Source organism: Podarcis muralis, chromosome 2, assembly GCF_964188315.1.
Source record: "Podarcis muralis chromosome 2, rPodMur119.hap1.1, whole genome shotgun sequence".
Taxonomy (NCBI): domain Eukaryota; kingdom Metazoa; phylum Chordata; class Lepidosauria; order Squamata; family Lacertidae; genus Podarcis; species Podarcis muralis.
In genome coordinates, this window is record NC_135656.1 from 39,240,635 (window position 1) to 39,312,723 (window position 72,089).

Sequence of the window (72,089 nt, forward strand, 5' to 3'; positions counted from 1 at the left end):
ATATTGGTGTGAGGTGCTCTGAGAAATCTGTTCTAGGGCAGCCTGTATCAATACTGTCGATAATAAATAATGTGGCTCCACACACTTGATGTAAACTTTGGTAAGCTGGCCTTTAATATCAGTGACATCACCCTCTGGTCAAAAATCTATTTTCATAACTGGATTTTACACATGTGGTCCCCACCCCCTTTAAAAAGATGAACTTTGGCCTTAAAACCCAATAATTTCCATTATAAAATGCATTTTTTGCTCAGTTTTGGTGAAAAAGTTATTCATTTGGTGCCTGTGATCCAAAGCCTTGTTTCCATGTGGGGTTGAATCACTCTGATACCACTTTAATTGTCCTGGAAAAACCTGAGAACTATAGTTTACCAAGGGTGCTAAGAATTGTAGGCCTGGGAGTTCCACACTGGGAGTTCAGTTAACAAACTACAGTTCCCAGGATTCTCTATGACTGTTAAAGTAGTTTAAATGTACGTAGTGAATGTTGTTTGCATATATGCTCAAAGTCAGCCAATGTTCGGGTTTATTTTAGCCTTTTCTTTTCACACTGTAACAGGAGGCAGGAAGTGCACAGTCTTTTTCAGACTGTGTTTTGTGCATTCCATTTCCTTGTATTAACTTATTTTATGAGAGGAGCTTGTAGAGGTGTGAGAGACTGGCAGGAGGGTAGTCCAGGACAACATAAAACTTTGATTAAATTGTGGAAGGCAGGAGCACAGCTATTATAAGAATATCCTCTTTTAGGAAACGGAAATATGGAGGGAGACCTCAATGTGTGTTTTATGCCCAGATCCGAAAACTGTAATATGTGCCATTGATTTCAAAGGCACTTCAGGTGGGCCTCACAGTTAGCCATTCTTTTTTGTTCAGGAAAATCATGAGTGAAGAAAAAGTTCATGTGTGCCAAAGAGGGATGGGGGAGAAATCTGATTTCATTCACATTTACAGGCAAATCTGCCAAATGTGCACCTTTTGAAACAATAAGCAAACCGAAACACAGCCATTCTTTGAAATTCACACTTCCTTGAATTTTGCAGTGCAGTTCTCCAGGCAAGTAACATGTACAAAAATGCATCTATTAAGGCAAAGTGTCCATAAAAACAGTAGACAAAATGCATTATTATTAGGCGAAATCACTTTGCAACAATGCATGTATTGTGTTCGCAAATGTATTTATTAGGAGAGAAATTTGCACTAAAATGCCGAGTAGTTTTTTTTTTTTTTCAGGCATTGAAAAAAGAATTGCAAAGTGCTGCAGAAGTGTGGAGAACTGAATTTGAGGTGGTAAAAATGTGAAACTGAGTAAACCATTAAGGACACCTTTGTCCCTTCAGAGTAGCATAAGTGGCCTTGCTTGAATGTTGCAAGTTTTGGATAAGGGTGAACAGGTAGGAGCACTGTGCAAACTTTCAGTAGAGTGTTGTGTTTCAAACTGTTCTGAAACTTCAGCTCTCTAATGAAGCTGAACTGTTAATCCTTTCTCAGTACTGTCCCTTCACCCTTAACATTTAGGAAGCCATGGGAAGAGAGGTAAAGCTCCAGCATTTATTTTACAGCTTGCAGAAGAAAAACACACTTGGTTCCCCTTATAATTTACATGCACTCTAGTATTTCCCCCGAGGATAAGCTGGGTGCCTTGTTCATTTCAAAAAACACCAGATAAACATGAGCGGGAGACATGGGTTGCGTATTTAAAACCTCTTTGGGGACATCTTTTTGCAGACTTTCACACTGTGCAATTTTCCCGGTGACTCCACCAGAAGGACAATATCTGAAAGGCAGAAAACAGTCCCTTGTACGCATTTGCTTACATGACTGAGGTTTTAAAAAGTAACTTGGTACCCACTGCTTTTGAGGGGTAGAAGCAGTGGGGGTGAACAGAAAAGTTGTTATTGCACCTTAGAGATTAGAGGGCAGGAGAGGACTGGCCTTGAATGAATGGACACATTATGCTTTTGCTGTTTTTTTATATATAAAAAAACACACCACACACCCTGTGAATCTTAATTAAAAAAACAAAAAACTTGATTGCATGCATTTACGGAGACATTGATTAGGTTGTTTCTTGGAGTACAACTAGTCACAAAACATTTAGCAGAGTCACCCTGTTCTTCTATCCCTCTTGGGTTTATTTTTATCTCACCAAAAGAAAGGCAACTTAAAAATTCAGGAAAGAGATACAAGTGAAGGTCTAATTGCAGTGGCCAGCAGCGGCAAGTCTTCAGTTAAAAATATTCTTGGGCACTTTCAGTAAGAAACATATAATCATCTTAGTGCTCTTCTTGGCTTGTAAATTTTGTTGAAAATGTTTTTTTAGACATCACTCTTGCTATATAAATCTGGTGCCCCACTCAATTCAGTTGTAGAAGCAACATCTGAACAGAATTTTTCACCTTTACATCTAATTGTGCCTTGCTTGAGTGTTGAGCAAGTCACAGAGTCCATCCAAGAAGGTTTTCATATTGGAAATTTGTTCCCCATTCTGTCTCAATCCAGGGACACTAAACTGAAAGAGGCCTGCAGACTCGCCCTATGGTGCAGAAGCAACCCAGGTGAACCATGTGAATGCTTGAAGGTAACACTGGAAGGTTAGGCTTGTTTCCATGCAAATTGTCGATGTTCAGGAGGTTTTTCATGGGGGAAAATATTGAAAATAGCAACTACAGCAAGAGTCACACCATGTGATTCTCCTGGGTGTACAACTCAGCTCTTTGCCCTTATATTTTTGAGGCTGTGGATAAGAGTCAGTGAGTGACTATTGTTGGGGAGATGGCTGTGTGTCATCCCACCTTCTGGTCCAAATGCAGTAATTATTACCTGTGGTTTTAGAAACAAAAAGTCATGCCACACTGTCCACAATTGTCTATCAAGTGCAAGCTTTCCTTTAACTTAAAACCCCAAAGCATTCACAGTGGTTCCATCAAAGCAGAATGATTTATGGTCTTCTAACAATGAGTGTTCACCAGGGGGTGAAATTTTGTGACAGGTGATATTCTCCCTGCCCTCCTTCCTCCCCTCCCTACCTCCAATAACGCCATCTGCAATCATTCTTCAACATCCAGTGTCAGGGAAAGGTCTGACCCAATGAAAGGCTCGCTGACGTGGTCTGCCTTTCACTTTTTGACCCTCAGGCTTTCACACTGAGGTGGAAGGTCACCGGGAACGCTTCTTGGTTGAAATGTCATAACAGCTTCACAGAGTGTTTCATAACATTTCTGAACCAGACATCAGGTTGATCTAAGCAGGAGGAGGCAGGGCACTCTCCTTTATCTTAGAACAAATAAACCTCCTAATTCCAAAAGGAGAGATCATGTTCAGGGAAGCAACCTTTGACCCCTTGCTGTAATGATCCATTGACACAAGCCTTTGTAGGAAGTCATAACATCTTGATCCTGTACCATTGGGAATACTATTATCTGCCCATGCATGAAAGAGAGCATAATAAGCACCCCCCCCCAATAATATGCACAAGTGTTTTGCTTCCTCTCCTTGCTTGTAAGGGTGACATTGGCAATAAGAAACCAACAGCCATTTTGTGTCCCATCCAGTTCAAGGGGGATATCTCAAATGGACTGTTAACATAAACCAAAACGAATTCTAACATAGCATTAATCTTAAATGGTTATATGGTGAAATGTGTACATGTCTAGGTTCTCTCCATGCAGTCAGCAACCCTGCTTCTTTTCAGGGTTTCCAACTGCATGTCTTCACATGAACAAGAACTAATGAACGGGTAGGAGTTGGGTGCACAATGCCACTTCCCTTCCATGTGTTTAGTCAAGCACATGTTAGACAAGGCGCCTGGCCAATATGCACATTGGTGTCTAGGGGGCAGGAGTAGCCCATTTATGCATTCAGGGCACAGGTACAGAATGCCTAGGTAGGGATACTATTATAATTCTTGCATAAGCAAACCATTTATTATAACAATTCTTCAAAAGAGTCGAATGTTCTCTTTAAGGCTATTGTTCCTCAAAACTCTCATGTACGGTAATTGCAAAGACAGTTCCCAATACTGGATGTACTTTTGTCTACTCAGAAGTATGGTGCATAATCTTAAGACTGTGTATGAAACTGTTCTTGTAGGACTGGATCTATATGTGCATTCCCTAATAATAAAAGGGTAAGGGCTGTCTACTTAGAGTGGTGGTGGTAGTGCTCCGAATCCAGGTCCACTTTTCTTCATCTTGTCCTTGGTACTTTTCAATCATAGAGCCCTATCTGTCCAGCAGGTGCATTGTGGAAACCCTTGAACATAAGAGCACAGGTGTGTCCGCTGTTGTGAAATCTGTGGCTTGGGACAGAAATGAATTTCCTAAAATTCCTGGCATGAGGGTGTGCTTTCTCCTATTCCCACTTTGTCTTGGATTTCTCCCTGATCTTACTTTGACACTTTCTCCTTTTCTACCTAGTAGTTGGTCATGGTGGATCTTTCTGGTCTTCCTCTATTAGCTAATGGGCTTCTCCCTTTGCACACTACGAATTACAAGCTTGATGCTACTTCATGTCCCCATGATTAAGAAAATAACACCGTTGTTAGAAAAAGCCAACTTCTCAAAAGAGAAGGCTTGAGCCTGAAGCAGAACAGTGCAAGGTAAGCTAGGAAGTCTCAACCCACATCTGTAGGAAGACGACAGGAGCCTGTGCTTCTGAATGTCAGTTTGAAGCAATTTATCCTAATCCGATTATGGGCTAATTCAGTGGCAGTCTGCATTACAGTGGGGCTGGCTTAATGGGGCTAAGGAGGGAGAGTTAACCCTCTGAATGTTGGGTAATTATCCTCCTGGGGAGGCAGGGCTGAATACCAGGGCAGGCTCCTTTTGCAAGTTGAACTAATACCAGTTCAAAGAGCTTGATCAATGAGGCAGGGGGCTTGAGGCTGATCTGCCACTCTGCCCATCCCACCAAGACTTGTATTCACCAAGGGCTTTGTATGAGCTGTCAGTTCTTCTTCTTCTGATAAGGAGAAGCTTAGTAGGGCTTCCTGCTTCCATGACTGACTCCATCAAGAGAGGGAAGGGAGCTGAGGATAAATACAGGAAAAGATGAGTGATTCTCCCCCCTTTTGTTTTTTGGCGTGGGGAGGGAAGCTTTTATACATGGAAGTAACTTTGTGGCACTCATTACTCATGACCCCTCCTGGCTCTGTGTGTGTGTGCACGACTGCGTACGTACGTGCAGGTGCATTCTGCAATATGTAATTGACACAAGAACAGTGTGCTAGTGGTGGATTTATACTGGATTGCCTACACATAGTTCTGCTTTATTTCTGTCAATGTTGCTGCATTAATGTCACCTGGAATTTTTGTTGTTGCTGCTGAAGGTCTTCTTGGTATTTTTATACCTTGTATGAAGACAGCTGGCCCTGAACTGTGTCAAAATTTTATTTTAGAAGACCCCAGTTGCGTTTCTTTCTCTCTGTTGCCAGCGAGTGACAATTGTGTGGATTGCAAAAGTGTTCCAGCCCTCCAAAGAGGCTCTTTTACCATGTGATGAGGCTGGTACTACTGTTGTTCAGACAGAAATTCCATCACAGTGCCATGGGCTTTCTGGTTATGTCAGGGTTTAGGGCCAAGCTAAGAGAGGCTGTTCTGGAACATCCAGCCTACTCTGAAACATCCTTGGGGAGTGAAGGTGAAAGCATGAAGGAACTTTGTCACATAGAGTTAGTTTCCAGGTGCATGATGCCACACACATGTATCACACACATGCAACAAACCCTGGGCATGTGACATCACATGCAATGGGCTCCTTCAATACTGGATGCAACTTGGTGCTTCTGCAGTAAAGCCAATCTGGCAGTCCTGCTGGTGCAGCTGCACTGCACAGCGCAGACCTCCCTACTGCCCTGGCATCTCCCAACAGTTAAGATACAGCAACGCTAGTGCCGAGAGATCAGGAAAGCACTGCAACCCCTCTTTGCTGACCACTCCTGCCAGAAGCTCACACTTCCCCTGTTCTTTCTCTGAGCAGATCTCAGGTTCCACATCTGGGCTGGATGATGACAATGGATTGTAGGGAAATTTCAATACAAGTGCTTTCTGTGTTGGAATTTTGCAACTTTTGTAGCAGCCATAACTAATCCATTTTACCCCCCAGTGATTTAATAGCTTTGATTTGTATTTGTCCAAAATGATTGTTTCAAGCTGAAGTGTGAACAATAGAAGACTAGGGGGTTCCACACTTTTCAGAGTGAGCTTCAGATGTCCACCTTTTTTATTTTGAGTGGTATCCCACGCCCACACTGAATACAATAAGAGAAGTGGGGTTTAGATAGCGGGAACAAATAATTTTTCCCAGATGAGTTGGGCCTCTTTGAGATTATATTGTAATCTGCCCATTATTAGCCAAATGAGAGTTACCTCCTAGAGCCTGATAGTACTGTGAAATGTTTGAAGCATGAGCTGTCCATGTAAAATAGAGATTTTCCAGGCTGCTGTTTACCTCAAAGGCATTGCACAACTACTAGTCTTATTCGAATCTTGGCAGGGATCAGGAGAAGGTGCATTAGATACAGTTATCGGTACACACTGGGCAGGCTCCTTTGAAAACTGCAAAATTGAAGAAGATTCCAGCTCAAATCAAATCTTTTTCTCCTGCCTCTCTTCCTCCCTTCTGTAGCTATCATACAGGTACCTTGTTCAAGCCAAATTTCCCATGGATTTAAACACTCCCACAAGATGTCTTTTTCTTGGAAAGGCAGCTGTGGCTAAAATGAAAGAAAACAAACCAAGCAAAAGCAGTATCTGAAATTATTTGAGGTCCCCTCGAACCTTTATGGTAATTTTTTTGAATTACGCTAATAGCTCCCAGCTGAAAGGATGTTGTAACTTGTGGTTTAGCAAATGTAGCCACTGAGACACAAGTTTTCCTATGTTGATTTGTCTAGCTTGTTTTGAGGCCACACCAGTGACCTTTAGCTACCCCACCTCCCTTGAACATTACTCTTCTAACTACCAAAGAACAATTACCAGACTGAATAGCCCATCTAAAGTTGGGGGGCTGCATGAGACTGGCTGGAACTCTAGTTTCCCCCTTTCCATCACATCACAACGGCTGAACTAAATACTTTTGGCTTTGTTTGTCTGTACAGTAGAGATCAGGCCAAAAGCTCCTCCAGCAAAGGATAATGCACCTGAATACACAGTAGGGAGGCCAGACACCTTGCAAATTGCACAATTGACTCTCAAGGCTACTTGCAACTGAGTTGCTGCTGAATATGTGCATGATGGTGTTCCATGCACAATGAGTGACTCTGCAGTGGCTCTGCAAACTACATTTCCCAGAATTCCTCGCTTCTAGTGGGAACCTTAGAAAAGGTTTAGCCAGTAGCAATCAGTGGGGCAAGGTAGTCACTTTGATTGACTTCCTGTCACCAGCAGGGAGGGAGAGGTGGAGCAGCATGTGCAAAGGCACCTGAGAACTATTCTGACTGCCAACCTTGCTGCTTCTTCCTGCCCAGTGAGCCATAGTGACATGGATGATAAGTTAGGTGAATGCTGCTGATTTTGGTCCCGTCCAGGTGTTGTGGACTACAATTCCTATCATCCCCAACTATTGACGACTCTGGCTGGGACTGTAGTCCACAACATCTGGAAGGAACCTCATTTGCTACCCCTGCCTTAGAAGCTCAACTTATGTTCCAAGCTGGTTGAACATCTTGCAGAAGTGGCATTTGTTTTCTAATGCAGCCAAGCGTTAGGAGCTGGAGAAGCTTGCATTCCAAGTCAGAGAAATATAAACATCACTTGTTTTAAGCAGAAAGGAGGTACAGCTCGTTATGCTCCGGGCAACTAGCCCACAATGCAATAACTCCAAATAGAAGGATCACCGGGGAATAACTTTGACAATGAAGCAGCTCAAGCACATTAACATCCCAACTCAAAAAAGAAAGAACGGGGGGGGGGGGGGGAGCAAGAGCCTAAAAGGAAGGCTTGCTAATCTTATGAAGAACTGTTGCAAATTTTATTTTATGGTCAGGCAACTGGAATCTAGTTTTGCCAATCCACTATTTATCTGGTTCCAGGGCTTTATTTGAAGTGCATAACACAAAGAGGAGGGGGCAGAAAGCTTACAGAAAAAATGTCTTCCAACCCCAAAAGCTTTGCTGTGTTCGTACATTTTGAGCTTTTGATTTAGGATAAGGTGTTTTCTCTTTTTCTTCTTCAAAAATCCCTCTAAAGTAGGACCAGCTGCACAAATCCCATAAGCTACACTGCGCTTCCAATTGTTATCAGCAAATGAACCACTCTAGGGTGGGTTCCAGTCATCCCAGATCCCTCACCTCTAGTGCAGAGTACAGCTGAATCAACAAAGTGGGGTGGGGGTGGGGGGTGGGCTAAGGATTGGCTTCCATGCCAAAATGATGCGGTTGGCAAGCGGGAGATTCTGCCTGGTGTTTGTGTGTTATATTCCTCCACCCCAAGCTTCTGAACCAAAGGAAGTCTAATTAGAACAAAGGGAGAGATGATGAAGAGCAGGCAGTTATTATTACAAACCGCTGCCTCACCTCATCCAGGAATGATCAGTTTTAATACGCTGGCATCATGTTTAAAGGGATTGGATGGCAGAATGGTGCATCTTGTTACACTGAGAGATCAATGGGCCCAAGATACTCAGAGTACATTCCAGACCACTCACCTCACAATAAAAGCGTCACTGCAATGCTGCTGCCCCCCCCCATTAACCACACTATGACTCACTCCCAGTGGCGTAGCGTGGGTTGTCAGCACCCGGGGCAAGGCAAGTAATTTGCGCCCCCTAACCCGTGGATTTGCGCCCCCTAACCCGTGGATTTGCGCCCCCTAACCCATGGATTTGCCCTAACCCCAGATGTTGCGCCCGGTGCGGCCGGGCCCCCCTGCACCCCCCACGCTACGCCACTGCTCACTCCCCTGTTGACTCCCATGGCTCTCAGTCTTAACATCAACTAAATGGCTCACATAGAAACAAATGGAATGAATTAAGACCAAGAGGCAGATGAACAGGCGAGCAGCAACACCTCACAAAAGATGCAAGCAAAGTTTTTGCTGCCTTTTGTCAACCTAGTCCAAGTCAATGCCAATTGCGGGTGAGAGTTGAAATCAAAGGATCCTGGGTCACAACGTTCCACCTCCATTTGTTGTATCGGCTGCACTTATGGCACCATAATGTGTACAGCTGTGCATATGAAGATTTCCTTCCATCAGATATTTCTGCTGCCTAGGCAGACACTGGGGCCAGGGCAAAATGGTGTGCATTATGTCAGGGGTGGGACTAATTTGTATGGGATCACTTCCCAGTGTGAATTCTTCTCCGACTCAGATTTTCATAGGAGCCAGAGAAGTATTCCTCTCCTGGTCCCTTTGCACCCCCCCCAAACCTCTTTCTCTCTACCCATACCCAACGGCCATCAATTCTCTAATCCCTTTTTACTTTCCCAGCCCACTGCTGCTACCTTTTGCTTAGCAAGCCTATGTGGCTGTGGCGGCAAGCAAAAGGATGAAAATGAAGGTGGTCTCTCTCCCCTCACACCTCTGGTGCACTGCTTTGCTGTACATCAGGCACATGGGACCCCTGGGGAATGTAGTTATCTCATTTCCCAGGGACTACTGTGCTTAGTGCGCCGCATAGCATGCATGCCCAAGAACTAGATACAGGTGAGAGGGGAGACAGATCACCATTTCTGTTATTTTATGCTCCTAGAATACAGCCAGATGACTCGGGTAACGAGACCTATAGCACACGAAAGTCACTTGGAGCATCAAGAGTGTGGGGAACAGTCTATTTATGATTACTCAGAAATACACCATGCTCCCATTTTTCTGGGTGTTTTTTTTTTGGGGGGGGGACTTGGCTTATTCCTAACCCAGGTTTGCCCCTAAAACAAGAGTAACAAAATGTAATTGCTATTGGAGTATGAACTTATTGTATCTTGCTCAGATACAGCCAAATCATGCATCTTTACTTAGGTGTCCTTTGTGCTTTCATAATCCCTTCTGTTTTCTAGAATAAACCTCTTCCCTTCCTTTTAGATTACCAACTTGATGCTAAGTCCCACAGATTTTGCTAGAAGCTACTTTTTAAGTGTACTGTAGCCAAAGCTATTCCGCAGAGCTAATGGGAAACACATCTGTTCACATGAACACTTTGGTGCACCATATTTTCTTCCCCACTCTGCCCATTCACATATAAATTTTCTAGCTCCATCTCTCCTGATGGAGAAGATCTTTGGTTGACCTTTCCATTTCCACAGGACCAGGTTTTTGTGTTTGTTTTGACTATCTTCCATTTGCTAGAATAATGCCCACGCACAATGATGTGCATTAGATGATTTCCAGGAAAGAGACATATTTTTACTCCTCCACTCATCATTTTCCAAAAGCAGAGTCTGAGCCACCAGACGTGTGGCCAAGGTTTTTACCCTTATGCTGCATGAGTGACAATGTGCTTGGAATTCCACCTGGTAGGCACTAAAACTGTTCCTAGTGGGTTCAGTGTCAGACTTTTGCTCTTTCTTAACTGACTTCCAGAGCACTGCTTACATGGTCTGTGTTACTCCATCAACTGAGAAGCTCTGAGCAATTAACAGGAGTATCTCACCTGAAACTGACCTGGCTGAGACCAACATAGCTTTTGGATTGTAAGGTCATCATCACATGCTCTCAGGCCATTCTCTGGGGCAGTAGTGATGTGTGTGGTAGAGCTTACCTGGATGTGACTGGGGGTGAGTTTGGGGCTTGCACTAACAGGATGGCCAGATTAGTAGCAGCAAAGTCTAAAGTTAGGGTCAGTGTAAAGGTAAAGGGACTCCTGACCAGTCATGACCGACTCTGGGGTTGCGGCGCTCATCTCACTTTATTGGCCAAGGGAGCCGGCGCACAGCTTCCGGGTCATGTGGCCAGCATGACTAAGCCGCTTCTGTCAAACAAGAGCAGCACACGGAAACACCGTTTACCTTCCCGCCAGAGCGGTACCTATTTACCTACTCGCACTTTGACGTGCTTTCGAACTGCTAGGTTGGCAGGAGCAGGGACCGAGCAATGGGAGCTCACCCCATTGCGGGGATTCGAACCGCTGACCTTCTGATCAGCAAGTCCTAGGCTCTGTGGTTTAACCCACAGCACCACCTGCATCCTAGGGTTAGGGTACCTAGCTCTATTTGTGGTGCTGCCTCAAAAGCCTTATTTCCAGGTTATGTAACCTTTCATTTTTCGAGGGCTTTTGCTTTCCAGAAGTCCCTGGTTTAAAGAAAACCAGTAATGGTCTTGACTGACCAAAGCATTTTTTATGTCAGTTAAATTTTGGGAGATGCAAACTGTTTGCCAAGTTGGAAAAACTACATTCAGAAATGCATCCTTCTTTCTTGTGGATGGACTTTAGAACATTTGATTTGTCTCTAAAAAAGCTTTCCAGAGACACTTTCCATAGGCAAGCAAAGGATTATGTGTGAAAAATTTTTTTGGCAGGAAGGAAACTTTTATTGCCATTAGAAAACTCTTAAAAATATGCAGTCTATTATGCAAGTGGCAACGCAACCTTAAATTCAGCCTCCTGAGCATGAGGCTATAGTAATGATCCTACCTGTTTTCAAATGCACATCTAAATGAGAATCTCCCAAACGAGGAAAAGAAAAACAACAGAAAATTTACAGTGTCAAGTAGCTTGGTAATTGTATTAACAGCCCTTTATAAACAAAATCAGGCTCCCAGCTGGTGCTGAATCCCATAAAAAGCACACCATTAATTTTATGAGGAGAAGTAACCATTTTAGTATTCCAGAAGCTTTGGAGTCTGTAAAGATAAGGTGATGGGCCTTTTCTTGCAGCTGTGATGGCCACATCTGGAAAACAGGTCTATGATTCATGCATTGAACCATCGACACCTCCGGGCACCTAAAAAAAGGGAAAAGAAATCCTCCTATGTTCCAGCTTATGTTAATGCAACTGTGGCTTAATTGGCTTAATCCAAATTTTCTAGCAGAACCAGCATGTGGACTAAGCTCTAAACAGCTATTAACCCTGCATTCCTTCCACATGTGCTTACCTCTATTAACTGGCCCACTTGCCAAACAAAATAAAATGCAATATATATTTCTTTGCTGGTTGGCACCACTTACCATGTCTGTGCACAATCTCATTGTATTGCTTTGATCGACGAAGGCAAATCCCTCTGTTTTCCTTTGCAAAGAACTCTTAAAACCGCTTTCCACCAATGGAATGTCATCATTATCCAGTGCTGGCCTTTGGCATTCTGAGCTGGGTAAGTGGTCTTCTGTTCCATAAGCACTGCTAATATACTGTTAAATTTGCTGTTTATATGATCCCAGATGATTTGTTAGGTTTTACTGAACAGAAGAGAGCTGAGGTTTTTTCTTCTTTTTCTTTTTAATTTAACTAGAAGCAAATTCTTTAGAAGCTACGCTTTTTCACACCATCAGGGCTTATTGACAGCTTTATGGGTGCCGCCGGAGAAGGACCTGGCCTGGTCTACGCTACACCACTCAACCCTGCGTGGAGCAAATGAACAGGGTCTTAATTAGAGCTTTCATTTTTCTCCAGCATTCCCCAGGTACAAAGAAGCATATTGGCCTTCCTAGAGTTAATCCCTTTCCCAGACTCCAACCCTACTAAAATGAGGTGGTCTTTTAGAGAGCACACCTATGTGGTGCAGCGGGGTCTAAGGTGCTGAAAGACCTACATTGGCTCCCAGTATGTTTCCGAGCACAATTCAAAGTGGTGGTGATGACCTTTAAAGTCCTAAATGGCCTCGGCCCAGTATACCTAAAGGAGCGTCTCCACCCATCGTTCAGCCTGGACACTGAGGTCCAGCTCCGAGGCCTTCTGGCAGTTCCCTCACTGCGAGAAGTGAGGTTACAGGGAACCAGGTGGAGGGCATTCTCAGTAGTGGCACCCTTCCATCAGATGTCAAGGAAATAAACAACTATCTAACTATCTGAAGGCAGCCCCGTTTAGGGAAGTTTTTAATGTTTGATGTTCTATCGTGTTTTTAACATTCTGTTGGGAGCCACCCAGAGTGGCTAGGGAAACCCAGCCAGATCGGCAGGGTATAAATATATTATTATTAATAATAATAATAATAATAATAATAATAATAATAATAATAATAATTTATGCTATATTTATGTCTACCTGACATGCTTTTATAATGAAATGTAGTTTGACTTCTATCTCCACTGTCAGAGGTGGCGTTCCTCTGAATGTCAGTTGCTGTGAATTACAAGTGGGGAGAGTGTTTTGAGCTCAGGTCCTGCCTTCAGGCTTTCCATAAGCATCTGGTTGGCCACTGGAATAGATGGGTCTTTGGCTTACTCCAGCAGCAATTTTCTTATTCCCCTGCTGAATGCACGAGGGCCCCCTTCCTGCCTCTCTACACCTAGCCTAGGGCGGGGCCTGATAGGCCTCATAAGGACTGCTACCGCTGTTGCCCAGGAGGACTAGGGTATTAAGGGGAAAGTTTTGTTGGGAGTTTTTTTTTTGCTGCTGTTACTGATATTAATTTTTTGTATCTTTCTTTTTATGTGGAAATTGTTCAGTTTGGTTATGTAGTTTTTGATGTGTTTTATTTATTCTTATGACTACTTTGCTGTATTTGCAATTATGTAAATCTTTTCATAGGGTAATCCACCTTGAGCGTTGTTTTAACTGTGGAAAGTTGGCATACAAATAAAATGACGATGATGATGATGTTCTTATAGCCAAACTTCCATATTCTTCTGAAGTGTCAAAGATTTTGGTCTAAATAATTCTCTCCTCTTCCCCTTTCTTATACATATGCTTCTGCGACGTATTCTCATACTGAAATAGTTCGTGTATTCCAGGCTACCAACCCCCCTACCTTTGGCTGACTCTCAGATCTGTTTATGGGAGTTTTAAAGTTTTACATTAACAGTTACATTTAAACTTATCATCATGGTTATGGTCAGGGGCAGCCAATTCCTTCCTATTTAAAAAAGAGCAGCTTCAGTTTTATTTCTTTACAATAAATATTAAAAATCCCAGGAATGCCCTCAAATTGGCACTTATTTTGCTTGCTGGATTTGCTTTGTATTATTCTTGTGGGTTTTAAAACCGGCCTTAATCGGTAAGGAAAGGCATGGGATTTTCCTCCCAAGATGGTCTGTTGGATTTGGGCAAGAAACAGCAGGAGATGCAAAGATTGATGCGGTCCTTTAGAAAGGAACCTGTGTGTTTGTTTTGAGTAGGAATGGGGCTCGCCGCTGTGTCTCTGCTTGTTTAGTGTTTATGGGTCTTGTCACACCGGCTTGGTTCATGCTGATGCTTAGTCTGCTTAGCAGTATGGGCTCTGCCTGTGATAGGAATACTGACTGTGAACTCACCTCTGTTGCTGAGTTTTAGCCTTTCAAGGCAAAAATGTTGAGCCCTAGCTCAAAAATGTCGTGACAGATTTTGACTCGAATGCAAATCGTCTCCCTACAGGGCACACAAGAATGATATAGAGAAGAACGACGTATTCTTTCAAATTTATTTCTATATTGTTTATTCTATAATATGATCAGTTGGTTTAAGACTGTTGGTGTCTCCGTCACAAAATAAATAGTATTGCTTTGCTGTTTCCTGCATTTGGCATTCTACCTTATTTATATTTTCCCCACCATCACCTACGGTCCCCTTTGCCTCAACCTGCCACCGCAGCATTGGATCCTTTCTTTGCAGTCAGGCCATAGACATCTAAACAATGAACATCCATTGTTCTTCAACTTAGCTTCTTTTCCTTTGCTAGGATTACCTAAAGCAGCAGCCCTACTCATTGCCCCTACCACATCCTCCCATTGCTCAGAGGAAAAAAAAATTCTTAATTTTTTCCTGCTTTTGGAGAAAGTAGCTGTTGAGAGGAGCGGCCTAAGCCCTACAAAAGGGTGCAGTGATGCAGAAGGAAAGAGGAGATGCCAGGGGCTTCCCGTTTGTGGAATGCTCTCCCTAGGGAGGTTTGTTGGACGCCTTCATTACACATCTTTAGGTGCCAGGCAAAAACATTCCTCTTCAACCAGGCCTTTGGCTGATTGATATTCTACGGCACAAGGAGAAGGGCACAAGGAGAAGGGGATGCCAGAGGACAAGATGGTTGGACAGTGTTCTCGAAGCTACAGTCATGAGTCTGACCAAACTGCGGGAGGCAGTGGAAGACAGGAGTGCCTGGCGTGCTCTGGTCCATGGGGTCACAAAGAGTCGGACGTGACTAAATGACTAGACAACAACAACAAGGAGTTTTCTTTAGCCAGTGTTTAGCATTTCCTCTGCTGTTTGATTTGTGCATATACAGCAGTAAGCAAAATTGATTAGATATGTCTGTACTTCTGAATTTTCTTTGACCATGGCCTTCATTAAAAAGCCAGCAAGAATGTGGGTTGTACCTCAACATGTGCCATGTTGTTCATTTTTGGCTGTACTACCTTTACGTGTTCAGCACTTTTTGACCAGTCGTGTTTGTGTATTATATATTTTGGCATGGACCTCAGAAATGGCTTCATCAGGTTGACTGAAAGCCAGTCATAACACACTCTTCCTAGCTAGCCCTGAATCTTTTTCCCATGCTCATCCACCTAAGCTATGGAAAAAGCTGTTGGCCTACTTCTCTTGCAAAGCTGCTTGACGAGGAGGATTTCTTACATTTCCCATCTACTTAAAGGCACATTATGCTAAAAGCCTGCTTGTTAGCTATGTTGGTAGAATAGCAAGAGCAGATAAATCTTAGGGTTGTAGAACTGCGTTAGTGGCACTTCATCTTGTTCAGTAAACAATGTGTTATTATGGAAGAGAGAATCAAATTCTGAGCTTTGTTGTTGTTGCTCTTAACTTCCTGTGATGGGTCCTTCAACTCAGGCCTGGTATCTGGCCTAGTTTCACAGTTTCAGACAGATGAGGAGAATGAAGGAGGTGAAGCAGAGGATGAAGACTGGTACCCAGGGATGGAGGATAGAAGCTCTCCCCTTTTGACTCTGGATGTTATTGAGGGGAAAGCCAATCCACTGGCTCTCCCTGGTGCCCCACAGAGCACAGAGCCTCATTGGGGAGGGAGGAGAAACTGTGACTAGTTGGTGAGGGTGTCCGAGTAAGAACCAGAGGCAGCTGAGCTGGAGTGAGAAGGACAGGATGCAGTCTTGCTGCTGGCACTATCTAAATAGATGGGATCAGACACATCTGCCCGAAGTGCACATCTGCACATGTGGAATTTCCATGAAGTAATAGAGCCTCACAAGTAAACTTGTTACAGTTCATCTCTGAAAGCTGGGAAGGAGGTGCGGGCCAACTGTTGAGACACCTTCCTTGCTTACGTTCAGCTATGGATATCTTGCCTTGTTCATGTACTTTGGAATTATGTCTTCCAAAGAAAAACAGGTGCCGGAATTCACCATGCATGCCTCCCTTGTTCTCTTATAATGGCAATGGCATCCACCTGAGAGGTGCTGGAACTGAGTTCTGGCAAGTTACGGCTGAAAAAAGCCCTGGTCTTACGGACTGTGTGCATGCTGCTGAAGCTGTACTAGCCTGAATAAAAAGCCCTGTCTTGCTCACAGGTAAAATCCTCTGTCATGGTGTTTTGGATAGGAGCCGGGACAGGAGTTCCGAGTAGTATACAAGGATTTTACTCTCCCTTTTATCCTCATAGCAATCCTCTGAGGTAGGTTAGGCTGAGAGAGAGTGATTGGCCCATGTTCCCCCCAGGAGCTTTGTGGCTAAGTGGAGATTTGAACCTGGGTCCTCTTAATCTGATATTTTAACCATTACACCACACTGGCCCTTGGTTACATGGGCTCCATTTCCTAATACATTACTAGAGACACATGTTATGTCTTTCTCTTTCAAAGGCTCATTCTCCTGGGCTCTTTAATGGCCTCCCTGGCACATGAAGAGTATGCTCAGCTTTCCGAGAAAGCTTTTGTGGGAAATAACGCTATTTAGGCTAGGGTTTTTCTTTTGCAGAAAAGTAATTCCTCGGCAGAGATTCCATTGAATAAAATAGCCAACGGAGCCCTAGGCAAGAAGTATGTGAGGAGGTAAGAAAGCCAAGCTTCTTATTTCCCAGGAGCCCATAACCACTGTGCCTTGAGTGCCCTTGAATTGAAGAAGCCCACATTGAATAATTTCAGATTTGCTGCTAGATTAGATCTAAAGGCAGATCTAATTTTGCCGGTTGAGTTCCAGGCCACATTGGCTGGGCATACGCAGCCCAACAACCCCCACTGATGCCAAACTAATTATTTAACCAAGGGCTCATTAGTCACTTTCTTTAGCAACACCCAGTAGACTTCAGGCACAACCACAGAACTGGCAGTTTCTTCATGGCAGGGAGGACTTAACAATGTGGGATAGCAGAAAGCAGTTAAGATGCCACGCGTAAGCCGGAAGGGAGTTCCTTATGCATTTATGCTGCGGTGGGGAGGGGAAATAAAGCCTTTTTATATTGTGTTCCCTTGGCAGCAGGGAGGAAAGTGGAGGCCAGGATAGTCAGGAAACCAAAGCTTGGCCTCGTGGATTTTCAGGGGTCCAGAGAAGTCCAGACAACTTCCATCTTTTGAACCCCTTCACCATGATAATCACCACCATCATCATAATAAAAATAACAACACACGAAAGCAAACCAAGGCATCCCAAAAAGAGTGAGCGACTTGTCCATATAACCACCTGATCTGAGAGGACACGTTCATCACAGTCTAACCTTGTGTTGTCACAGCAAATATGTTTTTGTTAATATGTATGAACATTTTAAATGCTTTAACTTGACAAAAACTCTTTCAGTTAACAATTTTTTTAAATTTAATTAATTTTTTTTTATTTTTTTTGGTCAAGCCACATCTCTTTTTTCCCTTAAATTTGCAGCACTGAGCTGAGACGGTGTGTCACATTTTTGGTACAATGCATGCAAAAACAAGTTGTGAAACTTCTCAAATGCCAAAAAAAGTTATGTGTCTAAATTTGAGGCCCCCTTTGAACTTGAGGCCCAGGCCAAATGTCCCCTTCTTCCTCATCTCCACCCTGCTTGGCCTAACTTGCTTAGTACTGAGCAGTATAGCTAAAGCAGTTTTTTTACTGACAGTCATGAAAATAGGCCCTTACTTTTCCTTAGGTGACTTGTGGCTCAGGACACAGCTTACATGAGTATTATTTTTCCTCCCTTTTGGCCTGCAATGCCATTTTAGCCAAGCCACACTTAGCCTGCCCTACCCCTAATATCAAACAACACTTTGCAGGTGCTAGCAATCAGGTAATTGTCAGGGCTTCCAAAACACACCATTTCAAACCTAGGGTTGAAGCCTTATTTACCTAGGGATCCATCAGCCACGCCATCCCCGGACCTTGGAGGGAACAAAAGTACCAGGAAAGCAAAATCTTCTTTGGAGAAAAAGTTTATTAAAATCTGTCCACAGAAACATTCTGTACACAGAGACAGCCAGCTAGATAGCTCCTGAAAATACACTGGCTGTAAAGAAATACGCATCTACAGACTTCTTATACTCTTCTGAACACTCTCCCCCCTCCCATACCTTCTCAAATTATTCCCTTACATAGCACATCTATATTGCTTGCTAAACACATTTTATTGCTTGCTAAACATTCCTGTCTTTATGCTAGCTAAGCAATCTCTCCTCTCTCCTTCGTACACGTGTCTTCATCTTTGCATTAGTAAGCATAAGGCAGGAAAAGGGGCCTCTTTAAGCAGCTGGGTAGGAAATGAACTTTTGACCTGCCAGCCAAATTTAGTAGGTCTGGTTAGTTACTGCTAACAGCAGCAGTTTCTTGCTAGCTGACTAGGCAGGAAACGACCTCCTGACCTGTCTGATTAGAAATAGCAAGAAACTGCTGTCTTTGCTAACTGTCTGGCCGAAATTTGCAGAAGTAAGATTAGCTCAGAGATTTACTTAGGAATTTACTGCAGATAGTATTCACAAAGTACAGAGCTTAGAAAATATTGAGAGAAACCTTTCCCATCTCCCTTTAATTGAGAGAAACCTTTCCCATCTCCCTTTACTCCCTCCTCTTCTTTTGAACAATCTATTACTTAGATTCGTTCTGGGGTAGGGGTCTATATTCTCTCATAAAAACAATCACACACAGATCCATTGTGCGAGACATCATCTTTTCCATCATATGTTGCAAGCATTGCATTAAGCAGGGTATACAGAAGCAGAAAAGCAATAGAAGCATTATTGGGCCTATCACCATAGTAAATATCCTCCCCATCCATCCACCTGGGAAGATGCCGTCCAACCAAGACATATCCCAGCCCTCCCAGGTTTGTACAGGGACATGTGCCACCTTTTCAATGCTTGCTGCCAGATCACGGATAGCCTCGCCATGGTCTGAAATGTTGAAGCAACATGCTCCATTTCAGCCATTTGTAACCACCTATTGTAGGAGTTATGGGCACCCCACTCAGTCATCAAACGGGAAATGTCAGCAAGGGAAGTCGGGGGACTTTTTCCTGCCTGTGCCAATACACATGTGGGCTCTCCAACTAAAAAGAAAAGGAGAATCATCAAAGGTATAGATGGATTACGTTTCCTCCCACAAATACGGTACCGTTCATGCCAACAAAAATACAGGAGCATCCAAACAAGCAGGCCGGTACATATCACTCCTACCCACCATCCCCAATATCTCCATGGTTCCTCCCACCAATATTCAGTCATGGTGGGTATCGTGTCAGTCACTCAAGGGTATGTGTGTAACTACCTCTAAGGCCCACTGGGTGTATGGTACTTCGATGAGTGGGAGAAAGAGAAGCACCTCCTGGAGGGGGGTTTGGTGAGAAATAAAAAGCAACACACCCACAAGAATAGACTGCTGCTAAAACTCTAGCCTGGTGAGGAGTCAAATGCCCAATGGGGTGGTCCTCTTCCCAAATTATTGTAAGTCTCGCTCTGTCCCTATATTGTGGTAGGATATTCTCAGGTGGGTGAGTTCGTAGAACAGGTACGTTGGGAGCGCTGCCCGTGGGCGCCCCTCCCATCCAATTCTCCAGCTGTGCGTAGAGATATCAGTTTCCGGTGTGATATCAGCAGAGCGGTCGTCAGCGGAGGGTCTGGAGATGGTCAGCCGAAGGGGTTAATCAGGATTTAACTGCACAGTCCAATCTGTAGTGGTCACTCTGGTGTGGTGGACCCAAGGGGTGATGCCGGCGAATTTCACGGCGGTGGGTGTGGAGAGCAGGACGATATAAGGTTCCAGCACGGTTGTAGCTGCGTCCGTGCCCAATCGTTTACCCACACTTCATCACCTGGCTCGAACTGATGCAGCCAACACACAGGGGTTGCGAGCCTGGGTCCACCTGTCGAGACAAAAGAAAACTTGGGAGAGTGACTGTACATAGTTATTCAATTGCACATCTTGGCTAGCATATGGAGTTAACATTCTAACATATGGAACTGGTCTTCCAAACAGAATTTCAAAAGGTGACAGGTGGGTTCGCTTTGACGGGAGACTGCGGACCCTGAGTAATGCCAGAGGTAACATTGTCACCTAATTAGACCCAATTTCCTGTGTCAGCTTGGATAGCTGATTCTTTAGAGTCCTGTTCATTCTCTCTACCTTTCCAGAACTCTGGGGTCTATAAGCAGTATGCAGCTTCCAGTTGATCTGGAGCGCTTTTGCCAGTCCCTGTAGGACCGCATGAACAAATGCTGGTCCATTGTCAGATCCTATGGACCTTGGCAATCCATAGCGAGGGATGATTTCCCTAAGCAGGCACCTGGTTACTTCAAATGCCTTTTCAGTCTTTGTTGGCCATGCTTCGGCCCTCCGGTGTAGGTGCACACTGCCACCAGCAGGTAGCGGTGTAGTCCACAACGGGGTAATTCAGTAAAGTCCACGACAAGATCTTCCATAGGTGCAGTTCCACTATGCTGAATCCCTGGGGGAGCCAGTGGTCCGGCTCTGGGATTATTCTTTTGACACAGCAGGCATTTCCTGGAAATCTGGGCTGCCAGTTGGTAGAGGTGGGCTATATAGAAGCATTTCTCCAGCTGCTTGGTTGTAGCATCTGGTCCTATGTGGGTTGAATCATGGTATCTCTGAGCAACCTGCCGAGAAAGGGACTCTGGAATCCATATCCTGTCATCAGGGGTAAGGTACCATCCTTCTTTGGACGATGTCAGCTCCTGGGCATCTGCAGTGTCCTTTTCCTGCTTTGTATAAGCTGGCTTGTCAGCGGTGCTTAAAATTTCTTCTGGGACCAGTGCTCCAATAACCGAGGCGGGGGCCGGTTCTTGGGCTGCTTCCTTGGCCACTCTGTCTGCCAATCGGTTTCCTCTGGCCACTTCTCCTGGTCCAGTCTTGTGTCCATAACAATGGATAACTGCCACTGCCTCGGGCTCCCATACAGCATCCAGAAGGTTCAATAAGGCTTGTGGGTGGGCCACCTGGCTTCCTCTGGAGGTAAGCAAACCTCTTTCTTTCCATAAGGCTCCATGGGCATGTAAAGTCAGGAATGCATACTTAGAATCTGTATAAATGTTTATCTTCTGTCCCTTTGCCAGGCTCAGGGCTCTGGTAAGCGCAGTTAGTTCTGCCAGCTGGGCCGATGTTCCAGGCGGGAGTGACTTTGCTTCGACCACCTGGTCGTCCAGGGCTACCACTGCATAGCCTGCTTTCCGGTGTCCAACCTCAATGAAGCTGCTTCCATCCATAAACCATGATGGCCACTAGGGGTCTGCTTCATCTTTAAGGTCAGGTCTGCTAGAGTACACCTCATCCATTACTTCAATGCAGTCATGCGTGGGCTCCTCACCTACTCCTACCGGTAATAGGGCAGCTGGGTTGAGGGCGGTGGTAACCTGGAACTTCAAACGTGGGTGCAACAATAACATCTGACACTTCCTCATCTTCGCTTGGGAGAGGAAATAGGTACCCTTCATGTCAAGCAGTGCTGGGACTGCATGCGGAGTCACACAAACAGTGTCTTGGCCAAAAGTAAATTTGTCTGCTTTGTTCAGTAGGGTAGCTACTGCCACAACTGCTCTCATGCATGGCGGTAAACCTTGTTCTGTAGGCGTCAGGCGCTCAGATAGGTATGCCACGGGCTGCTGCCAGCTTCCCAATTTTTGGCATAGCACTCCCTTTGCTGTTCCCTGGTCTTCATCCACAAACAGGGAGAAAGGCTTCTCAGGATTTGGGATGCCCAGCGCTGGTGCTTGCTGCAATGCCTTTTTCAAATCCTTGAAGGCATGCTGTTGCTCTTTCCTAAGCGGCCTCGCCCTCCTCTTCTTCTCCTAACGGTGGACTTCCCGTCTTCAGGGCCATCAACTTCTCTGCCTGGTACTTCTCCTTTTTTTTTCTTCTGGGTCTCTTTTTCCCTCTGATTATAAATGGTCTGGGCTAATTCCAACATCCATTTCAGGGTGTGGCCCATCTGGATTTTTCGGCAAATATCGGGCGCTGCCTGGGCTACAAAAGCAGTTTTTATGATAGGGGCATTGGCAGCCTCATCTGGGTCCACAGGGATATACTGGCGGTAGGCTTCCTTCAGCCTCTTTAAGTAGGCTCCAGGGGCCTCCTCTGTCCCTTGTACTATTTCTCTGGCCTTCACAAAGTTGGTGAGTTTTCTGGCTGCCCTCCTCATGCCATTTAAGACATTCTGGTGATAAGTGGTGAGGGTATTTTGCCCTTCAATGATCTGATAATCCCAATTCAGTGTAGTTTCAGGATATCCTGTTGCAACAGCTTGATCTCCTGCCCCCTGCGCTCTCATGTGTGCTCGGGCTTCAGCATGAATTCGCCTAGCCTCTTCTGTAGTTAGCAGGGCATCCATCAAATATTGCACATCATAAAAAGGTGGGGTTGTATGTTTTAAAAAAAATTCCCTCAAACAGCTTAATTATTTTGGCAGGGTTTTCTTCAAATGAAGGGTTTTGGTTCTTCCAATTACAAACATCTGCACTAAAGAAGGGGACATGTTGAACTGTATGAGTTCTATTGGGCACCACCCCATTAGGTCCCGCGGGGGTCGGAGGGTCATACACTCTATGGAGAGGCATCACTCTGGCCGCGCCCTTCTCCTGTGCTTTATGTGCCCTATGGAGGGTCACTCTTTTCACTGCCTTCCCCACTCTTTCTGCCACTTTCTTCTCTGTTCCCCTATACATCCCGCTGTTTTTAACATATGGGGACTGACGTCCACTTCTCATAAAGTTCCACATACTTTTTCAAACGTTTTGCCTGTTCCTCTGTTCATATCTTTCCATCACTTGTCAACTTAATCAATCTTCCTACAAATGCCTCATCCTCATCATCCTCTTCTCGTTCCTCCCTTTCTCCATCTTCGCCCAGGTCTTAACAATGCATTGTCCACGGGATTGGGGGCTGGGCCATCTGTTCCCTGTGGCGGGGGTGGTGCCAGGGCTGTTGCCAGGGCATAAGGCGGTGGGGCATCAAAACTTTATCTTCTTCCATCTCTGAATCCTGGAGGACTGGGGGGTTGTCCTCCTGTCTTCCTGACTGAGCAGATACTGCTGCCTGAGACTTTTTGGCAGCATGATTTCAGCCAGGAGGGGGGGGGGGCCTTTTCCACATTGGTCTTCCATGTGGAAATGTAGGGGATTTAATCAGAACGGACATTCAAAATGTTCTGATATAATGGATTAATGAGTTGCAAATCAAGGGTCCTAATGGACGGCCAATTTGTTATTTTGGGTGGGCCAATCTAATTCACAATGTCCTCATCTTCCCCTCTCATCAGCTTGAATCCCCAAAAGCATTTCAAAGGGGTACTTCTACTTTGGCCAGAACCCATTTCTTCCAGATCCTTCGCTACTATTCACAGTAAAAATTCTCTCACACTACAGCCCTACAATCGCTCGGCCAAGGGGACACTAAGCCCTGGCCCACACTTGACAACAATTCAGTTACTAGAGTATCTTGACATGCAACATACAACATACAAAACACACCAATATAATTTCAACATGTAACACACTAAACACACCAAAATAACTTCAGCATGCAATACACAAAACACACCAAAATAACTTCAGCATGCAATACTCAAAACACACCAAAAAAATCACAATACATATATATCCCTCCCTCTTCTGTTCCAAATTTTTGCTGGTGGCACTCTCCTGCACAACCAGTCCCCTTTTTACCAAACCTTACTGGTGGCATAACACTGCCACGCCCTTTTTTCCCTTCCTGGTGGCCCTCTGCACAACCAGGTGAGGCTTGATCAGACCTCGCCCCCCTCTTCCTTGGGGGCCCACGCCCTTTCCCTTGGGCTTACCGTTTTCCGCTGCGGACCTGTCCCCTTGGCGCCGTCCTCTTTGTTTTTCTCCCTCAACAAGATGTCTCCACTGCAGGACAGTGTGGCCGGCTTCCCCCACAAAACAGGCGGGGTGCGCGCTGAAGCCTGCAAACGCTGCTGAGCTGTTCACCTTGGTTGAGCCTGGCCCTCCGGTCCGTATTGGGGAGGGGGCTTATCCCGGCACGAGCCCCCAAAGAAATGAAGCCTTATTTACCTAGGGATCCATCAGCCACGCCATCCCCGGACCTTGGAGGGAACAAAAGTACCAGGAAAGCAAAATCTTCTTTGGAGAAAAAGTTTATTAAAATCTGTCCACAGAAACATTCTGTACACAGAGACAGCCAGCTAGATAGCTCCTGAAAATACACTGGCTGTAAAGAAATACGCATCTACAGACTTCTTATACTCTTCTGAACACTCTCCCCCCTCCCATACCTTCTCAAATTATTCCCTTACATAGCACATCTATATTGCTTGCTAAACACATTTTATTGCTTGCTAAACATTCCTGTCTTTATGCTAGCTAAGCAATCTCTCCTCTCTCCTTCGTACACGTGTCTTCATCTTTGCATTAGTAAGCATAAGGCAGGAAAAGGGGCCTCTTTAAGCAGCTGGGTAGGAAATGAACTTTTGACCTGCCAGCCAAATTTAGTAGGTCTGGTTAGTTACTGCTAACAGCAGCAGTTTCTTGCTAGCTGACTAGGCAGGAAACGACCTCCTGACCTGTCTGATTAGAAATAGCAAGAAACTGCTGTCTTTGCTAACTGTCTGGCCGAAATTTGCAGAAGTAAGATTAGCTCAGAGATTTACTTAGGAATTTACTGCAGATAGTATTCACAAAGTACAGAGCTTAGAAAATATTGAGAGAAACCTTTCCCATCTCCCTTTAATTGAGAGAAACCTTTCCCATCTCCCTTTAGGGTGGCTCTACACACAGGCGGAAAACACTATAAAAAAGTCAGAAATTAAATAGTTCTAACAAAAGGAAAAAAATGCTCTGGAAAATCGCATAGAATTTATTTATTTTTGCTCTCCAGCACCATCTGGTGCTGCATGTTTACAACGCATTCAAAACACTGTTTTTGTATGTAGCTGAGTCCTTGGGCTCTGTTTGCTGTTAGGCACGTGGATATTCTTGCCAGGACAAGACTTTGTGAGGCCAGACCTCTGTGCCTTAAATCACAATGTGGGAAGACACCCTCAAAATATATGCAAGATGTTTATCCATATCCCACGCAGACCAGTTTCTTTTTGACTCAGAAAGCTCACAGGCCATGCCAAATCGGCAACAACTGAATACAATCTGTCACGCGTTGGGATTTCATTGTCACCAAGTCTCAAAACCTCTGCAAGCCAATGGCAGGAAATGACTGGTGGAACAGCTCACACTCCTAAATGATCCTACTGCTCATAACCTCCTCTGCAGCATATGGTGCTTTTCCAGAGCACTGGTCTAAATGGATTGTTGGGTTGCCCATATAAAGATGTTATGATGTCCCAAGGAGGAGATAAAAATGTAATGCAAGATACAATCTTAATTATCCTCTAAGCCAAATAATAGGCCCAGATAAACTTGGGGCCAATTCATTTATAAAATGTGAAGTTTCCAGATTTCTTCCCTCCTGCACCCCCCTCCTTCATTAAACAATAGCGCTTTGCTTTTTAAAAGAAGAAGAAAACATTTGTCTCAGTCATAAATAGCAGAGAGAGCCTGCAATAACATCCCACTCCAAACGGAAGCTAATTGGTGCAGTTTCCAAACACTGGTCCTAATTCTGTACTTATGATGCAGCCTCCTCAATAATTGCTGCGTGTGAAATCAGAGGGTCTTCTCATTTCACACACAGAATAATATTAGCAGAAAGAGGGATTTTCTGTTCTATTTTTGTTTAGCCAACACAGCAGATGATTGTGTAAGCACTTCCTGGCATAGATTTCCCAGTTTACTAGGGTCAGAGTTCCTTGCAGTAACACCTCCCCACATGAAGCACTGGGCTACTTTGGTTAACCCCACGCATCTACTAATTGGTGGGTCACTTGCTGGTCAGAGGTGTGCTTATGCTGTGCTTCCTGGTGCTCTGTTGTGTTATTATGGCAACTGTAAATGCCACATGTAGCAGCCTTTGAGAATGTGTTTGGAAGGCTAGTGATATAATTAGGCTACATTATCCTCAAATGGAGTATGCCAGCTGACATTCAAAAGACGATAATAAGGCAATTTCACCCCCTTACGCTGCAACAAATTGGACGTCAAGTACAAAATTTAGGATTCTCTTTCATTTGGCAAGTTTGGATTGTCCTTGAAGAGAACGAAATAAAGACATTTTACACCAAGCCTAGCTGTGATAGAGGAGCACACTATGGGGGTGCCAAATGAAGTGCTGCAGAGAGTGGCAGTGGTGGTGTGGAACAATCTAAGAGGTGCCCATGCGGTTGTTGCATTTGCATCTGGTCCTTAATCTCTTCTGAAAGTGCAAAGGTGATCATTAGCAGAAGACCGAACAGTGTGCAATGCCACATCTTGACACTAGGAGTTTAAGTGAGGTGCACCAACAATGGATAAGGCCATAGAATACCAATGCCATCTAATCTGTAATACGTCCATGGCATTTAGGGAGGACATGGGATTTCCCACATTCTTGGGTTTTCCGCTTTTCTGGAGAGTCGGGTTAGGAAATGTTGTATTTATAGTTGTGGTTGTGTATGTGTAGCTTTGTTCAGTTCTGCTTCGAAGGAGGAAAGAAAGAAAGAAAGAAAGAAAGAAAGAAAGAAAGAAAGAAAGAAAGAAAGAAAGAAAGAGAGAGAGAGAGAAAGAAAGAAAGAAAGAAAGAAAGAAAGAAAGAAAGAAAGAAAGAAAGAAAGAAGAAAGAAAAGCAAGCAAGCTGTCCTTTTCATAAATGCCCCTGTGATGCTGCAGTGCAGGGGGAAAGATAACTTTAACCCTTTGCTCCCACCATGGTCCTGGTCAGGATTGCTACAATTTTCACTGAAGGAGAAGCTCTCGTCACTAATGGAAGTTTCCATCCTGATGCAAATAACAGATTCTCCAATGGACTGGGAAGGGCCTGCAGCTGCTATTGTCTTTTTTTAATGCACTTTCTAATTGGGTGAATAAGCATCACATTTGCTTTGGCTCTTTGCATATGGATTTAGATCTCTGGAACTGGCTGTATTTGATATATATACGTTTACATCACAGGAAATACTTGCTTGGGATCTGCTTTGTATTATATTAGTGAGTCTTAATCTTTGTGGTATTGCAGCTCGCAAAGATTGTTTTTCTTTGCAGACTCCTACATATCTGTGGAAAGCGCTTTGAAAAGCTCCTGAAGTTAAACTCCTTTCTTTATCCCACTGCAACGGTACTGAATGCAGAAGCAGGAGTGAGGGTTGCTAAGCCTACATTTGCACCTGCTGCACAGTCACGGAGACATTTGTCAGAGAAGACACCTGCTTTCAGGGCTGACACAACACAGAGCATGTGCAAACATTTCCCACTTCCTTTTGTCCTGTATTTTTAGTGCAGTGTCACTGAAATGAAGAAAGAACTGAATTTTAATTTGGCATTTGTGTTTGTTGTGACCTATAAAGCCCCAAATGGCTTGAGACCAGGTTACCTGAAGGGTACCAGGGAGTGCCAAGGAAGGAGGGGAGGAATAATTTTTTGGGGACTGGCTGGTCTGGCTTCGAATAAGAGGAGAAGATTTTGCCAGGGCTCTCCAATCACAGTGCTTTGAGAGATGTTGATGTTATCTCACCATTATTGCCTGTCCTGTGCTCTTTGCTATTTCTGCTTGTGGTGGTTGCTTGGGAAATGCTGGCCATCCAAGTCCTTTCGCTTCTGTGTCACAGGCCCACCCACCCTCTTGAATTAGCATTGTGCTTGGCTTCTGTAATATTTTCAGCCAATGGAGAGGGACAGAAGCCTGAAGCTGGTATTCCCCATTCATCATAACTACCTCATCCCTGTGCCCATCCTTCTGAATGCTTGCAGGTTACTTTTCTAGGGGCACTGCTATGATCTATGCCATTTCCATAATAAAGTCAATGCCAACACAGTGGCCAACCAGATGCTGTGGGAAGCCTGCAAGCTGGACATAAGCTCAGCAGCACTCTGCTCACCTGTGATTCCCAGCAACTATTATTCAGAGATATAATGCTTCTGACAATAGAAGCCATCATGGTTAGCAGGCATTGATAGCGGCTCCAATTTGTTTCATCCCCATATTAAGCTATCCAAGTTCCTGTGGGACTGAATTCCATAGTTTAACTATGCCCTGCACAAAAAGTACCTCCTTTTATCTGTCCTGAATTCAGCTTCACAATTTCCTCCTAAGAGTGAATGGGAAGACTTTAAACTTTGCTCTTCAAATCAGAATTTGAGTTTGGACCCTGAGCTGAATTGGACATCTGAATGACGCTCTTTTCCGAAGTGCTAAATCACAGTCTGAAACAAATCTTGAGACTGGTGCGACCTCTAATAAGTGTCACAAATACATACATACATACATACATACATACATACATACATACATACAATGTTTAACTCCATTCTCTTACCTTCAATATTTCCCATTATTATTGTTGCAGTCTCAAACACCATCTGAAAGTGTGCTCTGGACTCCTGCTTCATAACTCCTGTATTAAACAAACAAAAGAACAATGCAGAAACAGTCCTTTGGTGTTTGTTCTCCTTTTGTTTGGTCTGTTAAAAAAATGAGAGAAGGTTAAGTGAGACTCCATGTCTTCGGGAGGAAGAATGCATAAAATGCAGATGAGAAGAAGCTGAAATGTGAATACTTGACTAATTTCAAGAACACCCCTCAGGTAATAAATTCAGGCCATGAATCCTGTTCGGTTTGTGGACCAAATTGCAAAAGGAAACACATTTTCATCCTGATCTCTCCCCCGCCCCAATATCCTGCTATTAACGAAATCCATTCCAAAGCAAAACAAAACAAAAAGCAAAAACCACTCAACCCTGCTTAAATAAACCTGCAGGCCAGAGTTTTCCAATCCACAACGGGCCTGTCAGCCTGCATGTATGCCCCATGCAGAAGGTAAAGAAGAGTGTGTGAGAGACACTGGGCTGATTAAGACACTGGTTTGAATTCAGAGGAGCTCTTCTGCAAGCACAAGGGTCTCTCCATTCACTGAAAGTCTGGCATCTGAGTGGAAGCCCCCAGGTCACAGAAGGGAGTGGGGAGTCTGGAATTTTGTTGCTGTTTCCATTTTCCACTTCTCCTTATAGCATCCTGTACCATCTCCCATGTTCTGGTTACAGATGGGTAGCCGTGTTGGTCTGCCATAGTCAAAACAAAAAAAATTCCTTCCAGTAGCACCTTAAAGACCAACTAAGTTAGTTCTTGGTATGAGCTTTCGTGTGCATGCACACTTCTTCAGATACACTGAAGAATCTGTGTATCTGAAGAAGTGTGCATGCACACGAAAGCTCATACCAAGAACTAACTTAGTTGGTCTTTAAGGTGCTACTGGAAGGAATTTCCCATGTTCTGGATAGTGTTCCAACCACCTGGAGCAGATTTTCAGGGGGACAGTAGGGCCTGCAGAGGGAAAGGGGAATATAAATATTCATTTTTTTGCAAGAAAATGTGATGGGTTGGATCCAGAGATTTTGTGCATGGAACCTTCCCTCCCAGGAGTGGAAGGTTCTATGTATGGAATTTCAGTCACAGGGTCTCTGGATCCAACCATTGTGTTTTTTTCGCCCACAAAATAATACCTGCAGTGTAGGAATACATTTCCTCCTGTCAGCGAACATAGGAAGCAGCCTTATACTGAGCCAGGCTATTGGGCTCTCTACAGTATCATCTACACGGACTGGCACTGGTTATCCTGTGTTTCATTCAGGTAGAGGACTCTCCCAGCCCTACCTTGAGATGCTGTTGACCTTCTGCATGAAAGACATATGCTCTGCCACTGAGCTATGGTCCTTGCCCAAGCTTGCATCACCAGTAGAGTGCTGCTTCTCTACCACTTTCCTGTTCCATTCTTGCTGTACCAAATAAAGTGAGTGATGCTGCATAGAGACCAGAAAGGAGAGACAGTTCTTGGCTAATGTCAAATTTTCCTTTGGGTATAAAGAAATGGGCACAATTTCCAGGCCAAGAAATGGCAGCTCTGCTTTACCTTTCTTGTAAATTAAAAGCACAATGAAGCTAAGCACAGTGATGAAGATAACGTTTCTTCCTCTCATCTAGCTTGGCCCTTGATAGCATTCTAACAACAACACTTAAATTCTTGTGTTATGTTTAGTATATGATGACAGTGGTCAAACTTACACATTCAGAATGTATGGGAAACTCACAGAATTCATAGCATTAGAAAAATGATCAACGCAAGCTAAAGACATCTCAGAGTAGAATTTTGGGTAATGCCACACCCACCCTTAAAAATAGAGATATTTCTGTTGGATAGGACAAAATAATAATTAAAAAATGGGTTGGTTTTGTTCCAAGAATTTTGTTCCAAGAACTGCAAGAGATTGTGCTCTCACGTATAATTACGGGTGGCTGGATCTGTCCATTTCAGTTTCGCTGCATTTCTCATTATACAAATCTAAGTTCAGGTCGCAGTATTTCCACATCAGTTTATATTTGTAAAAAGGTCTTCATGGAAACTTATCATTGTTTTAGTGCACTTTTCTGCTAATACCAACATCTTTGCAAGTGATTTTCCTTAATACAGTATAGTGCATTCCCTCATGTTATCTTAAATAGCACATGCATGTCCATGTACACTTTCTACTAATATAAACTTTCTTCCACATACTTTTTAGTTGAAAGTTGCCTTTCAAAATTTGGAGAAGCGCAAATTTTGAAGGGTGCCTGTGTTTTATTCTGGGAACCTCGAATGATGTAGGTTCACATTACAATGCAAACTGAATCAAATTTCTCTCTCATCCCTCAATATGATGGTGAAGAGAAACTAGTTATTTGAGGCTAGTGGGCACCTGGCCTGTGTTACAAAACTTTCCACCCTTTCTCCCTTCAGCTCAGTTCTTTGGTTTGTTTTAACCAAATACGGCAGTGATGTGTTTGCGTTGCACCTGTTGCCTTCACTTCTGTCCCTTGTGACGGTACAAAGCCAGCAAGAGTGTTTTGCTGTGAAACAGAGACTCTCATCCTTCACTTTAATTACAGTCAAAACAACCCTTTCCCGCATCAACCAGGTGGAAAATGAGCTCTTCGTCTGAGGGGAAAATAGGGCAATTTGTTTGTTTAGCACACACAATGGTTAAAAACTATCTAAAAGCATGCCTTGAAAATACAGCAGCCACTGCAGTTTATATATATCCAGCTGCAAAAGGCTTAGTACATATCACAAAATCTAAAACGTGTCAATTATCTCCCCAACAGTTACATGTGAATTTCATTAGCTGGTTAAATGGTACCTATTACTGCATCTAGCCAGCTGGAGGGATTTCCAGTAGGAAATTTGATACAAGAAAAGCTTACAAATCTCAAATTCCTAAAGGCCATGCGGAATTCATGCTGATTAAATGCGATAAGGGTAGCCCTGAACTCATCTCCCGGGCTCCATATGATCCTATCTTTCACAAATAAAGGGAAAGGCACCTATGTTAATATGCTGATATGGCACTGGGATTGGTGTGTGTTACCCCTGATATCTTCCCACTGGCTTTATTTAGAGAGGCGAGGAAAAAGAAAACACTGTGGGGACGTGCAAAGGAATTGACACTTGCCTTGCTTTGAGAACTTTGATCCTCTCTCTATGACTCTGCTTAAATGCTCCGAAGTGTGGTTTGGTCCTGAAGGTGATGAAATTATGGTAAGAAAAGAAAACCGTGCACTAGAAATTGGGCATAACATTGACAGAGTGCATGATGCAACAAAATGCACCTTCACCCTCTTGTTTCTGCTGTATTGATTTAATCCAAAATCTACTTCATAAGAAGATGCTCTTTGTTAGACTTTCTTGTACATCCTTATCAAGACACACAATATGTTTTTATGCCTATGAGTTTCTCAAGAGGAGGCGAAAGTGCTCAGTGCATGATTACTGATTCACAGGATGGGATGCAAAATTTGTTACAGTGGCATTTCCCCTTCCCAGATAAAAAGCAAGAGAGATTTTCACTGGGATAATTTCATAGGGAAAAGGGTTAAATCTTTCCTCACTATAATTCAAATCCTGGTTGCTTCTTCCTTGTGCTGTTATTTTGAAAGCTGGTGGGGGGCGGCGGACACAGAGACACAAATCCACACTTTTAAATATCACATAGAGCCTGTGGGAATGTTCTGGGGTGCAGGAGAGGATATATTGACTAATTATATCCTTATCCAACTTGTGCTAACAAGTTCCCAAAATATCAGCAGAGTTTATAGACATTCCCCTTTAAGTTCGCAACGGTAACGCTTGCACAGGTTCGCTAAAACCTCTATAATAATTACCCTGGTAATTTCCCCTTTTGTTCCCTCTTAAAATACAAGACACGACACGACACAGTCTTTATAAAAGTATAAAAGAGTTTACTCACGTCCTGTTCACAATATGATCCCAGAAGGCAGACAGCTTAAAAAGGTTACATGCATTCAGAATCTATCTTGTAGCAAGATAGACCTTATCTCCTCTCTTGGCTGGGAGCCAAGAGAGCATCCTTAGATGTTTCCTCATTGAAGGAAAATGGCAGAGAGAGAGTGTGGCTGCCTGCCCTGTGCTTTTGTCATTACCTGCACAGGTGAGGCCACACCCACCTCTGGTCACATGCGGAGGAAGTCCGTCCCCAGGAAGTTTACCTGCTTGCTGGACAGACATCCCTCCCCATGTTCTAACATGTACACTCTAGGAATGTTGTCATTGACTGCTCCTGTGTTTACATCCCACAGAGCCTACTGCTAATTGTCACCCTTTGAACACAACCAGAAGTGGATTTGTTTGTTTGTTTGTTTGTTTGTTTGTTTGTTTGTTTGTTACCTTCTCCATAAAAGTGTCAGGTGAATGCAGCAACAGTGATTTCAATTAGGTAAGTTTAGTGTACCTAACAATGTGCTGGATTGTAGGTTTTGGTTGTGGGCTACATATAAAGATGTCCTTCTATGCCTGATAATCAAGCAGGGGTGGGTAAACTGTGGTGGTCCAAATACTGTTGGACCGCACTCCCATAATCACTGATTACGGCTGCTGTTGCTGCTTGTGTGAGTGTTGGGAAGACTGCTCCCTCCTTTGCCAACTCCATCCGGCCTAGGGGGCAGGACCTGCACTCACTGCCAGGGCCTCCATCAAGACCTCCGGGACACGGCTGCTGTTGCTGCTTGCGTGAGTGTTGGGAGGACCGCTCCCTTTTCTGCCAACTCCATCTGGCCTAGGGGCGGGGCCTGCACTCACTGCCACAGCATAAGAGGCCTGAGAGAGGCCCCCGGGACACGGCTGCTGTTGCTGCTTGTGTGAGTGTTGGGAAGACTGCTCCCTCCTTTGCCAACTCCATCCGGCCTAGGGGGCAGGACCTGCACTCACTGCCAGGGCCTCCATCAAGACCTCCGGGACACGGCTGCTGTTGTTGCTTGTGTGAGTGTTGGGAGGACCGCTCCTTTTTCTGCCAACTCCATCTGGCCTAGGGGCGGGGCCTGCACTCACTGCCACAGCATAAGAGGCCTGAGAGAGGCCCCCGGGACACGGCTGCTGTTGCTGCTTGTGTGAGTGTTGGGAAGACTGCTCCCTCCTTTGCCAACTCCATCCGGCCTAGGGGGCAGGACCTGCACTCACTGCCAGGGCCTCCATCAAGACCTCCGGGACACGGCTGCTGTTGCTGCTTGCGTGAGTGTTGGGAGGACCGCTCCCTTTTCTGCCAACTCCATCTGGCCTAGGGGCGGGGCCTGCACTCACCGCCACAGCATAAGAGGCCTGAACAGCTACCGGCAGCAATGGACAAAATGGTTTTAAATGTTTTAATTGTTTTTAATTTGCAGCACTTTAAATGGTGGTTGTTGTTTTTTATAATATTATATTATTTTATTATTTTATTTTTGCTTGGGGAGGGATAAGCATTTAGTCAGCGCTATTGTTTCTTGCTTTGTTTTGTTCTGTTTTGTTTTATTATTATCATTATTATTCTGTTAAATTATTATATAGTTTGTATTTTGCTTTTTAAGGGGTGGGGTCAGGGCTGCCTGGGAGTGGGTCCCAGCAAACAAAATGGCTGGGGCATGTTCCACAGGGGGGGATGCACTGGGACAACCGATCTCAGTGATCATGGGTAGGAGGAGGAGTTACGCTAAGACCAGACCATGTCATTACAGAGGAGGCAGGTTTAGTCGTTGTCTGAGGACTATCCCTGCCTCCAGGTCTGGTCTTGACCGGAAGGATACTGGAATCAGCAAGGGAAACCCACATGACCTGAAAGTGTTGCTGTGCAATGCCAGGTCAATGATGAATAAAACCACTGCCATCCACGACCTGATTGTGGATGGAGGATTTGACCTGGCATGTGTGACAGAGACCTGGTTGGATGAAGCAGATGGGCCTGTCCTTGCCGCTGCTTGCCCACCAGGTTTCTCTTACGCACAGCAACCCAGGTCATGTGGGCGGGGAGGGGGGGTTGCAGTGATTTTTAGGAAGTCATTAGTCTGCACCAGGCGTCCTATTGGGAAGACCCAGTTCTCTGAGTGCATGTTCTGGAAGTTGGGCAATAGGGGCAGTACAGGATTCCTACTGGTGTACCGACCTCCCCGCTGCACCAAGGATTCCCTGCCCGAGCTGCTTCAGGTCGTGGCGGATATGCTCCTGGAGACACCTAGCTTGGTTGTCCTGGGGGATTTTAACATCCATGCCGACACGACCTTACAAGGGGCCGCTCGGGACTTCGTGGAAAGCATGGCCTCCATGGGGCTGTCCCTGAATAAGTTTGGCCCAACTCATAGCCATGGATATGCCTTAGACTTGGTGTTCACCTCTATGGATGCTGGTGATCTGACACTAACTAAAAGCGAAACAAAAGAAGTGCCATGGTCAGATCACTTCCTGGTGCAACTGGACTTCTCCGCAACCCTTCCCCTCTGCAGGGAGGTGGGACCAATTCAGATGGTCCGCCCCCGCCACTTAATGGATCCAATTGGCTTCCAGAGAGTGGTAGGGGATGCTTTATCCCAAGTTGATGGCCTTTCAGCTGATTCCCTGGTGGCACGCTGGAATGCGGAGTTAACCAGGGCTATTGACTGTCTGGCTCCGAAGCGCCCTCTCCGATTGCATGGAGCCCGGACAGCCCCGTGGTTTTCCCCGGAGCTGAGGGTGATGAAACAATCGTTGAGACGGCTAGAGCGCCGGTGGCGGAAAACTCATTCTGAATCAGACCGGACACGGGCTAGAGCTCAACGTCGAGCCTACCAAGTGGCAATGGCGACGGCGAAGAGGGCCTTCTTCGCTGCCTCCATAGCATCTGCAGAAAACAGCAGCAGGAGACTTTTTCAGGTGGTTCGCAATCTATCGGAACCACCTGTACCACCGGGGCCTGGTAGGGACCCCAAGATCTCCTGCAATGCTTTTGCAAAGTTTTTTGCAGATAAAATCGCTCAGATTCAGAAGGAGGTAGACTCCACCGTGGGAGCAGGGCCAGGGCGGGAGAGTGCTAGAGTTCTGTCTGGTCCTGTTACATGGGATCAATTCCAGTCTGTTACCTCCGAGGATGTGGACAGGCTGCTTGGAAAAGTGAAACCGACCACCTGTCTCCTTGATCCTTGCCCATCCTGGCTGATAAAAGCGAGCCGGGAAGGGCTGGGCGATGGGCTCTGCGGGGTGGTGAATGCTTCCCTCTGTGAGGGAGCCTTCCCAGACCCGCTGAAAGAGGCGGTCATTAAACCGCTTCTTAAAAAAACATCTTTAGACCCGGCCAATTTGGCCAACTATCGCCCAGTCTCAAATCTACCATTCTTGGGCAAGGTGATTGAGCGGGTGGTTGCTGAACAACTCCAAGCACGCCTGGAGGAAACGGACCATTTGGATCCCTTCCAATCGGGATTCAGGTCTCACCATGGGACTGAAACTGCCTTGGTCGCGCTGGTTGATGATCTCCGGCGGGCTAGGGACAAAGGTGAGAGCTGTTTCCTAGTTCTGCTGGATCTCTCAGCGGCCTTTGACACCATCGACCATAACATCCTTCTGGACCGTCTAGAGGGGCTGGGAGCTGGGGGCACTGTCATACAGTGGTTCCGCTCCTTCCTCCTGGGTCGTGTCCAGAAAGTGGTGGTGGGGGATGAGTGCTCAGACCCCTGGGCTCTCACTTGTGGGGTGCCTCAGGGTTCTGTCCTCTCCCCCATGCTTTTTAATATCTATATGAAGCCGCTGGGAGAGATCATCAGGGGGTTTGGACTGGGTGTTCATCAGTACGCAGATGACACCCAGCTCTACCTCTCCTTTAAATCAGAACCAGTGAGGGCGGTGAAGGTCCTGTGTGAGTGCCTGGAGGCGGTTGGAGGATGGATGGCGGCTAACAGACTGAGGTTGAATCCTGACAAGACAGAAGTACTGTTTTTGGGGGACAGGGAGCGGGTTGGTGTGGGGGATTCCCTGGTCTTGAATGGGGTAACTGTGCCCCTAAAGGACCAGGTGCGTAGCCTGGGAGTCATTTTGGACTCACAGCTGTCCATGGAGGCGCAGGTTAACTCTGTGTCCAGGGCAGCTGTCTACCAGCTCCACCTGGTACGCAGGCTAAGACCCTACCTGCCCGCGAACTGTCTCGCCAGAGTGGTGCATGCTCTAGTTATCTCACGCTTGGACTACTGCAACGCGCTCTACGTGGGGCTACCTTTGAAGGTGACCCGGAAACTGCAATTAATCCAGAATGCGGCAGCTAGACTGGTGACTGGGAGTGGCCGCCGGGACCATATAACACCGGTTCTGAGAGACCTGCATTGGCTCCCAGTACGTTTCCGAGCACGATTCAAAGTGTTGGTGCTGACCTTTAAAGCCCTAAACGGCCTCGGTCCTGTATACCTGAAGGAGCGTCTCCACCCCCATCATTCAGCCCGGACACTGAGATCCAGCGCCGAGGGCCTTCTGGCGGTTCCCTCATTGCGAGAAGTGAGGCTACAGGGAACCAGACAGAGGGCCTTCTCGGTAGTGGCGCCCGCCCTGTGGAACGCCCTCCCATTAGATGTCAAAGAGATAAATAATTACCTGATATTCAGAAGACATCTTAAGGCAGCCCTGTTCAGGGAAGTTTTTAATATGTAATGCTGTACTGTTTTTAACACTGATTGGGAGCCGCCCAGAGTGGCTGGGGAAACTCAGCCAGATGGGCGGGGTATAAATAATAAATTATTATTATTATTATTATTATTATTATTATAGTCTATGCTGGCTGGGGCTGATGGGAGATGCAGTAAAACAACATCTGGAGGGCTTCAAGTTCTCCAGCCCTTCATTAGATGTTGTCATGGACAGGTCAAAAACCTTGCTGTTGTCATCTCAGTAACATTCTCTTATATCTGTGGAAAACTGGGTCAGCTCTAGTAATATTCCTTCTTAAAAATGCCCTGAAAAAGGCAAGTACTAAACCTTCCCTGTGGCATGGCACTGCATCCAAAGTAAGCATCTAGCCCCGCGGACATGTCCTGCAGCGCTTTCTAACTGAGAACTTCCTTGCCAAGAACAGCAGCAGCAAAAAGAAAAAGCCAATGAGCAATGGTGAAATTCAAGGGAGGTGGAGCTTTATTCAGACTGAACCCCTTGACTGTGCACCAAAGGTAACCTCAGTCTTCTCGCAACAAATGGAAGGAAGGAAGATCATTACTTTCTCCTCTTACTGTACCTCTCCCTTCCCCTGCCTATACAGTGGTACCTCTGCTTAAGAACTTAATTCATTCCAGAGGTCCGTTCTTAACCTGAAACTGTTCTTAACCTGAAGCACCACTTTAGCTAATGGGGCCTCCTGCTGCTGCCGCACCGCCAGAGCATGATTTCTGTTCTCACCCTGAAGCAAAGTTCTTAACCCGAGGTACTATTTCTGGGTTAGCGGAGTCTGTAACCTGAAGCATCTGTAACCCGAGGTACCACTGTATAACCAACCTGCTGTTGTTGAAAAGCAGACCGTAATGTGTAGTTTGCAACTTGTGAAAATGTAAAACATTTTAAAACAAAGCAAAATACCAGAACATGATCAAAATAGTGACTGGGCATGATGGAAATGGTAGTTTTGTTGCAGGAACTGAGCAAGGTCACTTGCTGGCCTTCCTTCCTTTCCATTCCCTCCTTTGCAACTGCTATCATTATCTGCTTACAAGACTCAGTCTCGTATTCCCTTCCTGGTAAAATTAAGAGTCAGAAATATCTTCAGCTTCTATCGTCAGTGTCCCTCCTCTGAGGCCATAATATTAAGAGTTTGCTATGGAACAGTTTAGCTCTTTATAAAAAAAAGTTTCCATGTGCTCCTTATTCTCCCGCCCCCACTTTTCCTCTTGTTAAAAAGTAACCCAAACTCTTAGTCCTGCCTACCTGCTCACTTCCTGCTCTACATAATGTTTTCTCAGCTTCCCACCATGTGAGTTATTTGCCCGTTTAAGAGCAGTTTAACTCATCCGTTTAGCAAATGTATCTGGGCTCCATTTCAGTGCATACAAATTCCAAGAGGGAGTAATATCAAGCCTAACAGAATTGGCTTTGTCTACCTCCCCCTCTTTTAAATGGTGGCATCTTTAACAGAACCATTCCAAAACGCCTCCTAGGACCCCAAAGGAAGCTCATCTTGGATGCAGCATCTGTTACTGTTTTCATTATGGTCCCAAACAGCCAATCTTACTGAGACTAAAGGAAATCCCATTACATCCACGGTCTACCCAGCGGTGATTTCAGTAAATGGCGAGATAGAATTCCATGCTGAAAATATGCCACACGAATACAGCAGTTCAGTGCAGATGCTTGTTATGTGGCTTTGCTGCTAGCCATGGCGGAAGGAGTGATATCATGCTGTTGCCAACAATTTCCTTCTGTAGTTTGTCTCCAGAAGTTACTGCAGTTGTCTTTTCCCCCCTCCTTCCAGTTGGGGTTTTTGGGTATCAAGACAGGGAATCTTGCTTGCCTGCTTGCCCCAGGAATTCAAAACAGCCCCTTTCACTGGGCAAATGTGCTCCCATCACTGTTTATATCATTATTGTTATATAAGTTTTCCTTGTGTCAAATGTTAGACTGCAGTCTCATTGGGGCAGAGACCTGGCCTTTGTAAAGTGCACCATAACATACCGGTAATTATGTAGCAATGTTGGGCTTGTTTTCAGTGCTTACAAATTCAAAAATTTAAGCCTAACCGGATTGGCTTTGTCCAGCTGCAGTCAAGGGTTGGAGTCAGAGGCTGCAGAATCTCTAGTTAAGGAGCTAGACCAGGACGCTGAGCCTGCTGCTGGACATCAGGAGACAACCCAGTGCTCCAGAAGAACCCCTGTACCTGTAGGAACAGAGTCTTCTTAGAGCTCTTCAGCAGAATCCCTGATCTGGTTCTTGTAGAAACAAATTCTCTCCACCACAACAATGAGTTCCAAAGCTTTACTGAAGAACAGTCTTAAATGCTAGTTACAACAAAATAAACTTTACAGAACAACAAAGTAACACATTGCCAACAAGCAGTGTGGTTCAGTCATTTATGCAGTACATTAAACTTCCTCTTTCTGGTCCCTAGGTTTGTGCATCACTGCAGAGCTTCTGTGCAAAACTGCTGCTACCATTAGCCATCTCCAGCAAACACACACTGGCTCCCCAAGTTTCAGCTGATCATCAGGTAGTTTAGCTCATTGAAACAGAAAAATACCATCCTTCTCTGATACTTTTGCCAAAGTGGAACTTCTTGCCTAAGGTAAACATCGCTTTACAGCATTTAAAATGCACTGCATTCAAACGCAGCATTTTATATACATTGAATGTGCAGTGGTACCTTGAGTTACAAATGCCTTAGGTTACAAACACTTCAGCTTACAAACTCTGCTAACCTGGAAGAGTTACCTTGAGTTGAGAACTTTGCCCCAGGATGAGAACGGAAATCGTGTGCTGGTGGCGCAGCGGCAGCAAGAGACCCCATTAGCAAAAGCACGCCTCTAGTTAAGAACAGTTTCAGGTTAAGAATGGACCTCTGGAACAAATTAAGTTCATAACTAGAGGTACCACTGTATAACTTTAAGAAGCCTGGACCCTCACAGGCACTGTCCCCTGAGGAGCCAAATCCCTCCCACAGGATCTCACCAGTCCAGTGGCACAGGAAACACACCAGGCAAGAGGCTATGGAATGGAGGAGGGATACCTGTCTTCAGACCAGAGGATTGGTCCTTAGAGAATTAGCCACAAGAGGGCAGAGCCTGAGAGAGGTGGGCTGGAGGCAGATGCTTAAAAAAGCTCAGTCCACTCTCAACTTTCAGTGGAACAGTTGCTCACTTGAAGCTCTCTGTGGTCCTATAACTTCTAACCTGCCTTGCTGCTTCCTTTGTGGGGGTCCAGTATCGGACAATAATGCCACCCTGTCCCTTGAGTGTGGCAGGAATGGTCTGCAAATGGTGGTGGGGAAACAATGTTGAAGTTTTATCCCCCACCCCTTTGTCAGATCCACAGGGGCAGCAAATCTGGTCTCCAAGGAATTCACTGCCTGCTGGTGCCATGGTAGCCATGACAATTGTGGTACACTTATTGGAGGCTGGATCTCCTGCCTTCTCTGCAGCCTCACCCAATGCCACCTCTATAGCAACATCTTGGCAAATAGGAGGCACTACTGGTCTTCTCCCCCCTTGTTCTTGATGTAGTTCTTTATTCCCCATTTGTTTCTAGTGTAGATCTTCACTCACCCCTTCTTCCCTGGCTGTGTGCGCGCGTGTGTGCATGCACACCATTTTGTGGTTCACCTCAGGTGCCAAATTGTCTTGGGCCAGCTCTGAGTGGGATAGAACTCAATTCGGTGAGCACTGCTGCTGAAGCCACAGACCAGCATAGGGCTTGGGCTCACCAGGTGGCAGAGCCAGTTCTCTCTGTTTGCTGTTGCTGGAAGAGAGCCAAAGCATACTGAGCTTCCATAGTACTCACCGGAGATTCAGGGCTTCCCCCTCTGTTACTCTAAAGTGCCTGGGATTAACTCTTAATCTGTGCTGTAGAACCAGGTTTCAAAAAGGCACAATAATAGTTTAAGGGACAAAGTTGTTCTCTCCTGCTCTACCAGGTGGAACAAAATGCAGCGACAAGAGGAAAGAATTAAGAGCTAATTTTATTTTAATGAATGGCACACACACACACACACCATTTTGCTTTGGCAAATTCAAACCAACCAGACATGGTGGTCCTTAGTTCCTCTCTGTAATGATGAATCCACATGTCTCCAGGTGGTCGAGCGATCTCATCAGCATCTCAGCAGGAGGACTTTGGAAGAGGGGAAGCGGGTGGGTGGGTCAGAGGCCCAAATTCTAATTGACTGTAAAATGAAAATGAAAATTGCCGTTGACACTGGGGAAGGCACACAAATTTGAATGACCCTGCCTTGATATAGAGGGGGGCTTCCTCCCCTATATGCACATTCATTTCACATGCACACAACGAAGAAATCAAACAAATCCAAGCAATTGTTAGAAGGTTTAATACTGTTGTGTTTTATATATTTTAAGCTCCTTCAACATTGTGAAATGCCTTGGTGGCTTCTTCATAGTTACAGTTCATTTTCAAGCATTTCCAGACTGGTTTTGATGGCGATTTCCTTCACTGTTCACAACCTCTGCTGCTTAACAACTGTTCTCTTATGATGTAACAAGTGGCTATGCCTGAAGCTAGAAACTGATGGTAGGGATGTGGAAAGTTCATTTGGAATTGTATTTCTTTGCTACGTTTTAGGGTTCAGTAACAAATCTGGGCAGTGAAAGAAAGTACTTCCTATAATACGGGGGTGGTTGGAGGCTCTGCCCCTGTAGTTGCATCGACCTTAAGTCAGGGAAGATGGGCCTGTGGGCCTACAGTTGTTGCACTCCAATTCTCATCAGCCCCACGCAGAATGGCCGGTGGTCAGGGATGATGGGAACTTCTGAAGAGCCACAGTTTCATCATCCGTGATATAGCGCAAATTTTACTTATGAAATTGTGCTAGATTGGTACTAAGCTGCTTTTGAAAGGAATTGGACAAAGGCAAAGAGAACAGGACTCTTAACAGCTGATAGCTAAATGGAACTCCCATTAACAGATGGCAAGTATATAACTCAGGATAGCACTTCATGCATCTTAAAGGTAAAGGTAAAGGGACCCTTGACCATTAGGTCCAGTCGTGACTGACTCTGGGGTTGCGGCGCTCATCTCGCTTTATTGGCCGAGGGAGCCGGCATACAGTCAGGTCGTGTGGTCAGCATGACTAAGCCGGTTCTGGCGAACCAGAGCAGTGCACAGAAATGTTTACCTTCCCGCTGGAGTGGTACCTGTTTATCTACTTGCACTTCGTGTTTTCGAACTGCTAGGTTGGCAGGAGCAGGGACCGAGCGACGGGAGCTCACCCCATCGCAGGGATTAACGCATACATAAACAGAGCACCAGAAAGCCTTCAGGACTGTCTCCTTACACCAGCAGTTGTGAATCTGTGGTCCTCCAGATGCAGCTGGACTGCAACTCTCAACATCCCTGATCATTGGCCATGCTAGCTGGGGCTGATGGGAGTGATAGTCCCAATTAGGGAGCCCAACTTTTAAAAGGCTCTGGGAACAGCTGGAGGGCACCATGTTGGCTTCTCCTACTTTGGAACGAAATAAGTGAGGGACAAAAAGGGCGGGTGCCCAGCTTGGGAGCTTTCCAGAAGTATTTAGCTGAGCATTGCTGACAAGAGAATGCTGGTCTGGATTGACCTTTGCTCTGATCCAACATACAGTGTTCTTATGTCACTGTTACATTTCTTTCAGAGCAACTTTGACTCATCCCAGTCCAAATGTGAGTTCTTGCCCTGCAACCTTCTTAGACAAGAAACAAGTCCTGAAAATATTTAGCCTTGTTGGGATGAAAGTGCATGCTATGGGATGGAAGTGGGGAAACTTTAGATTTGGATATATCACAAAGAATTTCAACTTTTAAATCAAATAGTAGCACTCTTGGCAATCCTGCACTAGCAGCAGATTCTTTCCCCCCAGTGCCTGTGGATACATATGCCTAAAAGAAACCTTAAAGAAAATGCATGGTGGGTTTTTATGCTGTAGACAATTAAGTTGCAAAGCCCACTGGATCCTATTGCCCCCAAAAGCTGAAAACTTGATGCCTCAAGTCTGACAGAAGTAATTTGCAACATAAATGGAAGCTGCCTGAAGAGTCAATATGAAATGTGTTTAATGTCCCTTTGCCAGATGATTACTGGATCCAGGATAACTAACCACACTGCAGTGATTCCAGATTGCAAGCATAATTGTGCAAGAGCACCTCTTGAAACTGTCTTGTTTGCAGCTTTCCTGGCCTCATTTACAAGAGTCAGGACATTAAAACTGCAGTTTGCAGAGCCACAGCTTCTCTAGGTACAAGCTGCTATTTCTGTGTGGAGATCTCTTCCTCAGCTGTGACAGGAGCACCTGGCTGCCCTTGGGCTGTGCACAATCTGACCCTGTCACTGCTGGTCAAACTGAGATTAGATGGCAACCTTCCTGATGATATCTAGCACAGGGCCATCATATATATATTGCCTTAGGAATGGTGTGGGGTCTGATACAACCTTGCACTGTAAGCGCCTGAACCTGAATTTGGATGACAAGTTTAGCACACAATTGTCCCTCATAGGCTTTTTTTCTAAAAGCAAATTTAAAAACAATATGCAGATGTGAATGAGCATATTTTTTTTGCTCCTGAATCTGTTTAGGAGCAAATAGGCATTCTTGCACTGGCTTCCACTAGTGCACTGGATTAGTTGAATCTGGCACCTAGTTTTGCCTTCCCAAAAGTGGGAGGCAGGTTTCTCAAGAGATGCAGGAAACACTAAAGTAATCCTTAGATGGAAATAATGAATGGGTCATAAATTTACAAATGCCATATAGCAAATGTTGGGGACCAATCTCAGAAATCTCTACCACCAGAAGCAGATGGCCATATGGGACAAAGTCTCTACACTAGCTTCTGGGCAGATAGGTTACGGTTGCTTACTTGGAGGGAGAGGAGAAAGGGTTAGGTGGCAAGGAGGTTGGTGTGGTGCAAACACACTGGCAGAGCCAATCTAGTACTCCTGCTAGTGCATTTGCACCACATCAACCTTCCTGCCATCACACCCCTTTCCCTTCTCCCTCCTAGTAAGCAACAGCAACCCATGCACTGGCAAGCTAGCAGAGCAGCTCCACACAACCCAACAAGCTGCCTCTGACTACCGTATTGTAGGACGTGAGTGAAGGCTGAAAAAAATGAAACCCAATTCACAGCTCATTTGCTGAACCACTTGAGGGAAGGGTCACAACTCAGGAACAGAGCATATGGCTTGTAAGAAAAGATCCCAGTTAAAAGTTTTTCAGGTAGCAGGGTTAGAAAAGAGGAGTGCCTTCATATATTCTCATTCCAGTACAGTAACTTCTTTATTATATGGTTTGCCAAGCAATGGTGTTGGGCAGGGATGGAGAACCTGTCACCCTCCAGATGTTTTTGGATGCTAGCCAGCATGGTCAATGGTCAGAGATGATGGGAGTTGTAGCTCAAGAACATCTGGAGGGCCTCTGAATTTAGGGGGTGGTCCTGAAAGCTTTTTGGTGCTCTGTTTATGTGACGTGCCACACTACTTTAAAACTCTTCAAAACACACACAAGGAACCCCAGTGCCAGTCTTTTCTTTAAAAGGCAGCGTCAGAATGTGAATTCAGTTTTATTGTTGTTCTTATTTAATTTATTACCCACCCTTAACCCTAAGGTCCGAGGGTATGTTACAACATTAAAACACAATGTTACAACACAACATTAAATGGGTAGGATACTTCCTTACCACTACAGTGGTACCTTGGGTTAAGAACTTAATTATTTCCAGAGGTCCGTTCTTAACCTGAAACTGTTCTTAACCTAAAGTACCACTTTAGCTAATGGGGCCTCCCGCTGCCGCCGTGCCACTGCCACACGATTTCTGTTCTCATCCTGAAGCAAAGTTCTTAACCCGAGGTACTATTTCTGGGTTAGCGGAGTCTGTAACCTGAACCGTCTGTAACCCAAGGTACCACTGTAATCCAAAGCTGGGATGACATGACAATGCACATATCAGTTTTAAATACAAGTCTGCACTATCTCCTCACAGTAAATGCTAAAAACAAACAAACAAACACCCCACCACCAAGAGAACTGGTGCTCAGCTGTGGAGCAGGAACCAATGCCTCAGGGAAGCATGCATGAGTCTTCTTAAGTCACCCCAAACAGACACCCTTGATTTTTATTTACTGTTGTTTTGATCTACATTGTAGGCCCTGGAAACAGCCCTAGATTCCACAAAGAAACAACCCATTTCTTCTTACTCACAATTGCACACTCACTATAAATAGCATGTTTTCCTACTATAACACAGTTGCTTTGTTTGGTTTTGGGTTCTTTTTTTGGGTACAATCTGACCTGTATTGCTGGAATCAATAAACAGTTGATGAAAACCCCCTGTTATTTAATGCATTCAGTAACTCTAATCGGTTCATTAGAAATTTAATCACTTTCATGTCACCAGCTGTTGTGATGGAGAAAAGAGCTGCGGCTAATTATTAGCTATTTTAGAAAGCTAATATTGAATTCCTAATATGCCCCTTGTGGCCTTGACTCTATGCAGTTTGTTCAGCCCACAGACATGTGTTCTGGCTCCAGGAAAGGCCAGAAATTCCAAGTGCGGAGGGCTTGAGGATAAATTGGGAGATTGGAGCCAAAGCTCTACTTGTATTTTGCAAGAGATACACATGTACACATTACTGGCATCTGGCTACTAGCTTTACCAGCAAACCTCCAGATACTCAACACAACAAAATCTCTTTCCACCAATGATAACCTCTCATTGCATCTGGCGTGCATCACTGAGCTATCCCTGTTGTTCCTGCCAATCAATTTTTTGTCTGGCAAGACAAGATGGATACCGTTTGTACAGAGGATACATGTGGAAAAACATTAGGAAATATTTGCCACCCTAATGGATGAGATCCTTCTGTCTGAGAGTCATCTGTCTGATAGTAGTCAGCACTACATGCTTCACAGATGAGCAAATTCAGTGATGGCCCAATATGTTATGCTACCTGGAGCAGAGTCCAAATGATACTTCCTCTAGGGTTTATACTTCAAAGAGACTTGCTGCTTTTGTCTATTCCCCACCTGCCTGGTGTCACCAGAAGCAGGTTACCGTACTTCAATCTGTTGCATGCTTTGGCTAGCTTTGCAAGTGATGGAGTGATGCTTCCCAGATATTGGTGACATCTTGCAATGCTTTTAGAGCTGAGCAGCTCAGAGTTGATGTCCAGAGCTGAGCATCAGATTGTAGCCAAGGCAAGGTGATCCGCAATCCACAGATGTTCTAGGAGCTGTTGAGTTGACACATGGTACCAGCAAACACCACCAAGCAAGCCCGTACAGAGTTTGTCCAAGGCCTGGAGTGGGAGTCTTGTTCTTGGCATAATAGCATAAGTCCAGCAGGCCCCTGGCAGGTGTACCCAGCTGCCTTGCCCCATCTGCAAGAGCCTGCCATCAAGTTCCAGCTTGAAGGCTGAAGACAGGTTCTGGCAAAACTCCAAACTTGCAGGGAATACTTGTTTTCTTAAGGAGACAGAACACAGGCAATTGGGGGGGACGACGACGACGACTATTTTTTAACTTTTTTGTGGTTTTATGTTTTTATTGCTGTAAATGGCTTTCTTATTTTTAATGATATAGTAGCATACAAATATTTTATAAGCAAATAAATAATATGGCACTGCCTAAATAATTCCAAGCTGCGAAATTTGGTACTGCTAAATTTGATACCATTCCTCCACCATTAGCACCACTATAGAAATATGTTGTACTATAGATTTCCCAGGTACTATGTTAATGATTACAGTGGCTTAAATACTACCCAGAGCTCAGCATGCTTAAACCTACTGGTTTCTAAATCCAAGGATTTAGGTCACTTTTTGCCTTGCTGCAGATGTCAGCACGGTCTTCGTGCCATTCAACCAAAACTGCCTTAAAGATGAAGTGTATCAGTCCAGGGCAACAACATACACTGCCACATGACAATGCTAGAAGATGCCTGTGTCATTATTGATGTCTTAACCTTCTCTTGGAACTGCTTTGTTTGAAAACAGAAATGAAGAGAATCAAAGCTCTAAGGCCATCTTTCTGGCCTTAGGATCATTAATTTTATCAGCATAGATGGGAAGAGGGTGACCTATTAGTTCAAGTAAATTAAACATCAACAGTTATGCTCTGATGGGAAAAATTTCACTACAGCTGTGCATTATAATATAGGTGGTGCTGCTGGAGGCGGTGGCGGCTGCGATGTGTCTCCTTTGCATTCACCTTTGCATTCTTGGAACACAGTGGACTGGCAGATTGCTGGCTGGTTGGAAAAAGAAAGAGAGAGAGAGAGGTGCTCATTCAGGGTGCACTTAGCAGCATGGGGTCTGTTCATTTGACAAGATGAGCCATTTTCTTTCAGGGACCCACAATTAACATGACAATCCCAACACACCCACTTGGAAGCAAATCAATAGGCCATGGCTTTTGGAAAACAATTCCGCTTGGCCTCCCAAGGTCACGGATAGCAAGGTCAAGCATCAAAGATCAAAGGCCCCACTGAATGTAGCATCAGCCCTTTGCCCTGGGTACATGAGTGACAGGTTCTGCTTGCTTACCTTGAATTATTTGTTTTTGGGGTTTTTTTTCAAAAATTCAAGAGCCTGGCATTGTTTATACATTCTTTAGATATGGATAAATCAAGGTTAAGCCCAATTCAAGATCAGTTGTCACGGACTACTGCTGTTCTATTCTTCAAATATTTTCTTTCTCCATAGAACAATTTGAGAGGTTCATGGGGCTATTAGTAAAGGGATGGAGTTGAAGTTGCCTATAGAGCAGTGTTTCCCAACCTTGTGCCTCCAGCTGTTTTTGAACTACAACTCCCATCATCCCTGACTAGCAAGACCAGTGGCAAGGGATGATGGGAATTGTAGTCCAAAAACAGCTGGAGGCACAAGGTTGGGAAACACTGCTATAGAGAACAGAGCAGGATCAAATCTGGAGCCTGCTTGGGGTCCAACAGTACTGAGTGGACATGAACCAGGTAAAATGAAGCAATGCAAAGCTCCATTGTTTCCATGGGAGAAGCAGTTAAGCACATGTTGTGGGATCTGTGGGATCATTGGGTCTTAAACATATTGGCCCGGATAGCAAGCACTGCTTTTTCTTTAAGCTGCATATAGATGCAAGGAATGCAATGACATGGAAGTAATAATAGATGCATTGGTGTGTTCCTATTGACAGGCACCAGGCCATGACAATGATCCATGTAGTTTAAAATGTGAAGAGAAATGTAGGGAAGCCTTTTAATGTGTAACTTTTCATTATGTTTATATATATATATTGGAAGCCACAGTGGCTAGGGCAACCCAGTCAGATGAGTGAGGTACAGATAATAAAATTATTATTATTATTATTAACAAAATAATATTTCCATCTGTTTCATTTTTGCCCATGTGAGACATTGCGAAGTATTGTCCACTTAATAGCCAAGGCCAGCATGAATCAGTTTAAAATTTGTCCATCATTCCTCCTTTAAATACTATAAAACGGAGGTGCCTTGCAAGCAAACAGAAATGCAAAAAAGGCATAAAGTTGCTAACAATAAAAAGTAAAATGCCAAGCAATACAAATAATAATATTCATTCAATCATTCCTGGCCATCTGACTGGGTTGCCCCAGCCACTCTGGGTGGCTTCTAGCATATATAAAAACACATCTATGCAATGAAGCAATCATAGCGACAAATTGCTGAATTGCGTGTCAAGGTCCCCAGGTCCACCCCAATAACTCACACATCACACAGAATTTTTTGTTTAAGATTTTTGGCATAATTTTGGCCACAACTTTATTAAAATACAAATTTGTGAGTGGTTGCTTAGGCATTGGTTGCGACTATCTGCCCCCACCATGGGGGACAGACTGACATTCCGCATGATGCGAAAGTCAGAATAGGGGAATACACTTGGGGGTAGCAATGGAGCAGGGAACCTGCCCTCACCCCAAATGCAACCAGGAGCTCATTGCTATGGCCCGAGCCACCTTGACAGAGTGGACAAGCAATAGTTAGCCCCCAATTCCTTTAACGGAATTCCTTGCAGCAGCAGCATTAGAGGGGCAGGCACAGCCAATCCATGCCCCTCAACCAACCAAACCATAAACCAATGCCTAACCGCGAACCTTACAAGTTGTGACGATTTGCTACGCAGTAGGCAAAAACCAAATGGCCCCAGCCAATCAGCCAGATGAACAAAATTCCTACCAGGCCCCCACTCCAAAGCAGACGACACCATGACAGGCATAGCAAGGTCAAAGCGAACAACCCTATTCTAGGGAGGGAGGGACGGGCAATCCGATGCACGGGCGAAAAGAGGAAGCCCTAGCCTCGTGCAAGGAGTTTTAGTATTTCTGGCTGTCAATCAATAAATGGCAACATTAACTTCTTCCCAACAACAAGTGAAGCCCCAATCGCATCAGTGGCCAACGATCAATTAGCCCGCCCCCAACTTTGGAGTGTCCTGGCGGCCCCCCACCGCAACACGTGCTCTCCATGAAGGAGAACATGCTTTGTCAAAAGTGGCCCTCAATGGGCTCTCTCAAGGCCTTGGCACATGTTCAGACTGACTAGAAGTACACATGGCCCCCTGTGCTTGCTCCTCTCAACCTACTCATGTGGGAGGGCACCTAATGGGAGTGGAGTGATAACATTCACTGGGACATGCCCATCATACAAGTTGCCAGGAGAAATGCTGACAGCAGGGGCAAGAGAAGAACCCCCACTTGTAATGGTGTTCCAGCCTTGGGAAGGCCTACCTAGGGGCTATGTAACATACAGCCAGCCCCAATGAGCAGGGTAAATCACAGCTGAGCTGATGATTAGGTGACTCTCCCCTTGATGCAGTGGGGAGGAGTCTCTGGGCACACAGGGGCTCCTGCCAGACTAAAGTAATTAAAAGAAGATCAAACACTAATAAAACACTCAAATCAAGTGTAAGCAATAAATCACAGGCAATGAAACACAAATGCTGAAGCTACAACAAGCAGCAGAAATCGATCGGAAGCCTCCGACAGCGTAATCAGTTAGCTGGAAGGCTCTCTGAAACAATATCACCATCTCCTCGCTTCCCAAAGCCTTATAATGAGGAAGCCAAAAGAACCTCCCTAGATTTTAACCGATTGCACGTTTCTAAAAGCAGACCTAAAGGCTTTTGGAACTATGCTGGTAGGATATCCATCATAAAACACACACACAAAGCAAATAAGGTAGCATTGGGAACCAAGTAAATACATAGTAGGGAAACATGTTCCCATGGGCTCCTATAGCTCTGCTAGTAAATTAGTGGTCCTGGAGCTTAGTGGCAAAGGCAATGTCACTGTATGTATGTAGATCTTAGGTTAAACTCCTGACATCTTCAGTGAAAAGCATCTCTTGTACCTAGATAGTGCCTCTCCCTAAGATATCAGAGGCCTGTGGCCCTGTAGATGTTGCTGGACTACAATTCCCATCAGTTGGGAGTTGCAGTCTAACACCATTGAGAGGATGCTAGGTTACCCATCCCTGGTATATGGAGCATTTGTTGGCTGTTCTAGCTTGGAACAAGCCAGCTCCTAACATCCTTATTACCACTATATGCTGTTTGATCTTCATATAACTCTAGATATATCATTCTAACTAAAATAGTTGCTGTAACTTTCTCATGATAGTCCATAGGATTGATCTTTGACGGTCGGTACCAAAAGGTGATACCTCCATCCTTTATGGGGCATGTGCAGTACACTTGGCACTTGCTCCTCTGCCAGTGTCTAAATTGCAGACTAAAGCGGTGTTTCTGTACAGATTCACCTGCTGTCATGACTCCAATCTTGAGCAGCAGTGAGGACTCAGGGGAGGAGGGACCAGTTGGATCAGAAAGACCAAGGCTCCAAGCTACAGGGGGGCTAGACATTGAGCTTGAACTAGATCCTAACACCCAGGAGCATCAGGAGCCAGAGCCTCCCCTGAGACAGCACCCTGTGAGTCAGATTCCCTTGAGGAGTCTTCTTCTCCCCACTACCTGGTCACCAGCATAGGTAATGTCCAAGGTGAAAGCTCCCTGAGAAGGTGATGGATCACTAGGCCAGGGGGTTACCTCTCAGACTCTCCACTATTCAGGAACAGGGTGGGAGGGGGAATTGAGCTCAAACAACCAAGTTGCTAAATGCAAAGCCATCTGTTGCAACGAGGACAAATTTCCCAATAAGGCAGCGCTGTTTAGGGAAGTTTTTAATGTTTGATGTTTTATTGTATTTTTAATGTTTTGTTGGAAGCTGCCCAGAGTGGCTGGGGAAGCCCAGCCAGATGGGCAGGGTATAAATAATAAATTATTATAATTATAATAAAAAACTGTTTATTTCAATAATATTAACATTATGGCATTTCTAATTCGTTACAAGCTGCACAGTATCAATCACAAAAACCAACACAATGTTAATTGATATTGATAGCAAGGTGGAGTCAGATCTCCTGATGTCTGCTCAGAGTCAGACTGGCTGCTGATACCATTCACAGGAATGCTGAAGGCATTCTTATTTCAAAGCCCATTTATAATAATGTGCCTTCTGCACAGAAGCTTTGTAATTGGGATATATATGTAATTAAACTCAAGGAACAATTTTTTTGGTAAGGAATATAGTATGATGAGTGGTATTCACTGGCATCAGAATGCTAGGTTTTTATGAATTTGTATACATAAATGCTTTTAGCACACACATCGTTTTCCATTTCTTTGTTGTTTATAAAAGAGAATTCAATGATTTAAAACTGAAAATAAGGCATGTATATGAGCTGACATATTGTTCATCTTCTTTTAAACGGAATCCTTTTTAAAATATAGGCTAAGAATGCCATTGTTCAGGAATAACAATATTGGTCCAATAAGCTATGGTTTATCAGACTTGACTTGCTATGTCTGAATCAGGCCTATGTGTAGCAGCATTTGCTAATGTTCATCTTCTGCTTTTCCCACACGCCTCTTTATTTTCTGTTGTTTGTGTGTGTGTGTGTGTGTTACCCTTGCCACTACCTCTCCATTCCTCTCTTTCACCCCTGCCCCCACCCTCTAGTCCTCACTATTGAAATGTAAATGATAAGCTGCTTGGGGGACAATGCAGATAAATTAACTGGGAAGCCCCAAAACATTTAAAAAGTCAGATTTAAAAGCATCTGATTTTTCAGAGGTCGAATGCTTGGCGGTGGCCAGCCATTTTGGAAACCTTTGTTCAAAGACGGCAAGTTCTGCTGTATATTTTCCAAGTTCACTTCAACCCTGAGCTCTGCCTAGTGGCAGTTTGTTCGGATGAATTACTCTCTAATTTCTGCCTTTCCTGCTTTTTGGACATGCCTTTAAATTACTGTTTAAGAGCCTATGCTGGAGGTGCCATCTTGAGTAATTTATGAAGACCCACTGCATTTTCTGAAGGCAAGACTTAACGGTCAAGCCAGAGTTCAGGATACATGACCTCTAGCTAAATCCTTTGGGTACAGATAGAGTTTGCTCGTCTTCCCAGAACGACAGACAATGGGGTGAAGAAAAGCAATTCAAAGAGCTGGAAAAGTAAAATATGGAAGGTTTCAACCACAGCTCAGCAATATAGCATCCCAGCGGGAGGAACGAAAAACATGGCAGATTTCTGATCAGTTGCTATGCCTACATTTAACGTTCAGAATCACTGGCTGCCAGGTTTATATAGGTATGAGAGAAGTCTAGGTTTCGTTCTAATTGTTGGAGTATATTGGAACCTTAATGGCTGCAGTCTCTGGCATTAAAACAGATCTTATTTACATTTCCCTAGTCCTTTATTTGGTGGGCTGGCATGTGTTACCAGTCCCTGAGCCCTTTAGAATCTGTCCATATATTACTAAGACACTGGAAATATACATCCAAAACTAGTCCCTTTGATAAATCATTGGTAAAATATGAGTGAAAATTATTGCAGCCCTGAACTCCAGCTTTTCTTAGGGCTTTCCATGTTTTCCAAGCTTTCTGCGGGGGCCTTAAGGCATTTGTCCCCAACACTAATTATATTTATTTTTCTTTTAAAAATTGAGAACAAAAGGATGTATACCTGTCATCCTGCTATCTGCACACTGAGCTGGAAGAAGTCCTGCTGAACTCTATGGGAGTTACTTCTAAGTAAATATTTATAACATTTTATTGCACTCACCACAATTTGTGTCAAAACCTTATGTAATTAACTGAGCTTCCCCTTGGGACTATTAATGTAATATGTCCAGTAGCAGAGAGCAGATACATAAATGCTTGCAACAATGCTGTGCTTATTCATCATGTCATTTGGAGAAACTGTTATAGGTAAAACCTTAGCTTTGATTTATTGGGGTCTGGGGACCTAAGCAGTGCTTGGAATGAACTAGTTTGGTTTAATGAACTCCACTGAATTAGTTAAAAAACTACACCTGAAAGTAGTTCCCATAATTGCTGGGTGAACCAAACATGAATTAGGTTCATTTAGGGGTAGAACTTTCTAGTTCATCTTCAGGTTCATTCTTTTAGATTTCTCTCTCTTTCCTTTTGGGGCCTTTGAGTTTGAAGTTCATGATTGTTGGGGAAAATGAACAATTCACATCCCACTGGTTTTTTTATTTTTAAAAAAGTTTTCTTAGTTTTCTTAAGTATATTTTATACTTCAGCACAGCAGCTTGTAACATTCTGAATAGTGGGGGAGAGGAAGCTGATGAACTTAAATTGAACAATGAACAGTATGTGAAATGAACTAGTTTGTTTCGCGAATGGACAAACATTAACCAGGATTATTTCCTTTTTGGATATGTTGAACTAGAACTAGTTCCATTTTGAAATGAACTTTCCAATCTCTGGGCCTAACTATACCTTGTTGTTGTTTAATCGTTTAGTCATGTCCAACTCTTCGTGACCCCATGGACCAGAGCACGACAGGCACTCCTGTCTTCCACTGCCTCCCACAGTTTGGTCAAACTCATGCTGGTAGCTTCGAGAACACTGTCCAACCATCTCGTCCTCTGTCGTCCCCTTCTCCTTGTGCCCTCCATCTTTCCCAACATCAGGGTCTTTTCCAGGGAGTCTTCTCTTCTCATGAGGTGGCCAAAGTATTGGAGCCTCAACTTCACAATCTGTCCTTCCAGTGAGCACTCAGGGCTGATTTCCTTCAGAATGGATAGGTTTGATCTTCTTGCAGTCCATGGGACTCTCAAGAGTCTCCCTCCAGCACCATAATTCAAAAGCATCAATTCTTCGGCAATCAGCCTTCTTGATGGTCCAGCTCTCACTTCCATACAGGGAAAACCATAGCTTTAACTATACGGACCTTTGTTGGCAAGCTTTAACTATACGGACCTTTGTTGTAACTACACCTTACATTAGTGCAATGACTGATGAGCAATCACACTGTGGGCTTTTAAAAAATTTAAATACTAGGTGCACAAAGAGGGTCACTGGTACCACCGTGGATGTGGGGAAACAATAATAAAGCCTTCTTCCCCCTTCCCCCTTGAGATCTTGATGAAATTTATTCCAGCAATCATGGTAGCAATTAGCATTATGAAGAAACTTTTGATTGGCACCAGTGGGAGGGTTCCCGCCATGCTAATTGCTGTCGGGGTGTGTGTGTGTGACTTGACCATAATCATGGCTGGGGAGGGGAAGGCTTAAAGCCCCTTGTTCCTGCATGGCACACTTCTGATAACAATCGCTGTACCCCTCCCCAACATAATGCCTGGCATTTAAGTTTTTTAAAACCCACAGTGTTGTTGCTAATCACATCATTAACAAAATGTGTAGTTAAGCCCTGAGATAAATAAGCAGTTAAAAGGCTCTTACATTCACAGTATTAAAAGTAAATGCAAGATGTTTTAACTGTGTTCTAAATGCAGCCTTTCATTTTATATTTTGATTCAAGGGCTGGGCTGGGGAGGGGGCAAGCACTTTCAACAAAGGAAATGAAGTTTTATGTCAATTAAACCCATAAATCATACCAGGCAGAAGGATAACACTAATTAGATCATTACAGGGGTATGCAATGGGCATGCTATGGTTCCCCCCTTGTTGTTTTGGATTGCAGGCTCATTAAAAACTCCATACCTCTTGAAATACCTTGACATGAAAGGTGATGATGAATATGGCTATAAAGACCTGGAATAATTCAAAGCCTGCTGTCAGAAGAATTGGACAGTGACACATTATCAACTTACTGGAATGTACTTATCTCTATTTATTGTATTCAATTAGCACATAATGGACATAAATTGGAAACAAAAGCATTCAGCTGAGTAGGTGTTCATTTGGCAGTATATTTTAATTAGGATGAGGGGTTGTTGTTTTTTTAAAAAATCTGCACCTAGATAGGTGACAATTGTTTAGGTGGCACATTACGTTAGACTCTTACATTGGGCAAAATCACAAGCCTATATTTTGAAAACATCAGGTTGTTCAGTTGCTTCAGAATGTGTTATTTCCAACACCAGAGGAAATTCTTTTTTCTGTGGTGCAATTTCAGGCTTCTGTAGAAGGAGAGAGACAAAGTTTTCAGTGGTGAAGGATAAGATTTACAGCAATATTCATCAAAGCTACTATTGCACATAAAGGTAAAGGGTAAAGGGACCCCTGACAATTAAGTCCAGTCGCAAGTGACTCTGGGGTTGCGGCGCTCATCTTGATTTAAACGCCTAGGGAGCCAGTGTTTGTCCGCTTCCACAGACAGTTTTTCCAGGTCATGTGGCCAGCATGATTAAGCCACTTCTGGCGAAACCATAGCAGTGCATGGAAATGCTGTTTACCTTCCTGCTGGAGCGGTACCTATTTATCTACTTGCACTGTGTGCTTTCAAACTGCTAGGTTGGCAGGAAGCTGGGCCCGAACAACGGGAGCTCACCCCGTCACGGGGATTCGAACTGCCAACATTTTGATTGGCAAGCCCAAGCAGCACAGTGGTTTAACCCACAGCGCCACCCTTCAGTGTTAAACTGCAAAACATTTTTGTATTTGAAGAGAATTGCTCTTTGTTGCAGTGTACACCCCAGATTAATCAGAGATATATTTAAGTCCTCTAGGGGTATAATAACATGTGGTCCATGACAAAGGGAATATAGGTCTGTGCCCGCCCACACAGCCCTTCTGAAATAGGCTCAGGTGTCTTCCCGCCCTACTTCTGCCTCATGTTATCTGCAAAGGAGACATGAGGCAGCTTACAAGAAACAAAACAGGGTAAAAATTAAAAATGTGCCCCCTCAGAATGTAGTTTAAAATGCAGTAGAAGAAAAGATAATCGAAGCAACATAGAACAAATACAATGAAAAATAAATCCCAAAAGGCCTTAAGTATAAAATGTCCAGTGAAGCAACATCACCTTTCTTAAAATCAGTCAGTGAAGGGGTCACACACACTTCTCTGGGGAGGTTGTATTCAGGATGGCCCAAGACATTTTGCTACACGTGGCGGAGCAGCAAATGGTGTATGCAAGTCAAGAGGTAGGGTACTAAAGGTCAGCCAAGTTATTCTGCCACCCGAGGCAGCAAATCCCATAAGTGATTCTTCCCCCTTATGAGCAGCAATTTTGTTGTGGTGTTGTTGCTTTGCTGCCATTTCATGACAACCAACATCATCTGCCTGAGCTGGCTGCCTCACTCATCCTAAAGATATCGCCAGCCCTGGTTATCCCACAAGCTAGGCCCACACTCAAAAAGGCTCTTTCCTCCTTCAGTTGGAAAAAATAGGATAAGGAGAGGCTACTCCCTTGATCTTTCGTGCTAACAGTGTGTGTCTCTGAAATTCAGTGTTATTCTTTCCTTTAGGTGTGCATACCTTGGGAAGCAGAGTATTGCTGCTTCCTGAAATACATATCTCATGCCTTGTGAGAATTTCCCTTTCTCCCTTGCACTGCCGGCTCTCAGATTGTAAATCATATTTTAAAACACATTAGTGTAATGTTTCTGGAGCTGATGTTAAGTGAGTTTTTGAGATCGTATCTGCTGCTAAATCTTGCCTGAATTTCCTTGCTTCAGAAGAATTCACAGCATATTTCACTATTACAGACAGGCATTTCCATATCTGAGACTTGCTTCTCTCTCTTTTCTTTTTTTGAAAAGCAAAACAAAACCACCCTTCTATAATCTTGATGTCTGACGGGTGGTTTCAGGAAAGGGAGCTATTGATATTTGTTACAGTTTGTTCTCTTCGACTCCCATCGAGGAAAAAAGAATGGAAAGAAATGACATTTCATGAAGAAGCAGGAGGTAATAGCTATTATAGCAGACTAAGTGACTCCTCTGTTGTTTGATTCCTAAAATGTTTTACTGCAAGACAGAGACAAGGATAAAGTTATCTGAGACAGAACATTGTTTTGGAAAGCAACTGAATAATTGCTGACATTATGCAAAGGTGTGTGTGTCTGCGTATATATGTATATACGTATATAAATATAATGTGTAGAGCCTACTTGGCTGATACATTCCCAGTTGCTCAGATGTAACAGAACTGTTGATAGGTGTGGTAGAGTGGATGGTGTTCTGTGTTCAAATCTTGCATGAATTCACTGAACAGGAAAGCTGCTGCTTTTCAGATTCAGTTCCCTGTTTGAGAAAATGGGAACCCAGGGGGATCTAATTTAACTGGAGTTGTGACAGTGGCCAAATGTAAGGAGAGTAAAGCAACTTGTATGAGAAGAAAAGTGCTGACAATTAAACATAATGCAATCACACGTTAACCATACATGTCTGGATAGGTTTACTGAAAACTTTGGTTGGGGTTTCTTTTTAGCAGGTGCTGGAAACAACATAGCTAAGGCACCTGGATAATTTTGATTGGCAGGGAGTTCCAAAGAGCAGGTGGTGCCACTCTAAAGGACTGATTCCTTGTAAGCGTGGAATGAACATCATGTGGCACTTGTAAAAGTGGGCACATGTGGGATAATGTGATCATTCAAGGAAGATGGTCCCAGATTGTCTATGACTTTATATACTAACTTGTGTTGTTTAGTTGTTTAGACGTGTCTGACTCTTCGTGACCCCATGGACCAGAGCATGCCAGGCACTCCTGTCTTCCACTGCCTCCTGCAGTTTGGTCAAACTCATGCTGGTAGCTTTGAGAACACTATCCAACCATCTTGTCCTCTGTCGTCCCCTTCTCCTTGTGCCCTCAATCTTTCCCAACATCAGTGTCTTTTTAAGGAGTCTTCTCTTCTCATGAAGTGGCCAAAGTATTGGAGCCTCAGCTTCAGGATCTGTCCTTCCAGTGAGCACTCAGGGCTGATTTCCTTCAGAATGGATAGGTTTGATCTTCTTGCAGTCCATGGGACTCTCAAGAGTCTCCCTCCAGCACCATAATTCAAAAGCATCAATTCTTTGGCCATCAGCCTTCTTTATGGTCCAGTTCTCACTTCCATACATCACTACTGGGAAAACCATAGCTTTAACTATATGTACCTTTGTCGGCAAGGTGATGTCTCTGCTTTTTAAGATACTGTCTAGGTTTGTCATTGCTTTTCTCCCAAGAAGCAGGCGTCTTTTAATTTTGTGACTGCTGTCACCATCTGCAGTGATCATGGAATCCATGAAAGTTAAATTTCTCACTGCCTCCATTTCTTCCCCTTCTATTTGCCAGGAGGTGATGGGACCAGTGGCCATGATCTTAGTTTTTTTGATGCTGAGCTTCAGACCATATTTTGTGCTCTCCTCTTTCACCCTCATTAAAATGTTCTTTAATTCCTCCTCACTTTCTGCCATTCAACTTGGGTCATCTGCATATCTGAGGTTGTTGATATTTCTTCTAGCAATCTTAATTCCAGCTTGAGATTCACCCAGTCCAGCCTTTCGCATGATGAAAGACAACAGGCATTTATACTAACTAGAAGCTGGTAATTCCAAGAAACAAAAACAACCAGTCAGTTTTGAAATCAATACAGTCACACCTCTGTTCCCAAACGCCTCCATTTTGGAACGTTTCAGCTCCCGAATACCAAAAAACATGGAAGTAAGTGTTCTGGTTTTCAAATGTTTTTCGGAAGTCGAATATCTGACACGATTTCTGCTTGAGTGCAGGAAGCTCCTGCAGCCAATCAGAAGCTGCACCTCAGTTGTTGAACATTTCAGAAGCCAAAAGTTTGACAAACAAGGTTTGACTGTAGTTTAAAATGGTTCATTTTTAAAGATTCAGACACTCATTCTGATTCAAAATAACATACATTTGTATCGAAACATAGGGGGGGGGGACTGTTGCAATATCTTGCTACCATCATGCAAAACTTGGTTACAACGTATGTCCAAATGCATAGCAAGCAGACAAGCCACTTTCCAAAATATATAGTAAATAGTAGCATCTTGAATTTGGCCTGGTAACATGTTGGCAGCCAGGGCAGTTGTCTGAGCAGGGGTACAATATGCTGACTGTTTTGCAGTACAGTGGAACCTCTACTTACAACCATAATCCATTCCGGAGCTCCAGTCATAACTAGAAACGTACGTAAGTAGAGGTGCACTTTTCCATAGAAAGTAATGGAAAAGTGAACTGATCCGTTCTAGATGATGAAAAACACCCCCTAAAACAGCAATTTAACATGGATTTTACTGTCTAATGAGACCATAGATCCATAAAATGAAGACAATAATCAATGTACTGTACTATAAAATAAATAAGACAGTATTGTAGATGGAAAAAAAGTAACATTAATTTTTTTCTTATGTGCACTGAGGTTGGGTGGGCTTACCTGGCTACAAGCTGGGGGTGGGGCAAGGGTCAGTAAAGAGCTGATTCACTTTGGCCAGGGTCACTTTTTTTCTTGCCAGGCCAGGCTCTTCACTGGACTTCCTCAGGTTAGTTCCTCAGCGAGGTTTTGGGCTGCAATGTACTTGCTGTGCCTCTTGCAGGTGGCACCTCTTCCACAGCTTCGGGGGTGGGATGGGGGCCCTCTCCCCAGCAGCAGAGGCCTCAGCACTGCCCCACAGCCAGCCAGGCGAGCTCTGGGCTGCTGGCAAGGCCTCTGTTCATATCTAGAGGAAAGTTCATAAGTCGAAGCACCTACTGAAGATCGTAGCTGGAATCATACATAAGTAGAGCTGTACATAAGTAGAGGTTCAGCTGTAAAGTTTGAAACTCGTTCTTCAGGTAGAAAGCTCATTTACTTTTACACAAGGTCCACATCAGGGAATCTGCTGAAGAACTCTAACAAAGATTCTATAAAAATATTTCCAAAAGTTCATGGACTTTCAAGTGGTGCACTGTTGGTGAAAATTAGTTGAGTTGTGTTTTTCCACTGGAAGATAGGCAGATTAACATCTGTGCTGTGGTGACATTTGCTTCACTGAAGACATTAGCATTATTGTAATGCTAAGCCAAACCATGGCTAAGTATGGATAAACAAGTCTACTGATGCACAGTTAGAAAATTGCTGCTTTGCTGCTCCCTTGTGCCTGTTCTACTGAGAGTTAAGCCATGGTTTGGCTTCCTGTTACATTAGAACCCTGGTCCATAGTTTATCTCCCTCAACCAAACTATAAGCAGTAAGGTAAGAAGGAATGTTGATTACAGCTTGTGGTTTGCTGGGAGAGAGACAAAACCACGTGTCCTGGTTCAGATGTAATGTTAACCAAGCCATGACTTAGCTCCTGGCAACATGGCAGCAGTGGGAGTGAAGCAGGAACGAATTGTCCATGATTTTCTGACCTCCAGCACATTTGCTTGTTAATGCTAAGCTTAGTATTGCATGTGAACCCAGGCCATTGTGCACAGTTGGATAAGTCACATTCCTTGGTTTCCTGCCTATAAAGTATGGATATGGGTTGATGAAACAAGGGATGCAAAGCATTCCTAATGCTGCTAACACTGTACCGCTACATTTCTGCCATTATATATGGCAGTGATGGTCATTGCAGAAAGAATTCAGCAAGATGTGTTTTATGCCCCCTGCCTAAGTTCTTACTATGGGTGCAATAGCTTTTAGAGTGGCAAATCCGGAATTCACAAGCTAGCAAAAATGTTTCGGATTGGACTTCAGTGGGGGTTAATTTGTTTTAATACAAGGTTAATTGGGTTGCTGAGAAGTCTACTGTACATAGGGACAATCCACAAGTTGTGCTGATCTCTCACAACCCTGCTCATTAAAATACGATTTTCATTGTGCAGTGCTTAGTGAATTATATCCTAAAAGATCTTTCTAAATTACAAAAATGCTGATAATTAGTAATAAGAATTACTAATAATTCTTGGTAATTTAGTAATTGGTAATGACTAACTAGATAATTAGTATTTAGAGTCAGTCTTCACTGATATGCACTCTGACTGCACAACCACTAGAATTATTGCGGTGGTAATAAAAGAATGGCAATAAATAACAGCATTTTAATGCATGCAGCAGTTTCTACACAAAGCACTTTGCAAAATTCAGTGAAGCAAGCATACTATTTTTTTATTCCTGGAGATAAGGGCTGCTTCATACTTTAACCGGCATCTGGGTTGCAGTGGTCTGCTTTTGTTCTACCTTGAGTAACTTTTGATTTAGCTGCGGGATTCTAATTTATTTATTTTTAAAAATAAGATGATGATGATAATGATTTTACAAATATTACATATATAGAACAGTCTGAAAATTGATTTCTAGAATTGTGCTGTAGTTCTCAAATTGTTTTCTTCGCTCCTCCTTATAGGTTACCAATGTATACCATCAGCATTGGTCAAGATAAACTGAACAATCTCCACCACTGGTGATGGATACAGATCCAATGCAAAACCAACACCTTCTGGGACAATATGCCCTGAAGCATATACCGTATTTTTTGCTCTATAAGACTCACTTTTTCCCTCCTAAAAAGTAAGGGGAAATGTGTGTGCGTCTTATGGAGCGAATGCAGGCTGTGCAGCTATCCCAGAAGCCAGAACAGCAAGAGGGATTGCTGCTTTCACTGCGCAGCGATCCCTCTTGCTGTTCTGGCTTCTGAGATTCAGAATATTTTTTCCCCTTGTTTTTCTCCTCCAAAAACTAGGTGCGTCTTTTGGTCTGGTGCGTCTTATAGAGCGAAAAATACGGTACTTTTGATCACTGCCTCAGGTTTTATCTGTAGTGCTCTATCCTTGCCTCTGTGGGACTTAGCTAGATGGACCAGTTGTTCTTACCAATATGGACATTCCTATAGCCTGACATGTATCATGCAGTTTGACAGCCCTGTCCTTCCAAATTTGTCCCACAGGATTCATAATAAAAAGCAAGTAGGCTCAGCATTGGTAAAGGGCTGGGGTAGCAAGTGAGTTCACATCTGGAAGTGGGGAGAAAAACCCAAGGCTCCTGGTGTTACTTGGCTCCCTGCTGAAAGTGATTGAGCTTGAATGAGCATTTGCTGCAATCTTTGCAACCTGATCTCTAAGACCGCTTTGGCCCTTCAGATAGAGAATGACCTTGAGATAGGGATAACTCCTAACCTCTCTCTGACCCTGGCAGTGCCTCTTGAGCAAACAGGAGCTCTTTGTTTTAGGTTGGTAGGAGCCTGAGAAGGTTTATGAAGCAACAGGGGGCATATTTAGCTTCCAGAGATGAAATGCTGTTACACATGTGTGACCAGAAGGATAATGCTTTTATTTCATCTGTGAATAAGTATTGATTAAATGGGAGAAAAGGATCTGAGTAAATATTGACTGATTAATGTGCCACCCAGCCGTCAAGCAGATATTTGGAATAGGGGGTGGTGATAATGATCTCATTTGATGCAGGGCATGCAAATATTTAACAGAGAAAGCAGAAATTATTCATTTATTGATGGAAGGGTGGGGGGAGCAGCTAGCATTTCATGAAATAACATGTTCCTCTCTAGAGACCAAATTTTGAGAACAGATATCAACTGAGATTCTGGAGAGACTTTTACATTCTATCAAATCCCCTTCTCAAGCTTCCACAAAGGACTTAGAAGCACTGGTATATGCTAACATACCCTCCAACATTTCTGTGATGAAAATAGGGATGTCCTGTATAATAATAATAATAATAATAATAATAATAATAATAATAATACCCCACACATCTGACTGCCCCAGGCGCTCTGGGTCATTTCCAACATATATAAGAACATAATAAAACATCAAACATTTAAAAACTTTCCTATACAGGGCTGCCTTCAGATGTCTTCTAAAAGTTGTATAGGTACTTATTTCTTTGGCCTGGGGGAGGGGGGTTTCACATAACTCCATATCATCCAACATTTCTCCAATGAAAATAGGGGTGTCCTAAGGACAAATAAGGATCAAATAAGAAACTGGGACAGATTCTGTCAATCCAGCACTATCCCTGGAAAATAGGGACACTTGGAGGGTCTGTGCTAAGACTGTCATCCTATTGTGCTGGGTTTAGCGACCTCTGTGAAATCTGGGTAGGTAAGACCACAGAGTTTCTTTCATCTTAGGAGAATGAATTATTATGTCTTCAGGGTGGACCTGGCTTAAAAAGCCAAGATCCAGAGAGCTTTCCAAACACAGGAGAACTGTGTAGCCTCTGAGGCTTGGTGAAATCTCCACACCTCTTCCAGAATCAGGCTTAGAGGGGAATTTCAGGGCTATTGGCACAAGATAAGTGTGAAGTGTCACACCAAATACATCATAAGGTTTCTTCTAATTTTATTTAGAGACCAAAGGATGGGCACTGAAGTCTTCTTAAAGAGGAACACCAAACACTTTAAACAAGCGTGCCTATTGTTGTCTCCCAAATATACACATCCAGCTCAAATTCCACACTGTGAATTCACATTCAAATCTCCCAGTCTTCAAGGGAAAGGAAACTGCCCCTTAAAGATATAACAAGACTATTGCCTAACACTGTCTTTTGTTCAGTAAGCCCATATGTACACATATAGTCATGTATACTTGTTTTTAAATTGTGCTGATTTTAATAATAACTTTACTGTTTAATGTACACCACTTAGAGATTTTTTAAATTTTATTAAATGGCTTATAAAAACTCTTAAATAAATAAAGACAAACTGCGCCACACTCTACAGGAAACTGTGCTGTTTCTGAGCTCTGACTAGTCAAGCTCAGTCCAATGGTCTGAGAGCTGAGCGCCTTCTTTTATAAACCATACAAGTAAACCTACTCCAAGTGATGTAACTGGAGGCAAGCAATTGGGGTTTCTAACATACACACAAGGAGGCTAGCTCAGGTCCCAGTCAACATGATTCATTTCCCTTTCCCATTTCCATCCCCTGCATTTTGTACAGTGGTACCTCAGGTTACATATGCTTCAGGTTACATACGCTTCAGGTTACACACTCCATTAAGCCAGAAATAGTGCTCCAGGTTAAGAACTTTGCTTCAGGATAAGAACAGAAATTGGGCTCTGGCGGTGCGGCGGCAGCAGGAGGCCTCATTAGCTAAAGTGGTGCTTCAGGTTAAGAACAGTTTCAGGTTAAGAATGGACCTCCGGAACGAATTAAGTACTCAACCCGAGGTACCACTGTATTGGCTTTAAAGCAAAACATAAAGCCAAAACTATATAAAAAAGAAAAAAGTTCCTCTTCTGTTTATTATATAACAAGGCTTGCTAAACATACCTACGACATCATTATAATAGAGGAAAAGAAGTCTGCCAAGAATTATACTATGTTGGCTGTTGCAATGTGCTTTGAAATATTTCCAATCGCTCTCAAAATTACTGACACTTTGCACATCCGGTCTTACCTATATTGATCCTTAAAGTGCAGATCAACCCCACGTATTAATCCTGGCAACTTTGATCATCTTAAGCTTTTCTCTAAATTATCATTAATAGCTATTCGTATACATTCCCCATATCTTCTTGCCTTCACACAAGGCCCCTAGTAGTGCTTGATTCCTGTTTTACACAGGAAGAATTGTAGCACAGAGATTTGCCCAACATAATCCAAAGGTTCCATTGTAGAATATGCTAGGCTCTGTTCTTCTAAATCATCACAGAGTCCATTTTATTTAAAATGAAATTTCTGCTTGGGCAAAACATCCAAGGATAAATAGCCTGAGATGGATTCTGACAGTATTTAGGGGGAATGACAAAATGGAATGTGAAACATTTGTGAAAGCAGCAATGTAATGAATTGGGAAGGTTGTTCTGAAATATAAATGCAAGGTGGTATTCAGTTACATTTCTGTGAAAAAGGATTTCCCTATCTCCCTCTGCAAACACCCTGCACTATCCCCACATCTGCTCTGGAGGGTGAAAAGAATTTTTATGTTTATGTATGCGAATTGCCTTGAGATCTATGGATCAAGGGTGGTATACAAATTTAATAAATAATAATGAAAAATAACAGATTTAGGGGGTGCACAGGGGGTGGCGAGGGGAAGATTGTTCTGTCAACACAAGGATTTCCCTTTGTGCAAATGGGACAATCTGCTTAGCAATACTTGAACACAATCTGCAGTATCTAATTTTTAGAAACCCATAGCACCATTATTTTATGATGAGCATTCTCCTTGCACTAGCATATTATCATCAATCAATTTTTTAACAGACCTTTTGATGCTAACATTGGAAGCTGCAAACAAAATATTCATTTCGTTTGACAGCTGGAAAAGTTGAAAGCAAAGCATAAACTATTTATCTTGGGTTCACTTTCTGAATGCTTAGGAGGCTGAAAGGATCTTTATCTGGCTCTGGTGGACCGCAAAGGTCCATCACAATATTCTTCGAAGGCTAAGCTTCTGTTGGCTCCAAAACATGGAGAACAATCTCACCTGTGTGAGTCGGCATCCTGTATTTCCAATTTCAACTTTATGGCTCATGAGAAAGGCAATGGGGGAAGTAATAGTTTAAGTTGGAGCTACAGGAACCCAAAGTGACCCCTTGATGATAAGCTCACAACAAAATATTTGCCTAAGAGATAAACTGTGATTAAGCTGGTTCTTTTTTGTATTCCCAGTCACAATAGAGGCTGGTTGTTTAAAGCAAATGTCCCTTATGTAAAAAAAAGGTGGGGAGTAGAATTGAAGCCACTGAGGTAATTAAGTACTCAAAGATTTAGGAGTAGTTTTTCTGCCTGTCACATGGCAAATTACTTCAATGGTCAAATATAGAACTATTATATAAAGCAGGCTACCAGCATGTGTCAGGAAGCATATTTCATTCTAATAGCTCACTAGTGATTAGCAAATCCTACCGGCCATAAATTAGCACTGTCCTTTATTCTGGAAAGCTTGCAGTCAGGTTGGAGGTAAGACGGACATTTCCATCTCTAGGCATTTGCTTCCCCAAAACCACTTGCCAAGGACCCCTTTTCTTCCAAGTGCACTTTTCCTATATAATGGTTAGAAAAGTGTCGCCTCTTCACTCCTTGCCCAAGTGAATGTCCCTCCACCTCTTAGGTGACCACAGTCATAGCTGTTCGCTTCTAAGTGCCTCCATTACTCCACCAATACACACATCCCAGGGAAGGGCCAAAAGTCTGGGTAAAGAGAAAAGTATTTGTTCTGCACCCAAAATTAGGGAAAGCTGTGCCTCCCTGGGGAGAGCATTCTACAAGTACTGGGCTACCACTGAAAAAGCCAGATACTGTGTTGCATGCATGTTCCAGCAGCACACGGTCTCACACTATGCCCTGCAGCATTGTTCTCTGCACAATAGCCACCCTTCTTAATATACAGTGGTACCTCAGGTTACAGACGCTTCAGGTTACAGACTCCGCTAACCCAGAAATAGTACCTTGGGTTAAGAACTTTGCTTCAGGATGAGAACAGAAATTGTGAAGCGGCGGTGTGGTGGCAGCAGCAGCGGGAGGCCCCATTAGCTAAAGTGGTACCTCAGGTTAAGAACAGTTTCAGGTTAAGAATGGATCTCCAGAACCAATTAAGTTCTTAACCCGAGGTACCACTGTAAACTTATTATAAGGATGCATTGCTTTTCCAAGTTATCTAGTCATGGAAAGAGTTTGCATGAATCAGGGGTTAGTAAGCAGTCTAGATTGTGCTGGAGGAAAGCCGCCATCTAGTAAGTAAACCTTCCTTTAATGCTAAATGTCACTTTTAAAGATTGTATATTGAATAAAAAACTTGCTAGGTATGACAGTTAAAACTTAATGGCATTTAAAAGGTTTTTTTTTTTCTGTTTAGACATATCCTATTAGCCAAACTATCTGCATCCAATTGCATTAGATTTTAAATAACACTTCGGAAACAACAGGACTCTGTATCCACTGCCAGAATAGCAATTTCACAAGAGAGCCTTCTTCACACATGCAGGAATGTGTGCTGGCATAAAGTCTGAGTATACACACGTGAGTATACACACATACTCTTCCCTAAGTGTCCCTCTATGCAAGGCGTCTTCTCACATTGAGTGTAAGAGTCTGAAAGGGGTTTCAAGCCACATTCAGTCAAAACACTAGAAGCCTCTTTGCAATTGGGGACTCTAACAAAGCAATGTTCCTGATTGTGAAGGAACTTCTAAGTGTGTTCAGCTGAACATGCTAAGAATTCCCCTTCAGACTTTTCTGAGAAAGTTGCAGGTTCAGGGAGACTTGAAGGAAGGGCTGATGTGTGGGAGCAGACAGGCAGGCTCCTTTCACAGAAATTGCTTTGATGGGGGACTTGCACATTTTGCTTCATAACTTTCTTTTCATGAGGACTTGTATTTATTTATATTTTTTTTTAAAGAAAGCTCAGAGTCTCAGCAGGAATCTGGCATCTGGAAGCCTGGATTTGAAAGGTGAAAATCACAATCACCTTAAGCCAGAATCTATTGGGGCTCTGAGAGTTGATTATGGCGGCCTTGGGGTCTGGTCCTTCCAGAACTTCACAGTGAAGAAGCAGATTGTCCCTGAGAAAGTTGCTCAAGAGCAGAAGATATCTCAGAAGAAACTGAATTTGCCTACTTGCTGACAGTGATTAACTGGAGTCCACTTCAGCATGTTTTCTTTCTATAGTTGGTCCACTGCCGGTACACATTTTCTCCTTGCAATTGACCCTCCCTTTCCCTTGCTAATGGAATCTTGGAATCTCTCCGCATTTATATTTCCTCAGGAGGGTTCAGCTTTTCAGTTTGAATGTTAAGAGCCTGAAGTAGATACTTTAGATATATATTCCATTTACCACTTGCCCCCAAGTATAAAAACCTTGTATGTATCCATAGAAGGTATAAATCGACTCTTGGCTCCTATGGCATTCTGCTGACTTTTAGCACCTGAGCTTTAGCCCCACAGAGCTACAGGGAGAATGAATTAAACACAATTCAAGAAAGTTTGGAAAAGTCAGCATTATCTCTTCTACAGAAGGGGATGAAAACAGACTCAGAGGCCCTGTATAAAAGGATAAAGGAAGTCTTTTATTTGGTTGTTTGTATTGTTGCATGTTATGCTCACTGTATGTTAAGTTCACGTTTAATGAGAGTGGATTTGTGTATTGGGGGGTGGGGGGTTTGTGTTATGTTGTAAATAAAATCCCAATAAAAATTAAAAAAGAAAAGAAAACCGACTCAGTGGCAATCCAGCTCAGGATCTTACACCTTATTTTACACGAAAGACACCCTTTAGTATAAGAGTGGGATGCTGCTGCTACTGCTAATAATTATAACAATATTAAATTTATATTTATATTTCACCTTTCCTTCATGGAGTCAAGGTGCAATACATAGTTTTCCTGCTTTCCAGTTTATCCTCACAAGAACCCTGTGAGATCAGTTAGGCAGAGCCATTGACTGGCCTAAAGTCATCCAGTGGGCTTCATTGGATACTAGAACCTGGGGTGACATTTGTGCCATCCATTTAAAGCAGATTTAAAACACATGGCTTCTTCCAAAGAACACTGGGGTCTGTAGTTTGGCCCTCCAAACCCCATCACCCTTAACAACCTCTAACCACTACACCACACTAGCATGATCTTTGGTCTTAAACACGCAGAGAAAAAGACTTGCACAGGATCATACCCTTTCAGTCCAAGCTGTAAGGGAGCAAGTATATAATACTCTTCCTTTTTGGAAAGTAAGAAGGAAATAGGGCACATACAAGTCTCATAGAGCCTCAATAACAGAACAAAATACAGTGGTACCTCGGGTTACATACGCTTCAGGTTACAGACTCCACTAACCCAGAAATAGTACCTCGGGTTAAGAACTTTGCTTCAGGATGAGAACAGAAATCATGCTTTGGCAGCGTGGCCCAGCAGCAGCAGGAGGCCCCATTAGCTAAAGTGGTGCTTCAGGTTAAGAACAGTTTCAGGTTAAGAACGGACCTCTGGAACGAATTAAGTTCTTAATCTGAGGTACCACTGTACTCATATCCAGAATGGATATCCAGAATGCATATGCTTTGCTTATAATATAAAGTGAGTAAGACTCGGCTGAATGCATGGATCCCAGGACAGAAAAGCTTTCACACCCAAAAGCTCTCTTAGGTCCCCACCTTCATTTCCCCCCAAGCCTGCTAGTCCCTTCCACTTAAGCATTTATGCTGCTGTTTTGACAACATAAAGATTCACACTTGGGGATGGAGTTTGTTATGAATATATTATTATAAGGATGGTGTAATCTTACATAGTTACTGCTCTGATGTCTGGTGCAGAAGCCTGGCAAAGAGATACCAAAGTATGTCTGCATTGTGGTAAACAGGAAGTCTGAAATTTGGGGAAAGCTAAGGGAGACTGTAGTACAAAGGTCTGGGGAAGTGGCAACATGATGATGAATGGATGCAGTGCGACTCCAGCAGTGAGAACGATAGACTGCTATTCATAGAGAGCTCAGTTGGTGGGCTGGAGAGTGAGTTCTTTGGGCCAAATGCAATGTTTATTCACCACTGATATCTGTGTGGGCTGATGGCAGCTTTGCAGCATGACACCAAGAGAGACTTGGACTAACGAGAGTGTTTGGGGATGTGATTGTCCCTCAGTTACTCTGCATAAAAACTCAGCACATGAAGTTCCTTTCAGACTTTGACTCTTAGAAGGTGAAGACTTATAGTTGCTAATTTCTCCCTCTCCCTCTCCCTCTCCATCCATTTTGTTTACCAACTAGCCTGATGAAGAGATCTGGAGTATTTAGAAGCTTGCACACTGTTTGGTGCAGGATGCGGGTGGCGCTGTGGGTTAAACCACAGAGCCTAGGGCTTGCCGATCAGAAGGTCGGCAGTTCAAATCCCTGCACTGGGGTGAGCTCCCATTGTTCGGTCCCTGCTCCTGCCCACCTAGCAGTTCAAAAGTACATCAAAGTGCAAGTAGATAAATAGGTACTGCTTTGGCAGGAAGGTAAATGGCGTTTCCATGCGCTGCTCTGGTTCTCCAGAAGCAGCTTAGTCATGCTGGCCGCATGACCCGGAAGCTGTACGCCGGCTCCCTTGGCCAGTAAAGCGAGATGCGTGCCGCAACCCAGATTCGTCCGTGACTGGACCTAATGCTCAGGGGTCCCTTTACCTTTACCTACACTGTTTGGTGATACATTGCTTGATCTAATAAAAGTTTTGTCCTGATATGGATTGTTTTAATGGGTGAAGGTGGCCACTTTTACATTTTGTGAGCCTCTCCTATGTTTGAGCAAGAGGAAACCCAGCACGACTTATAAGAGGCAACGCTGAAAATGATCTTGGCATGAATCAAAACCCCTCATCAAGTTTAGAAAGCCTTGGCATGCTAACCACTCCTTCTAGAGGAAGTACCCATCACTTAAGGCTGGTAGCCACTGACAGCCCCACATCCAGCATTGCAGGGGGTGGGACTAGATGTCCCTTGTGGTCCCTTCCAGCTCTACAATTCTATGATTCTGTCCTTGGCTGAGTTGAAGAGCAGGCTTTCCCCCCTCTTGAACTGTGTGAGTTCTGTAAGCTCCAGATGAGAAGCAATGGCATAGATTTCATGAAAGTGCATATGCTTACTAAAAAAAAATTTGCAGGAGATATTATGTATTTTTCTGCTGCATTGAATAATATCCCCTCACCTTTCTTTAAAAAAGAGCTGCAAGGCAGGTCATTTTTGTGTCCCATTAGGCACACATAATTCAATACTCATTTTCCCAAGACCTCTTTTCTCTTGTTCTACAGACAGCTTTGTCTATGTTTCCGTAGTGTTTTTACAGCTGCTGATTTATAAAAAAATAATAAAATCAGATTAAAACATCAATAACAATAACTTGCTTAATTATATTTTCTTGAGTCTCTTAATCCTTTGAAGCAAGGAGGAGCAGAGGTGAAAATGGGAACTTGTGTTTGAGAAATTTGATCATATTACATTTAATCCATACATGAGTCATCCATAATTGATCTGAGTGGTTACTCAGGTTGAGTTGGGCCTTCGCCGAATTGTAAGTTTTTCAGATTGCATCTGCCCACCACTTGTCTTGCCATGAAAGGGCAGTGTAGTGGTGCCAAGAGCATTGGTTTTGTTGGACTGGAAAGACCCATCTTCAAATCCCTGCTAAGCTATGAAGCTCACCGGATGATTGTGGGCCAGTCACTCTCTTTCAGCCTAACTCATCTCACAGAGTTGCTGTGAGGATAAAATGGGTGAGTAGAAGCCATGCACAGAGCTCCAGCCAGAAGAATTAAGATGGAGTTAAAAGTGCTTCACAACCAGGAGGCTCAGTTATTGGTGTTTAGAGCTTACTTGATTGCATTCTTTTATTGCTAAGCTGTTTTATTTGTTCATTCATTTGTCGGAGGGCATTGTTATAGAATGACTCATAAACATAATACATAAATAAATAATATCCTTAAGTTCCATGT

General features: G+C 43.8%; 1 protein-coding gene and 1 long non-coding RNA gene across 2 annotated transcripts; both read right to left on the reverse strand.

Annotated features, from left to right (window-relative positions):
* Positions 1-18,353: 18,353 nt before the first annotated feature.
* LOC144326936 (uncharacterized) lies at positions 18,354-23,626 on the reverse strand. The gene is made up of 2 exons (XM_077924300.1): positions 18,974-23,626; positions 18,354-18,943 (listed from the first exon to the last, which is right to left on the reverse strand). Exon 1 carries the CDS (start codon positions 21,646-21,648, stop codon positions 20,716-20,718), a length of 933 nt encoding a protein of 310 aa, XP_077780426.1. The 5' UTR covers positions 21,649-23,626; the 3' UTR covers positions 18,354-18,943; positions 18,974-20,715.
* On the reverse strand, positions 18,354-25,169 carry LOC144326937 (uncharacterized). Its single transcript, XR_013391846.1, has 2 exons — positions 24,237-25,169; positions 18,354-20,291 (listed from the first exon to the last, which is right to left on the reverse strand). It is a non-coding gene; the product is annotated as an uncharacterized LOC144326937 (long non-coding RNA).
* Positions 25,170-72,089: the final 46,920 nt, after the last annotated feature.

Excerpts from the sequence above, each read along its gene's own strand:
- LOC144326936 (XM_077924300.1), bottom strand. The coding sequence starts at position 21,648 with ATGGATGGAAGCAGCTTCATTGAGGTTGGACACCGGAAAGCAGGCTAT.